The sequence below is a fragment of the Telmatherina bonti genome (genome assembly GCF_933228915.1).
Source record: "Telmatherina bonti genome assembly, chromosome: 10".
In the NCBI taxonomy this organism is placed as follows: domain Eukaryota; kingdom Metazoa; phylum Chordata; class Actinopteri; order Atheriniformes; family Telmatherinidae; genus Telmatherina; species Telmatherina bonti.
In genome coordinates this window covers 110128-181647 of record NC_136628.1, presented here as the reverse complement: position 1 = coordinate 181647, position 71520 = coordinate 110128, and the positions used below count along the sequence as shown (strand labels likewise).

Genomic DNA, 71520 nt, shown 5'->3' with positions numbered 1-71520 from the left:
TGTTGGATGCAGACATGCGGTTGGATGTGGTTGGATGCAGACATGCGGTTGTATGTGGTTGTATGCAGATATGCGGTTAGATACAGATATGCGGCTGGATGCGGTTGGATGCAGATATGCAGCTGGATGCGGTTGAATGGGTGGATGCGGTTGGATGCAGATCTGCGGTTGGATGGGTTGGATGCGGTTGGATGCAGATATGCGGTTGGATGCATATATGCGGCTGGATGCAACCACATATCTGCATATCTGGATGCAGATCTGCAGTTGGATGGGTTGGATGCGGTTGGATGCAGATATGCGGTTGGACGCGGTTGGATGCAGATATGCGGTTGGATGTGGTTGGATGCAGATATGCGGTTGGATGGGTGGATGCGGTTGGATGCAGATGTGCTGTTGGACGTGGTTGGATGTAGATATGCGGTTGGATGCAGCAGTTGGATGTGGTTGGATGCAGATATGCGGTTGGATGCGGTTGGATTCAGATATGCGGTTGGATGCAGAAATGCTGTTGGATGCGGTTGGATGCAGATATGCGGTTGGATTCAGATATGCGGTTGGATGCAGCAGTTGGATGTGGTTGGATTCAGATATGCGGTTGGATGCAGATATGTGGTTGGATTGTTTGGATGGGTGGGTGCGGTTGGATGCAGATATGCAGTTGGACACGGTTGGATGCAGACATGCAGTTGGATGTGGTTGGATGCAGACATGCGGTTGTATGTGGTTGTATGCAGATATGCGGTTAGATACAGATATGCGGCTGGATGCGGTTGGATGCAGATATGCAGCTGGATGCGGTTGAATGGGTGGATGCGGTTGGATGCAGATCTGCGGTTGGATGGGTTGGATGCGGTTGGATGCAGATATGTGGTTGGATGCGGTTGGATGCATATATGCGGCTGGATGCAACCACATATCTGCATATCTGGATGCAGATCTGCAGTTGGATGGGTTGGATGCGGTTGGATGCAGATATGCGGTTGGACGCGGTTGGATGCAGATATGCGGTTGGACGCGGTTGGATGCAGATATGCGGTTGGATGTGGTTGGATGCAGATATGCGGTTGGATGGGTGGATGCAGATATGCTGTTGGACGTGGTTGGATGCAGATATGCGGTTGGATGCAGCAGTTGGATGTGGTTGGATGCAGATATGCGGTTGGATGCGGTTGGATTCAGATATGCGGTTGGATGCAGAAATGCTGTTGGATGCGGTTGGATGCAGATATGCGGTTGGATTCAGATATGCGGTTGGATGCAGATATGCGGTTGGATTCAGATATGCGGTTGGATGCAGATATGCGGTTGGATTCAGATATGCGGTTGGATTCAGATATGCGGTTGGATGCAGATATGCGGTTGGATGCAGATATGCGGTTGGATGCAGATATGCGGTTGGATGCAGCAGTTGGAGGTGGTTGGATGCAGATATGCGGTTGGATGCAGATATGCGGTTGGATTCAGATATGCGGTTGGATTCAGATATGCGGTTGGATGCAGATATGCGGTTGGATTCAGATATGCGGTTGGATGCAGATATGCGGTTGGATGCAGATATGCGGTTGGATGCAGATATGCGGTTGGATTCAGATATGCGGTTGGATGCAGATATGCGGTTGGATGCAGATATGCGGTTGGATGCAGCAGTTGGAGGTGGTTGGATGCAGATATGCGGTTGGATGCGGTTGGATGCAGATATGCGGTTGGATGCAGATATGCGGTTGGATTCAGATATGCGGTTGGATGCAGATATGCGGTTGGATTCAGATATGCGGTTGGATGCAGATATGCGGTTGGATGCAGATATGCGGTTGGATGCAGATATGCGGTTGGATGCAGATATGCGGTTGGATTCAGATATGCGGTTGGATGCAGATATGCGGTTGGATGCAGATATGCGGTTGGATGCAGCAGTTGGAGGTGGTTGGATGCAGATATGCGGTTGGATGCGGTTGGATGCAGATATGCGGTTGGATGCAGATATGCGGTTGGATTCAGATATGCGGTTGGATGCAGATATGCGGTTGGATTCAGATATGCGGTTGGATGCAGATATGCGGTTGGATGCAGATATGCGGTTGGATGCAGATATGCGGTTGGATTCAGATATGCGGTTGGATGCAGATATGCGGTTGGATGCAGATATGCGGTTGGATGCAGCAGTTGGAGGTGGTTGGATGCAGATATGCGGTTGGATGCGGTTGGATGCAGATATGCGGTTGGATGCAGATATGCGGTTGGATTCAGATATGCGGTTGGATGCAGATATGCGGTTGGATTCAGATATGCGGTTGGATGCAGATATGCGGTTGGATGCAGATATGCGGTTGGATGCAGATATGCGGTTGGATGCAGACATGCGGTTGGAGAGTCTTCTTGTAGAAATAACAGTGGGACGGTGCCAGTCTCCTACAGACTGCTGTTACTGAACATTTACCTGAAGCTGCAGGCGGGGAAACATATCGTATGGATTTCCTTCTGGATGTCATGCGAGCCGTCCTCCACTGGAACACAGTGGGAAGCTTGATGGTTTCAAACTCGACCTGCTGTTCCCTCCATGAAAACACAGAAGGAAAACGAAGTCACACGGTTTCCTCTCTGATCGGACGACCTGGTTGGGACATTTTGGCAGGAGTGCCCGACACCTGCTCAGCTTTTCGAAGCGTCCTTTCTCAGCACACCTGAATGAAAGGAATGTCTGCTGCCGGGCTGCAGAGCCAAATGATGTGGAGGGGGGAGTTTAGCCATCTGTTTACAGGTGTGTTGGAGCAGGGATGCATCTGGAAGTTGCAGGATAGCTGATCTGGAGGAGCAGACTTGGCCACCGTTGCTTGATGGAAAGCGACGATAGATTAGTTAATCATAACGTTTAATACTGTGATTTCTCTGTAACATGAAGGTAATAAGGATTTTCCTTCTGCTGTCTGTTTAGTTGCTGGTTTGGCCTTGCTGCTGTCCCACAATGCATTGCCAGAAGCTGTTGTGTTCCTCAGACAAACCAACGTAACCACCGCCACCACTCAGCTAGTCCTCATCACAGCATCCAAGTGGAAGGTAGGACCCATTTATTTGCAAAATGCTGATGACCAGTAGCTGATGGAAGTTATTTCTCCTGGAATACGATGCTGTGTCAGACGATTGTGATGTATTGCTGCTGTGTTTCTGCAGGTCCTTCCAGACTCTTCTGATAAGTTTCTGACAGCAGTTATGGCCGGTTCTGGAGAGCTACCAGGTGAGACTTTCCTGTCGCAGAATTCCTGATGCTCAAGGTCAGACTCAACTCAACTTTATTTATAGAGCACTTTGTGTGCTGCACACACACATCGACACATGCAATAGTTAATACACAGGACAATTTAAAATAGGTAGAATCCGTAAATTAAAAACAAATTATAAAACATTAAAAGCTGAAAACAATAAAATAAAATAAGCAGCCAACTGATTTAAAACCAAAAAGAAAAGATTTTTTAAGCTGGCGATGAGGTGGTCTGTCTGATGTCCAACGGCAGCTTAGAAGCAACAAAGCACGGTCACCTCTCGACTTCTTCTTTGTCTTGGAGACGATTAACGATTATGAATTGATCTGCTGACCGAAGACAATGGGAAGGAATGTACGAACGAAGCAGGTCAGCCAGATGGGGGAGCAAGGTCATGAAGACATTTAGAAACATAAAGAAGGATTTTAGAATCAATTCTAAAACAAACTGGGAGCCAATGAAGTGAAGATCAAACCAGAGTGATTTGCTCTCTTTTTTTAGGACCAGTTAAGAGTCAAATCTGGCTTTTGCAAGAATTACTTTAGCTGGAACTATTTTCTCTGAAATCTTGGAAAGAAAAGGAAGTTTAGAAATCGGCCTGAAATTTGAAGGTACAGAAGAGTCTAAGCCATGCTTTTTAATAAAAGGAGTCCCATCACTGCATGCTTAGAAGATGCCCCTCATCCAAAGCGACTTACATCTGAGTGAGAACAACACAAGCAGGACATCAAACAGTAGAGGACATGGTAGGAAGGTGCTGGTGGACTGTCCAGTTGGACGTAGGTCCTTCCATGAAGTGCTACAGGCTGTTTTTTTCGTTGTTGTTTTTGTTTACTCCCTTCCCACCCCATAATATTACCTATAATACATAGAATTAATACTATAAAGTCTGTAGCAAAGAACTGGGCTCTTAAAAGTAGACAGGGACTCTGCAGAGCGGACAGAGTTTGGGAGATCATTCCACCATCGTGGAACAACAGAAGAAAAGAGTCTGGCTGGTGATTTAGTCCCACGTTGTGGTGGTAACATGAGGCGTCTTTCGCTGGTGGAACGTAGCTGTGGAGAGGGAGTGTAGGTCTGGATTAGGGAGTGAAGGTAGACGGGAGCCGTATTAGTTATTGTTTTGTAAGCCAGAAGCAAAGCTTTAAATTTGATGCGTTCTCCGACCGGAAGCCAGTAAATAGCGATTAGCAGCGGAGTGACATGAGCTCGTTTGGGTTGGTTGAAGACCAGACGTGCTGCTGGTTCTGGATCATCTGCAGAGGTTTAACAGAGCATACAGGCAGACCTGCCAGTAGGGAACTGCAGTAATCGATGTGTGAGATGACCAGAGCCTGAACCAGAAGCTGAGTCGTGTGTTCTGTCAGGTACATCTGATTCTCTTGATGTTGTAGAGAGCATATCGATAGGTACGGGCAACCGAGGCAACATGGACCTTAAAGGTCAGCTGGTCATCCACCATGACACCCAGATTCCAGGCAGCAGACGTAGGAACAAGTGACAGAGTGGAGCTTCACACGTACCTGTGGAGGTAAGGAAGGATCGGCTGGACAGACAATGAGCTCTGTCTTGGACAGATGGAGCTGAAGGTGGCGATCCTTCATCCATGCAGAGATATCAGCAAGACAAGCTGATATTCTCAGTGAAACGTTGTGTCGTCTGGTGGGAAGGAGAGGAAAAGCTGAGTGTCATCTGCATAGCAGTAGTAGGAGAAGCCATGAGAGCTTCTAACTGCACCGAGTGAGGAGGTGGATAGTGGAAAGAGAAGAGGGCCGAGCACCGATCCCTGAGGCTCCCCTGTTTTCATGTGATCTGGACACTTGGACACAGAATATGCAGCAGTAGGATCCGTCAGGAAGGCTTTCAGTTTCACCAGCCTGCCGCTGCATTTCCCCCGTCGTTTGCATCGTCTGCATGCTGGAGCATCTGGAACACGGTGCAGGTACGCCGGTACACCTGAGAACGGCTAGGGGTGGATAGAGTCATGCTCACCCCGGTTCAAAGATTTAGAAGTGTTTGGCGATCATAAACCAGTAGACAGTTGGTAAAACAGGAAAGGACTAAATCAACAGAAATACAACTAAAGTATGAAGAGACAGACAGCAGTCGGAACACACTGGCGCACTTCAATGACTCTCAGGAAGTAGGACACACCGATTTCCTGACTGACTTCAAAAACAAAACCGAGATAATACAGAAAATCAAAGACATGTCCCTCTCCGCTAAGACAGTGAAGGAAAGGACCATTAAAATGGCGGCAACATCACCGATCAGCAAATCAGGGACATTAATTCAGCACAAGTTACATCTTACATGTTGAGAAGCCGACCAGTGATGTCCGACAACAGAAGTCACATTAAACGGGTAAGAACATCATCCTTCATAGACACAGACTGAGTAACAAAGTGGATGTTTTTATGAAATGATTTCTGATTTTTGTCAGTATATATCTGGAATGACACTTGGTAATGGTGCTCAGGTCAGAGGATAGCTGCGTTGGTTACGTGTCTAAAGAGAAGAGGATGCTGCTGCGTTTTACCCTCGCACTGACTTGCTTGACAGAAATCAAACTGTGTTCATTTGATTTTATAAACTTTACCTTTTTAAAAGGCTGCTGGTTTATGTTTTATAAATGCAGGCAGCGTTTTATTGCACTCTGTTTGTTGCCCAGATAAGGGGCCATTTTGTTGTTATTTTTTCAAATTCTTAAAAATAAAAATGACATAAAAAAAATCTGATTTCTTTATTGTTTTAATTCGATCAATGCAACAAAACATAATTCATTAATATAGTAATGAAGTTAAACATGAGACGGCATCGTACAACAGAGTCGTCACGTGGTGCGTCGTTCTCTACAGGATGTGCTGCAGGGAAAATAAACATTTTATCATTAAGGCTCATTCTGTATTTGTAGCCAACTTAGTCATTTTGATAGTAGGCTAATATAGCTAATATAGATACATAAAGCATGTGTTGCCTTCGTGATAAGGCTTATATCAGGCTTTTCATTTTTTGCGGCTCCAGACATATTTGTTTTTTGGTTTTTTTGGTCCAATATGGCTCTTTCAACATTTTGGGTTGCCGGCCCCTGGTTTGGATAATAAAAACACCATTTTCTGTCCATATCACTGTGGTCAGTTCAGGTTTATTTGCATTGTTCATAATCAACAGTTCACCTCATGGCTCTTTACAGACTAAATCAGTTCAATCCGATTCATCGTGATCCACTTGAAACAGATCCACATTAGTCCCATTTATAATCTGTAAAAGACAAACAGGGTTGTTATGAAAAAAAATTATGATTTAAAAAAAAAAACAAACAAAAAAAACCCTGTCATTTTAGAGGGAAGTTGCCGTTTAACTCGTCCATTTTATGACAGAAGACGCCATTATGTTTTATGACTTCAAACTGTCAGCGATTCATTGGATGCACGTCACGCTTTTACTGAGAATGTCAACCAATCAGAGGGTTAGGGTTACGAACGAGAACGTTTTACGAACGAGAACCAATCAGAGTGAGAGGCAGTTGGTAGTTTAAACTGCGTATGAAAGGAGAAGAAAGTGGATCAGCATGTTCCTCCAAACTCGGAACCATGACCCACTCGGTGGACAAAAACGCAAAAGAAAACAATCCGACGATGGAAATTCAGCTCGGTGTGGCGGGAAACGTAGATTCCTGCAGAGTTTGTCTGAGAATGTCTGCTGGGTCCGGAGCGGTTCTGGTTCCACTGGACCCCGGAAGTCCCGAACCGAGCCAGCACGTGAGTAGAGCTCCTGGTAGCCGTTCAGCTCATGTTCTGGACCTTTAATAAGACCGTCTGAAATGTGCACTTAGCTTGTGGTTCCAGTCGGATTCCACCGCGTTTCGGACCCATCAGGTCAGAGAGTCCAGCGCCTCCAGGTGGCGTGCAGTCCAGGTGTAGTTCAGGTGTAGACCAGGTGCAGTCCAGGTGTAGTTCAGGTGTAGACCAGGTGCAGTCCAGGTGCAGTCCAGGTGCAGTCCAGGTGCAGTCCAGGTGCAGTCCAGGTGTAGACCAGGTGTAGACCAGGTGTAGACCAGGTGCAGTCCAGGTGTAGTCCAGGTGTAGACCAGGTACAGTCCAGGTGTAGTCCAGGTGTAGTCCAGGTGTAGACCAGGTGCAGTCCAGGTGTAGACCAGGTGCAGTCCAGGTGCAGTCCAGGTGTAGACCAGGTACAGTCCAGGTACAGTCCAGGTGTAGTCCAGGTGTAGACCAGGTGTAGTCCAGGTGTAGACCAGGTGCAGTCCAGGTGTAGACCAGGTGCAGTCCAGGTGCAGTCCAGGTGCAGTTCAGGTGTAGACCAGGTGCAGTCCAGGTGCAGTCCAGGTGTAGACCAGGTGCAGTCCAGGTGCAGTCCAGGTGCAGTCCAGGTGTAGACCAGGTGCAGTCCAGGTGCAGTCCAGGTGTAGACCAGGTGCAGTCCAGGTGTAGACCAGGTGCAGTCCAGGTGCAGTCCAGGTGTAGACCAGGTGTAGACCAGGTGCAGTCCAGGTGCAGTCCAGGTGCAGTCCAGGTGCAGTCCAGGTGTAGTCCAGGTGCAGACCAGGTGTAGACCAGGTGCAGTCCAGGTGTAGTCCAGGTGTAGACCAGGTGTAGTCCAGGTGTAGACCAGGTGCAGTCCAGGTGTAGACCAGGTGCAGTCCAGGTGTAGACCAGGTGTAGACCAGGTGTAGACCAGGTGCAGTCCAGGTGTAGTTCAGGTGTAGACCAGGTGTAGTCCAGGTGTAGACCAGGTGCAGTCCAGGTGTAGACCAGGTGCGGTCCAGGTGTAGACCAGGTGCGGTCCAGGTGTAGTTCAGGTGTAGTTCAGGTGTAGACCAGGTGTAGTCCAGGTGTAGACCAGGTGCAGTCCAGGTGTAGACCAGGTGCAGTCCAGGTGCAGTCCAGGTGTAGTTCAGGTGTAGACCAGGTGCAGTCCAGGTGTAGTCCAGGTGTAGACCAGGTGCAGTCCAGGTGCAGTCCAGGTGTAGACCAGGTGCAGTCCAGGTGTAGACCAGGTGCAGTCCAGGTGTAGACCAGGTGTAGACCAGGTGTAGACCAGGTGTAGACCAGGTGCAGTCCAGGTGTAGTCCAGGTGTAGTCCAGGTGTAGACCAGGTGCAGTCCAGGTGTAGTCCAGGTGTAGTCCAGGTGTAGTCCAGGTGTAGACCAGGTGCAGTCCAGGTGTAGACCAGGTGCAGTCCAGGTGCAGTCCAGGTGCAGTCCAGGTGCAGTCCAGGTGTAGACCAGGTGCAGTCCAGGTGCAGACCAGGTGCAGACCAGGTGCAGACCAGGTGCAGTCCAGGTGCAGTCCAGGTGTAGTCCAGGTGCAGTCCAGGTGTAGACCAGGTGCAGTCCAGGTGTAGTCCAGGTGTAGACCAGGTGCAGTCCAGGTGTAGACCAGGTGCAGTCCAGGTGCAGTCCAGGTGTAGTCCAGGTGTAGACCAGGTGCAGTCCAGGTGCAGTCCAGGTGTAGACCAGGTGTAGACCAGGTGCAGTCCAGGTGTAGACCAGGTGCAGTCCAGGTGTAGACCAGGTGCAGTCCAGGTGTAGACCAGGTGTAGACCAGGTGCAGTCCAGGTGTAGTTCAGGTGTAGACCAGGTGTAGTCCAGGTGTAGACCAGGTGCAGTCCAGGTGTAGACCAGGTGCGGTCCAGGTGTAGTTCAGGTGTAGACCAGGTGCAGTCCAGGTGTAGTTCAGGTGTAGTTCAGGTGTAGACCAGGTGCAGTCCAGGTGTAGTTCAGGTGTAGACCAGGTGTAGTCCAGGTGTAGACCAGGTGCAGTCCAGGTGTAGACCAGGTGCAGTCCAGGTGTAGTTCAGGTGTAGTCCAGGTGTAGTTCAGGTGTAGACCAGGTGCAGTCCAGGTGCAGTCCAGGTGTAGTCCAGGTGTAGACCAGGTGCAGTCCAGGTGTAGACCAGGTGCAGTCCAGGTGTAGACCAGGTGCAGTCCAGGTGCAGTCCAGGTGCAGTCCAGGTGTAGACCAGGTGCAGTCCAGGTTTAGACCAGGTGCAGTCCAGGTGTAGACCAGGTGCAGTCCAGGTGTAGTTCAGGTGCAGTCCAGGTGTAGACCAGGTGCAGTCCAGGTGTAGACCAGGTGCAGTCCAGGTGTAGTTCAGGTGTAGACCAGGTGCAGTCCAGGTGTAGACCAGGTGCAGTCCAGGTGCAGTCCAGGTGCAGTCCAGGTGCAGTCCAGGTGTAGACCAGGTGCAGTCCAGGTGTAGACCAGGTGCAGTCCAGGTGTAGTTCAGGTGCAGTCCAGGTGTAGTTCAGGTGTAGACCAGGTGCAGTCCAGGTGTAGTCCAGGTGTAGACCAGGTGCAGTCCAGGTGTAGACCAGGTGCAGTCCAGGTGCAGTCCAGGTGTAGTCCAGGTGCAGTCCAGGTGTAGACCAGGTGCAGTCCAGGTGTAGTCCAGGTGTAGACCAGGTGCAGTCCAGGTGTAGTTCAGGTGTAGACCAGGTGCAGTCCAGGTGTAGACCAGGTGCAGTCCAGGTGTAGACCAGGTGCAGTCCAGGTGTAGTCCAGGTGCAGTCCAGGTGTAGACCAGGTGTAGACCAGGTGCAGTCCAGGTGTAGTCCAGGTGTAGACCAGGTGCAGTCCAGGTGTAGTTCAGGTGTAGACCAGGTGCAGTCCAGGTGCAGTCCAGGTGCAGTCCAGGTGCAGACCAGGTGTAGACCAGGTGCAGTCCAGGTGCAGTCCAGGTGCAGTCCAGGTGCAGTCCAGGTGTAGACCAGGTGTAGACCAGGTGCAGTCCAGGTGCAGTCCAGGTGTAGTCCAGGTGCAGTCCAGGTGTAGACCAGGTGTAGACCAGGTGTAGACCAGGTGTAGACCAGGTGCAGTCCAGGTGTAGTCCAGGTGTAGTCCAGGTGTAGACCAGGTGTAGTCCAGGTGTAGTTCAGGTGTAGACCAGGTGCAGTCCAGGTGCAGTCCAGGTGTAGTCCAGGTGTAGACCAGGTGCAGTCCAGGTGCAGTCCAGGTGCAGTCCAGGTGTAGACCAGGTGTAGACCAGGTGCAGTCCAGGTGTAGACCAGGTGCAGTCCAGGTGCAGTCCAGGTGCAGTCCAGGTGTAGACCAGGTGTAGACCAGGTGCAGTCCAGGTGCAGTCCAGGTGTAGACCAGGTGCAGTCCAGGTGTAGACCAGGTGTAGACCAGGTGCAGTCCAGGTGCAGTCCAGGTGTAGTTCAGGTGTAGACCAGGTGCAGTCCAGGTGTAGACCAGGTGCAGTCCAGGTGTAGACCAGGTGTAGACCAGGTGCAGTCCAGGTGTAGACCAGGTGCAGTCCAGGTGCAGTCCAGGTGCAGTCCAGGTGTAGTTCAGGTGTAGTTCAGGTGCACGGCGGCGTGTAGTTCAGGTGCACGGTCTGAGCTGTAAATAAGCTGCTCCGCTGGTAAACACTCGGTGGAGACAGAAGCCTGAAATCAGACAGGTGTGTTACACTGTCTTGTTGGTGTGTAAACAAACACAAAGCAAGAAGGCCACTGGTTCAAGCCCGGTGGAACGGTGGTCTCTCTGTGTGTGCTGGGTTAGGGTCTGAGACGGTTCTAGTCCTGGTTTAGTGGTCATGCTCGGCTGGTTTGGTGTCTGCAGCCTTGGAGGGATCCGGGATGGGGGGGATGAAGCTTCCCATCGGAATGACTCGCAGGGCCCTGAGCTACGATGACAACCTGGAGGCCCCCATGTCCACGCCCCCCCGTGACATCAGCATCAACAACCTGTGGAGGCGGCCCATCATCCCGGAGAGGAAGTTCTCCCAACTGGCTGAGGTGGGTGGCGCCGCCACACCAGTGGTACGTTTCCTCAGCGGGGGGAGGATGAAGATGATGAGGATAATGATGGGGATGATGAGGATGATAGGGATGATGAGGAGGATGAGGATAATGATGGGGAGGATGATGGTGAGGATGGGGATGATGAGGATGATAGGGATGATGAGGATAATGATGATGGGGATGACGAGGATGATGAGGATAATGATGGGGAGGATGAGGATAATGATGGGGATGACGAGGATGATTGGGATGAAGAGGATAATGATGGGGATGACGAGGATGATAGGGATGAAGAGGATAATGATGGGGATGACGAGGATGATAGGGATGAAGAGGATAATGATGGGGATGACGAGGATGATAGGGATGAAGAGGAGGATGATGGGGAGGATGAGGATGATTGGGATGAAGAGGATGATAGGGATGAAGAGGAGGATGAGGATAATGATGGGGAGGATGAGGATGATTGGGATGAAGAGGATGATAGGGATGAAGAGGAGGATGAGGATAATGATGGGGAGGATGAGGATGATTGGGATGAAGAGGATGATAGGGATGAAGAGGAGGATGAGGATAATGATGGGGATGATGATGGTGAGGATGGGGATAATGATGGGGATGATGTTGAGGATAATGATGGGGATGATGTTGAGGATGAGGATAATGATGGGGATGACGAGGATGAGGATAATGATGGGGATGAAGAGGATGATAGGGATGATGATGATGAGGATAATGATGGTGAGGATGAGGATGATGATGATGATGGGGAGGATGAGGATAATGAGGATGAGGATGATTGGGATGAAGAGGATGATAGGGATGAAGAGGAGGATGAGGATAATGATGGGGATGATGAGGATAATGAGGATGAGGATGATTGGGATGATGAGGATAATGATGGGGATGAGGAGGAGGAGGATGATGATGATGATGGTGTGTGTGCTCTCCACCAGGAGGATGAGGGCGATGTGGTGAAGCAGGCTTCAGCCCAGGACAGCGCCCCCCCCCCGGGCTCCAGCCGTAGTAAAAACCAAGGCCTCCTCCATCATCATGAACTCCCTCATCACCAGTACGTCTCCTCGTCTTCCTGCTGACCTTTGTTTTCTTTCAGCACCCGTTGTCATGGAGACCAAACGTTGTTTTTGTTTCTCTCAGAACAAACTCAGGAAAACATGTACAGGTTCGAGCAGAGGGCGGGGCTTAGCGACACCAGCTACACCCCCCACAAAGGCCTCACTGCCGAGGAGACCCGACACCACCACCGCATGCCCGATTCCCTGCAGGTCAGACATGTGGGGGGCGGGGGGTGATGCAGGTCAGACATGTGGGGGGCGGGGGGTGATGCAGGTCAGACATGTGGGGGGCGGGGGGTGATGCAGGTCAGGCATGTGGGGGGCGGGGGGGGTGATGCAGGTCAGGCATGTGGGGGACGGGGGGATGATGCAGGTCAGACATGTGGGGGACGGGGGGGTGATGCAGGTCAGGCATGTGGGGGACGGGGGGGTGATGCAGGTCAGACATGTGGGGGACGGGGGGGTGATGCAGGTCAGACATGTGGGGGACGGGGGGATGATGCAGGTCAGACATGTGGGGGACGGGGGGGTGATGCAGGTCAGACATGTGGGGGACGGGGGGGTGATGCAGGTCAGACATGTGGGGGACGGGGGGGTGATGCAGGTCAGACATGTGGGGGACGGGGGGGGTGATGCAGGTCAGACATGTGGGGGACGGGGGGATGATGCAGGTCAGACATGTGGGGGACGGGGGGGTGATGCAGGTCAGACATGTGGGGGGCGGGGGGGGGGGTGATGCAGGTCAGGCATGTGGGGGGCGGGGGGGGGGGGGTGATGCAGGTCAGACATGTGGGGGGAGGGGGGGGTGATGCAGGTCAGGCATGTGGGGGGCGGGGGGGTGATGCAGGTCAGGCATGTGGGGGCGGGGGGGTCAGACTTGTCTCTGCGGTTTTAGACTGGTGAACTGGGGAAACTGGAGAACGGCGGTAGTGTGATGGTTTTCTAACCTGCAACGTGTTTTGAGATGAAAACAGGATTTGCGGTCCTGGACCAGCAGCAGGTGGAACTGGTCCTGGTTTGGTTCTGGTTCTGGGTAAAGTTTTCCTGCTGGTGGAAATCTTATGACGACAGACGCCGGCGATGTAACTCCTGACTTCACCAGGAAAGTCACGGCGCTTTCGCTCCGACCTGAGTCACTTCCTGTCAGCGGCCTGAACGTCGGGACGAATACCGAACAGCTGAGCGTGACCACGGTCTGTTCCTCGGCAACGCTACCGCTCGGGGGTCCCAAGGCGCCCCCCAGCCAGCAGATGTAACCCCTAACACGCCGTCCGTGGGGCGCACCTCTTTATGGAAAAACAGAACAGGCGTCCCATTAGGGTCCTGGTGGCGTCCCAGTAGGGTACTGGTGGGGTCCCTGTGGGGTCCCGGGGGCGTCCCGGTGGGGTCCCGGGGGCGTCCCGGGGGCGTCCCTGTGGGGTCCCGGGGGCATCCCTGTGGGGTCCCGGTGGCATCCCTGTGGGGTCCCGGGGGCGTCCCGGTGGCGTCCCGGTGGGGTCCCGGGGGCGTCCCGGGGGCGTCCCTGTGGGGTCCCGGGGGCGTCCCGGTGGCATCCCTGTGGGGTCCCGGGGGCATCCCTGTGGGGTCCCGGTGGCATCCCTGTGGGGTCCCGGGGGCGTCCCGGTGGCGTCCCTGTGGGGTCCCGGTGGCGTCCCTGTGGGGTCCCGGTGGCGTCCCTGTGGGGTCCCGGGGGCGTCCCTGTGGCGTCCCTGTGGGGTCCCGGGGGCGTCCCGGTGGCATCCCTGTGGGGTCCCGGGGGCGTCCCTGTGGGGTCCCGGTGGCGTCCCTGTGGGGTCCCGGGGGCGTCCCTGTGGGGTCCCGGGGGCGTCCCGGTGGGGTCCCGGGGGCGTCCCTGTGGGGTCCCGGGGGCGTCCCGGTGGCATCCCTGTGGGGTCCCGGGGGCGTCCCTGTGGGGTCCCGGGGGCGTCCCGGTGGCATCCCTGTGGGGTCCCGGGGGCGTCCCGGTGGCATCCCTGTGGGGTCCCGGGGGCGTCCCTGTGGGGTCCCGGTGGCGTCCCTGTGGGGTCCCGGGGGCGTCCCGGTGGGGTCCCGGGGGCGTCCCGGTGGCATCCCTGTGGGGTCCCGGGGGCGTCCCTGTGGGGTCCCGGGGGCGTCCCTGTGGGGTCGTCCCTGTGGGGTTCCGGTGGCGTCCCTGTGGGGTCCCGGTGGCGTCCCTGTGGGGTCCCGGGGGCGTCCCTGTGGGGTCGTCCCTGTGGGGTCCCGGGGGCGTCCCTGTGGGGTCATCCCGGTGGCGTCCCTGTGGGGTCATCCCGGTGGCGTCCCTGTGGGGTCATCCCGGTGGCGTCCCTGTGGGGTCCCTGTGGCGTCCCTGTGGGGTCTCTGTGGGGTCCCGGTGGCGTCCCTGTGGCGTCCCTGTGGCGTCCCGGTGGCGTCCCTGTGGGGTCCCGGGGGCATCCCGGTGGCGTCCCTGTGGGGTCCCGGGGGCATCCCGGTGGCGTCCCTGTGGGGTCCCGGTGGGGTCGTCCCTGTGGGGTCCCGGGGGCGTCCCTGTGGGGTCGTCCCTGTGGGGTCGTCCCTGTGGGGTCCCGGGGGCGTCCCGGTGGCGTCCCTGTGGGGTCGTCCCTGTGGGGTCCCGGGGGCGTCCCTGTGGGGTCATCCCGGTGGCGTCCCTGTGGGGTCCCGGGGGCATCCCGGTGGCGTCCCTGTGGGGTCCCGGTGGCGTCCCTGTGGGGTCCCGGGGGCGTCCCTGTGGGGTCGTCCCTGTGGGGTCCCGGGGGCGTCCCGGTGGCGTCCCTGTGGGGTCGTCCCTGTGGGGTCCCGGGGGCGTCCCTGTGGGGTCCCGGTGGCGTCCCTGTGGCGTCCCGGTGGCATCCCTGTGGGGTCCCGGTGGCGTCCCGGTGGCGTCCCTGTGGGGTCTCTGTGGGGTCCCGGGGGCGTCCCGGTGGCGTCCCTGTGGGGTCGTCCTGGTGGCGTCCCGGTGGCGTCCCTGTGGGGTCCCGGGGGCGTCCCTGTGGGGTCCCGGGGGCGTCCCTGTGGGGTCCCGGGGGCATCCCTGTGGGGTCCCTGTGGCGTCCCTGTGGCGTCCCTGTGGCGTCCCGGGGGCATCCCTGTGGGGTCCCCGTGGCGTCCCTGTGGCGTCCCGGGGGCGTCCCTGTGGGGTCCCTGTGGCGTCCCCGTGGCGTCCCCGTGGTGTCCCTGTGGCGTCCCTGTGGGGTCCCTGTGGCGTCCCTGTGGGGTCCCTGTGGGGTCGTCCCTGTGGGGTCCCTGTGGGGTCGTCCCTGTGGGGTCCCTGTGGCGTCCCGGTGGCGTCCCTGTGGGGTCCCTGTGGGGTACCGGGGGCGTCCCTGTGGGGTCGTCCCTGTGGGGTCCCGGTGGCGTCCGGGTGGGGTCCCGGTGGCGTCCGGGTGGGGTCCCGGTGGCGTTCGGGTGGGGTCCCGGTGGCGTCCGGGTGGGGTCCCGGTGGCGTCCGGGTGGGGTCCCGGTGGCGTCCGGGTGGGGTCCCGGTGGCGTCCCTGTGGGGGGCGTCCCTGTGGGGGGCGTCCCTGTGGGGGGCGTCCCTGTGGGGGGCGTCCCTGTGGGGATAAGACAACATAACGGGACGTTGTTTTCGGTGAGTTCTGGGTCGGATGGCGACGCCGGCTTCGGCAGGTCTGCCCTGGCGGCCCGTGGTTAACCTGTGGCGAGTCCGCTCCGCTCGCCAGTGTACTCAGACTGGCCCGCCATTTTGTGGGCGGCGGCTACGTTCCTCACCTCGTGGCGGGTCTGGAGCCGGTTACCACGGTGAATGATCTCGTGTTTGGTGTATTTTCTGGAAGCTTGTTTTAATTCTCGTTCTTGGTGTTTTCTTTAAAAGCAGGAAAATGTTTTCAGCGTCTGGTTGCGACGCAGAGTCTGAAGCTTGTTGTTGTTTAGAAGCTGCAGGTTCACAGCATGGAGGTCAGAGAGGACTCCTCCACCCAGTCCACCCCGTCCAACACACCCCACAGCTCGCCCCGACTTCAGCGCAGGTAGCACACACGCACACGCCACGCGCACACACGTGCAAACACGCACGCACACACACACACACACACACACACAAAGGCGCACATACACGAGACGAGCTCGGCGCCATGTCGCTGTGTGTTTAGGGGCTGGTTCGGCGGTACGAGCTCGGAGGTCAGCGCGAGCTCATCCAGCAGCAGCATGGAAGTGGGAGGAGGAGACTCCGCCGGCGGCGGCGCTGTGGAACGGTGGGGCGTGTTCGGCCCGCGGCCGCTCATCCAGAGCTCGACCTCTGACCTGGGACCAGACGGCACTCCAGCAGGTGATTTCCATCCACAGCGTTCCTTCCACTGTATGAATGTTTGTTTACACACAGAACAGGACGGTGGGCGCCGCCCCCTGGTGGCAGGTCCTGGTAGTGCTCCTTATCAGTGTGTTAAAGGATCAGACCGTCGGTACACATCACCGTCACGCTCTCCATCGGTGCAGACTTTCTCCTCGGGTCGCTCTGACAAACGGCTTGTACTGCTTTCCATGTGGGATGGTTGTTTCGGCCCCTTTTAAAGTCTTTTTCCCAGGATGACTTTAGGTAGGCGGCTGCGTGGAGACGGGTTGTTTCTGAGCTTCTGTACGGCGGCTGCGTGGAGACGGGTTGTTTCTGAGCTTCTGTACGGCGGCTGCGTGGAGACGGGTTGTTTCTGAGCTTCTGTACGGCGGCTGCGTGGAGACGGGTTGTTTCTGAGCTTCTGTACGGCGGCTGCGTGGAGACGGGTTGTTTCTGAGCTTCTGTACGGCGGCTGCGTGGAGACGGGTTGTTTCTGAGCTTCTGTACGGCGGCTGCGTGGAGACGGGTTGTTTCTGAGCTTCTGTACGGCGGCTGCGTGGAGACGGGTTGTTTCTGAGCTTCTGTACGGCGGCTGCGTGGAGACGGGTTGTTTCTGAGCTTCTGTACGGCGGCTGCGTGGCGACGGGTTGTTTCTGAGCTTCTGTACGGCGGCTGCGTGGAGACGGGTTGTTTCTGAGCTTCTGTACGGCGGCTGCGTGGCGACGGGTTGTTTCTGAGCTTCTGTACGGCGGCTGCGTGGAGACGGGTTGTTTCTGAGCTTCTGTACGGCGGCTGCGTGGAGACGGGTTGTTTCTGAGCTTCTGTACGGCGGCTGCGTGGAGACGGGTTGTTTCTGAGCTTCTGTACGGCGGCTGCGTGGAGACGGGTTGTTTCTGAGCTTCTGTACGGCGGCTGCGTGGCGACGGGTTGTTTCTGAGCTTCTGTACGGCGGCTGCGTGGCGACGGGTTGTTTCTGAGCTTCTGTACGGCGGCTGCGTGGAGACGGGTTGTTTCTGAGCTTCTGTACGGCGGCTGCGTGGAGACGGGTTGTTTCTGAGCTTCTGTACGGCGGCTGCGTGGCGACGGGTTGTTTCTGAGCTTCTGTACGGCGGCTGCGTGGAGACGGGTTGTTTCTGAGCTTCTGTACGGCGGCTGCGTGGAGACGGGTTGTTTCTGAGCTTCTGTACGGCGGCTGCGTGGCGACGGGTTGTTTCTGAGCTTCTGTACGGCGGCTGCGTGGAGACGGGTTGTTTCTGAGCTTCTGTACGGCGGCTGCGTGGAGACGGGTTGTTTCTGAGCTTCTGTACGGCGGCTGCGTGGCGACGGGTTGTTTCTGAGCTTCTGTACGGCGGCTGCGTGGAGACGGGTTGTTTCTGAGCTTCTGTACGGCGGCTGCGTGGAGACGGGTTGTTTCTGAGCTTCTGTACGGCGGCTGCGTGGAGACGGGTTGTTTCTGAGCTTCTGTACGGCGGCTGCGTGGAGACGGGTTGTTTCTGAGCTTCTGTACGGCGGCTGCGTGGAGACGGGTTGTTTCTGAGCTTCTGTACGGCGGCTGCGTGGCGACGGGTTGTTTCTGAGCTTCTGTACGGCGGCTGCGTGGAGACGGGTTGTTTCTGAGCTTCTGTACGGCGGCTGCGTGGAGACGGGTTGTTTCTGAGCTTCTGTACGGCGGCTGCGTGGCGACGGGTTGTTTCTGAGCTTCTGTACGGCGGCTGCGTGGAGACGGGTTGTTTCTGAGCTTCTGTACGGCGGCTGCGTGGCGACGGGTTGTTTCTGAGCTTCTGTACGGCGGCTGCGTGGAGACGGGTTGTTTCTGAGCTTCTGTACGGCGGCTGCGTGGAGACGGGTTGTTTCTGAGCTTCTGTACGGCGGCTGCGTGGAGACGGGTTGTTTCTGAGCTTCTGTACGGCGGCTGCGTGGAGACGGGTTGTTTCTGAGCTTCTGTACGGCGGCTGCGTGGAGACGGGTTGTTTCTGAGCTTCTGTACGGCGGCTGCGTGGCGACGGGTTGTTTCTGAGCTTCTGTACGGCGGCTGCGTGGCGACGGGTTGTTTCTGAGCTTCTGTACGGCGGCTGCGTGGAGACGGGTTGTTTCTGAGCTTCTGTACGGCGGCTGCGTGGAGACGGGTTGTTTCTGAGCTTCTGTACGGCGGCTGCGTGGCGACGGGTTGTTTCTGAGCTTCTGTACGGCGGCTGCGTGGCGACGGGTTGTTTCTGAGCTTCTGTACGGCGGCTGCGTGGCGACGGGTTGTTTCTGAGCTTCTGTACGGCGGCTGCGTGGAGACGGGTTGTTTCTGAGCTTCTGTACTGCGGCTGCGTGGCGACGGGTTGTTTCTGAGCTTCTGTACGGCGGCTGCGTGGAGACGGGTTGTTTCTGAGCTTCTGTACGGCGGCTGCGTGGCGACGGGTTGTTTCTGAGCTTCTGTACGGCGGCTGCGTGGCGACGGGTTGTTTCTGAGCTTCTGTACGGCGGCTGCGTGGAGACGGGTTGTTTCTGAGCTTCTGTACGGCGGCTGCGTGGAGACGGGTTGTTTCTGAGCTTCTGTACGGCGGCTGCGTGGAGACGGGTTGTTTCTGAGCTTCTGTACGGCGGCTGCGTGGAGACGGGTTGTTTCTGAGCTTCTGTACGGCGGCTGCGTGGAGACGGGTTGTTTCTGAGCTTCTGTACGGCGGCTGCGTGGCGACGGGTTGTTTCTGAGCTTCTGTACGGCGGCTGCGTGGAGACGGGTTGTTTCTGAGCTTCTGTACGGCGGCTGCGTGGAGACGGGTTGTTTCTGAGCTTCTGTACTGCGGCTGCGTGGCGACGGCATGCAGGGATCGTCTCTGGCAGAAAAATGGCGGTAATGTCGGGACGATGCGCGTGCTTCAGGCTGTAACTGCGTCGGAACAGTGAAAAGTGTAAATGTAGGCAGAAACAGGTTTGTTTTGCTCCTCGCCACATCAGGAGACGTCGCCGGCTGACCCGCTGCAGTACCACCACCAGGCCTGCAAGGGGCGCTGCAACGCGTCATGTGTCCAGCTCCATACTGGAAAGTCAGACTGGGCGCTGACGTTAACACCAGTATAACCAGTGGCAAAGTGGGAGGACAGTTGGAGGTTTGATGGTCAGGTTCCACCGTAAACTCCCGTTTATAATCCGACTGTGGGGGGCGTTCCAGGAGAGAACCGCCAGGCTGCTTTTAAGGCGTTGCCATGGCAACGTGACAGGATTTACTCAACTCCGTGATTCCAGGGTTTGATCAGCGCGATGACGTCGGACCCTGTTTCCATGGAGACGTGGCGTTCAGGTGAACCGGGCGTTTCCTGGACTCCAGCGAGCTCCGGCCCAACGAGGACCGCGTCGTTCGTATCAGCAAACCCGATTGGCTCCCAGAAATCTGACGCTTGTTTCCTCCGTTTTCCCAGCAGGCTTCGCGGTGCAGGCGTACCGCGGCGCCCAGAAGCCGACCCCCATGGAGGTGATGAAGTCGCAGGCCGCTCGGCTTGTCGACAACCCGCAGAGGGACTCGCCCCCCAAGATGGAGATCCCAGCGGTGGAGGGTCGACGGCAGGGGGCGCGCCCGCACAAGCTCAAACACCGAGACATGAACGTCCTGACGCCGTCCGGCTTCTGAGACGGCGCCATGGCAGCCGCCTTCCGGCTTCTGAGACGGCGCCATGGCAACCACCAAGGTCCCACGAAATCCTGCCAGATATTCCACAGACCTGTCTCCAGAACCAGAACCACGATGGGTCGGGGCTGCTCCAGATCAGTAACCATAGCAACGGGCTACGCAGGAGGGAGATTAACATGAACGCCACCCTCCGACACCAGATCCCAGTCTGAAGACCCATCAGAGTTCTGACCCGGTTCTGATCCGGGGTTCCGACCCGATTCTGACTCTCGTTCTGACCCGGTTCTGACTCTGGTTCTGACCTGAGGTTCTGACCCGGTTCTGACTCTGGTTCTGACCTGAGGTTCTGACTGGTTCTGACCCGGTTCTGACTCTGGTTCTGACCTGAGGTTCTGACTGGTTCTGACTGGTTCTGACCCGGTTCTGACTCTGGTTCTGACCTGAGGTTCTGACTGGTTCTGACCCGGTTCTGACTCTGGTTCTGACTCTGGTTCTGACCTGAGGTTCTGACCCGGTTCTGACTGAGGTTCTGACTGGTTCTGACCCGGTTCTGACTCTGGTTCTGACCTGAGGTTCTGACTGGTTCTGACCCGGTTCTGACTCTGGTTCTGACCTGAGGTTCTGACCCGGTTCTGACTCTGGTTCTGACTGGTTCTGACCTGAGGTTCTGACTGGTTCTGATTCTGGTTCTGACCTGAGGTTCTGACTGGTTCTGACTCTGGTTCTGACTCTGGTTCTGATCCGCGGTTCCGACTCGATTCTGACTCTGGTTCTGATCCGGGGTTCCGACTCGATTCTGACTCTGGTTCTGATCCGGTTCTGATCCGGGGTTCCGACTCGATTCTGACTCTGGTTCTGATCCGGGGTTCCGACTCGATTCTGACTCTGGTTCTGATCCGGTTCTGATCCGGGGTTCCGACTCGATTCTGACTCTGGTTCTGATCCGGTTCTGATCCGGGGTTCCGACTCGATTCTGACTCTGGTTCTGATCCGGGGTTCCGACTCGATTCTGACTCTGGTTCTGATCCGGGGTTCCGACTCGATTCTGACTCTGGTTCTGATCCGGTTCTGATCCGGGGTTCCGACTCGATTCTGACTCTGGTTCTGATCCGGGGTTCCGACTCGATTCTGACTCTGGTTCTGATCCGGGGTTCCGACTCGATTCTGACTCTGGTTCTGATCCGGTTCTGATCCGGGGTTCCGACTCGATTCTGACTCTGGTTCTGATCCGGGGTTCCGACTCGATTCTGACTCTGGTTCTGATCCGGGGTTCCGACTCGATTCTGACTCTGGTTCTGAATCGGTTCTGATCCGGGGTTCCGACTCGATTCTGACTCTGGTTCTGAATCGGTTCTGATCCGGGGGTGTCTGGGATTCCAACTGACAGTAAACTCAGAACATTTCCACGTTTCTGATCACGTCGACATAAAATCTCCCCGATTAAACATGGAGGTCTTGATCAGGAAGTATTGATCTGGAGTTCTTGATCAGGAAGTCTTGATCAGGAGATCTTGATCAGGAAGTATTGATCTGGAGTTCTTGATCAGGAAGTCTTGATCAGGAGATCTTGATCAGGAAGTATTGATCAGGAGTTCTTGATCAGGAGGTCTTGATCAGGAAGTATTGATCAGGAAGTATTGATCAGGAGTTCTTGATCAGGAAGTATTGATCAGGAGGTCTTGATCAGGAAGTATTGATCAGGAGGTCTTGATCAGGAAGTCTTGATCATTGATCATCTGATGCACTTTATCCCTTCTCATGGGTTCCACCATCCCGACGCTCCTGGAGAGTTTTCTGTCGTCGTCCCGTTAGACGTTCCGCTCAGCAGGAAGCTGCGAAGCGTTTGTCTCTCCAGTCCGACGCTGTTTCTGCTCGCTGCCATGTTGGTTTTCTCCGCAGATCTTTCCTCTGACTGATCAAAGCAGGAAGTCCGGTTTGGTTCTGATTCTTCCCAACAGGTTTCTATGTGAACATCGTGGTCCTGCAGAAAGCTTTCATCACCGCCGTCTGGCTGACAGGTGGAGCCGAGGATGGAATACAGCTGATTATTAATTTGCACTTACGAACCGGTCTGCTGGTGTGGCGTCGCCATGGCGACAGGTTTTTCCTATGAAGGCCGCTGGGCCGTTAGACGTCATCTCCCCCTGAATAGATCCGGACTCTGTTCTAACCGTAGATCTGAGATGTTGATGTTGTTTCGTTTCCAGTCTGTAACACTTTCACAATAAATGTTTGATTCTCAGCAGAATTATTTGCGTTACAAACTTTATTGGCACCTCTTGGCGTTTGCACACAGACCTCGACGAGTCCGTTTTTATCTCGCCATTGTCTCGTGTCTCCGCATGAAATCAGGACATTTTATTTTGAAAGAGTGAAACATGCAAAGGGAACTGGGTTTCACACGCTGTGAATCTTCTCCGTCCGTTGATAACAAAATAACAACCTGGTACAGATCAGGTCGCTGCTGGAGGTCCCATCCTCGTCTGGGTCCTGAGGTCAGGAGATGGAGAAGAAACCGGGACATCTTTAACACCCAGACTGATTGTCTGATGTGGAAATGTCCGGACAGGAAACATTTCACATGTTGGAGACTCCTGGAAGGGAAGGAGGCAGATCTGCTGTTTCCTGGACTGAAGCTCTGACAGCCGGAAGAAGACGTCCAGGTGGACTGATCCCAGTCTGGATCTTCACTGTCAAACTAAACCAGGATCAGAATCATTTCTGCTGACTCATCAATACAAGGTGGAGAACATCTTCAGACGCTCCCCCGGCCTCCCTGCTCCTCTCTTCTCCTCATCTCTCCGAACATCTGGAAGAACTTCTCCATCTCCCTCTGCAGCGTCGTGTTTCGGCGGTCTGCGTCCGCTTTGGCTCGCTCCATGTTGCGGATCTTGATCTCGGCCACGCTTTGGCTTCGCCTCTGCTGCTCCAGACTGAGGCGGAGGACGGCGACCTGCCGCTCCAGGAGGTCGTTGCAGCGCTCCAGCCTGCAGCGCGCACACACACACACACACACACACACACACACACACACACACCCCCAGCTGATCAGTCAGTCTGAAGCTGCTTTACGGTGAAGATGAAGCAGGAATGAAGCATCGCTGCCGGCGGAGTCAAACATTTAGTTAAAAAGTTGAGGCTGATACTTTTGCATGATTCATCTCAGTTTCCTGAAATAAGCATGATGTTAAATCTAAATATTACTTAAATGTTAAAATTTTTTATGTTTAATTTTTTAATCTAGAATTAAATGTCCAGATAATCGAGCTTTATGGCAGCTCTCCATTGTCATAGCTAAAGGAAACATTTCCTGGAACCTGGAATAATCACATCAACCCGGGGTTCTGACCCGGTTCTGACTCTGGTTCTGACCCGGGGTTCTGAGACGGCACCAGGTGCAACCGGTTCCAGCTGCACCTGCCTCTCACCTGATGATTGCTGGGATAGGCTCCAGCATGCCCATGACCCCTTAACTGGACTGAACAGGAAGGAAAACCATTGGAAAATGTCCATCCTTCCTTCTATCTCCCACCGCTTATCTGGGGTCATATTTCTGAGAGATAAGGTGGTTTTAAAAACAAAGTCTTGAACTGAATTCTAAAATAAATGGAGAGCCAATGAAGAGGTAAAAGCACTGGGTTATCTGGTCATGTGTGCTGCAGCAGAAACTAAAGGAACAAGGACGGTCTGGAAAACAAACAATGTGCAAATAAAGACCAAGTATTGAACTGATTAAAGCATGAAATGACTTCTAGGGTGCAGTGACTGAATGAAGGTTTAACTTCGGGAGACACAAATGAAAGACGGTTTTCCTCGAGTTAAAAGGAACTTCCACATTTTTCTTGTTTAAAACTTGAAGCCAGAAATCCCAAAACGCTGCGAGTGGAAAAGAAAATACATTCAGTGCTCTGAATATGATGATTATGGGTCTGGTGTCTCACCTCTGTATCCTGGTCTGGTACTCGGTCTTCTGCTGGACCATCTGCCGCTGCAGTTTGGCCACCAGGGAGTCGGTGTCCCTGCCTTCTAACCGAGGCTCTGGCCCCTCAGGGTTTGGGGGTCCAGAGGGGAGGAAGACCTCTGAGCTGCCTGTGCTGAGAGGGCTGTCGCTGGGTACAGAGGTTGGAGAGTTTGGGTGGTTTGATTCATCATCATGGCCGTTGTTGCCTTCCTCTGGGTGGTCTACATCGATCTTTTTTTCATCTGCTTTTTGACTTGAAGGCAGCTTTTTGGCACTCTTTGGTGACACATCAGGCCGACTCATCCCATCATCATCGCTGTCATCCAGGGGTAAACCCTCACAGGAAGACCATGAAGTGGAAGAGCGTTGTGCCCGCCCGTCCTGCTGCTGCTGTTCTGCTGCTTCACCGGGCCCAGCTTGGTCTCTTGGAGAGTCATCGCCTCCTCTGTTGTCCATCATCTGACACACAGATGCTCTGTCAAGATTGTCGTATGCAGAAGGGGTACTGTCCTCTGGAGCCTCACTGCTGCCCCCACTGGCTGTCTCTGGTACAACACCGTCCTGCACCACGCTGTCAGAGCTCCAGAAAGCAGAGGCTCCTTCTGGACCCGGCCAATCTGCAGGCCAACCCACGGCCACGGCAGCTGGAGTGTTTGCAGGAGACGCTCCGAGATCAGCGTGATGCTGGTAATAATCTGCACTGTGTCTGTCAGAGAGGTGCTGAGCAGACTGGCCGGAGGAAGGCAGGGGGTAGAAGCAGTTCTCTGGGTGGGAGGAGGTGTAGCGGTGGCCGAGATGTCTCTTCTGACTAGAGGACAAGTCTGGTGTGGCAGCAGCAGGGAAGATGGAGCTACAGAAAACAAGAAAAGAAGGTTTGTTTACTGAAGTGATTCAGACTAAAGATCATCTTCTACACCTGGGGAACCTTCTAATAGCAGCATCTGCCTGGAAGACAGGTCTGAGGGTGGAGAGTGAAAGGGTTTCTGGAGAAGTCTGGTCCGGTACCATTCCACAGCGTTAAGATGCAGCCCTTCTCCAAGTCCCCTGAATGAAATGAATGTGTCGTTACCTCTTCAGAGCTGGATGACATGCAGATGATTGGATTCAGGTGTGTTGAGGAAGGAAATCAGAAACTGGCAAGTGTGTCGTGCACTGAACAGAGATATAAACGCAACACTTCTCATGAGCTGCACTGAAAGATCCAAAACTTCTGTATACACAAGATAACTTTTCTGTCTAAATCTGTGTTGGTGAGCATTTGTCCTCTGCTGAGATAATGCATCCAGTTTGGTATGCTGGTGTGGTCGTTGGGAGGCAGGTCGCAGGTGGTGAGTGTTTTTGTTGGTTGCCTGTTTTGCTGACAGAATTGTTGTGAACCTGTGGGGTTCTTGATGCTGTTCTGGTGTGCAGCTTCAGTGGTTCGCTGTGGTTCTGTCCCCGTAGGCTTCAGAACAGACTCCTTTAGAGTCCGTTGGGGGGACCTGGTAGTGTGGTGTGGACCGTGGTTAGAGCAGTTGCCTGGGCTTGGGGAGCTGACTTTAGAGCAGCGTGAGCGTTAGTTGCTGTTCCAAGCTGGAGGAGCAGGTTAGCTCAGTAGGTTGCTCAGAGTGGGGTTTACTTGGCGGTGAAATCTGGGGTTTTGAAAGCTTGTGATTTGGTGCCTGAGGCATATCGCCAGAGGTTTAGATCTTGGCGGAAATCTGGTAAGCAGACACGCATGGAGCTGGTTACGCACTTTAATCGTTGGTGTGCGTCGCTGGAGGTTGACTCCTATGAGGACTTGTGTGATTTGATCCTTTTAGAGCAGTTTAAGGACTCTGTTCCCAGTCATGTTGCGACATATATTAGTGATGGCAAGGTGAGAACTGCTGCTGAGGCCGATGAGTATATGTTGCTGCACAGACATGATCAGTGGCCTGTAACTATTTTAAGGGCAGAGGTCATTGGAAGGTTGAAAGCCCTGGGAATCGCCCTGGTAGAGGTTTTAATAGAAGACTGGAAGCCTTGTCGGGTACGGTGAGAAAAATCAGCCCTGTGACTCTTGCCGTGTTTCTCCTCCATCTGACAAGGTTGACCCTGGCCAGACTTGTGATCTGGAGCACTCTGACTTCGGGGTCTTTGTGTCGGGTGGCCTGGTTTCTTTGGTCGGGACTGGCAAGCAGGAGCCAGTAAAGATTTTGAGTTATCCAGGCGCCGGTAACTCATTTATTGTGGGGTCTGTTTTGCCATTTTCTTCTGATTCATGTACAGGAGATTACATTCTGGTGAGGGGACTGGAGCTTTCCATTCTGCCTATTCCAGTGCACAGGCTGGAGCTTAGCTGTGATCTGGTGCAGGGTGAAGTCCTGATGAGGGTGCGGCCTGCTGTGCTAGTTGAGGGTGCATGTCATTTTGGGGACTGACCTGGCATGTCTGGGCTTATGGTTTGCCGTCTCCTGTTGTCACATCTTGTCCATTCTGTTGCTAAACCTGACAAGTGTGTGTGATGCAGTTTCCTGAGGTGTTTCCGGCTTGTGCCATCACCAGGGCGATGTGTGTGATTTGCCTCAGGCTGCGGATGGTAGCACAAATGAGAGCGAGGCTATTGCTGTCTTTATACCTGACTCGCTGTTGCCGGTTTCGACTAGTGAAGTTGTGGCTGAACAGCGTGCTGATTCCACACTCCGTGAGCTCTATAAGGATGTTCTTTCAGATGTTGATGGTCGGAGCGCTGTCGGGGTTTATCTACTGAGGGATGGTATGCTGGTGAGAAAATGGGTCTCGCTGGAGGATGGCTTTGTGGGTGAGCTTGTTTTTCAGGTGGTGACATGTCCAGTATGCTGGCCATGCCAGAACTGGCATGTTTTCAGCTTACAGGACTTGTGTCCAGATCCTTGCAACATGCTACTGCAACATGAGGTGATGGTTGTGGATGAAGGGCACAACAATGGACCTCAGTATCTTGATGCATTCAAATACTGTCAATAAAAGGCACCTGTGTTTGTTGACTATAATATACACCTGTCCATACCATAACGCCACCCCTACCATGGGCCACTCGATTCACAACGTTGACATCAGCAATCCACTCCACACGAAGCCACACAAGCTGTCTCAAGCCGGTTATGACGTCATGACAATCCAGCCGAGGCCCCGTTGAGGATGACGAGCATGCAGATGAGCTTTCTGATAGTTTGTGCAGAAATTCTTGGGTTATGCAAACTGATCGTCCCAGCAGCTGTCTAGGTGGCTGGTCTCAGACCATCTTGGAGGTGAATATGCTGGATGTGAAGATCCTGGGCTGGTGGGGCTGCATATGGTCTGCAGTTGTCAGGCCGGTTGGATGTACTACCAGTTGTGTGAAACACCTTTGGAGATGGCTTATGGATGAAAAATGAACATTCAATTCATGGCAACAGCTCTAATGGACATTCCTGCACTCAGTATGCCAGCTTCACACTCCCACAAAGCTTGTGCCATTGTGCTGTGTGATAAAACTATACATTTTAGAGTGGTCTTTTATTATTGCCAAACTAAGGCACACCTGTGCAATAATCAAGCTGTCTAATCAGCATCTGCCACACCTTTGAGGTGGGATGGATTACTTTGGCAAAGGAGAAATGCTCAACCCAGATTTAGACAGATTTGTGAACAACATTTGAAAGAAATACTCTTGTGTGTGTGTTTATAGATCTTTGAGTAGCTCATTCAATTCAATTCAATTCAACTTTATTTATATAGCGTCAAATCACGGCAATGCCATCTCAAGACGCTTTACAGACAGAGAAGAAAACATAATGAAGGCCAATTCATAACAGCCTATATAAGGAAACCAACAGATTGAGTTGAGTCCAACTCAATCTCCCATCCTGAGCAAGCACACTGGCGACAGTGGGAAGGAAAAAACTCCCTTCTAACAGGAAGGAAACCTCCGGCAGAACCCGGCTCAGGACAGGCAGCCATCTGCCTCTGCTGTGTGTGTGGGGGGGGGGGGGGGATAAAAGAAAGAGATAAAGAGAAAGAAGCTCAGTGTATCAGGAAATGTCCCTCAGCAGTCTAAACCTATAGCAGCATAACTAAGGGATGCTAACCATCCCTAGCTATAGGACTTATCAAAAAGATAAGTCTTCAGCCTAGTCTTAAAGGTGGGGAGGGTGTCTGCTTCCCTAACACTAACTGGGAGCTTATTCCATAAGAGAGGGGCCTGATAACCAAAGGCTCTGCCTCCTGCTCGGCTCTTTGAGACTCTAGGAACCACAAGTAAGCCTGCAGTCTGCGAACGAAGTACTCTGCTTGGTATATAAGGAACTATGAGGTCTTTGATATATAGTGGTGCCTGGTTGTGGAGGGCTTTACATGTAAGGAGAAGGATTTTAAATTCTATTCTAGATTCAACAGGCAGCCAATGAAGAGAGGCTAAAACTGGAGAAATATGATCTCTCCTGCTGGTTCTGGTCAGGACTCTGGCTGCAGAATTCTGGATCAGCTGAAGGCTTTTCAGGGCATATTTAGGACAGCCCAGTAATAGAGAGTTACAGTAATCTAGTCTCGAAGTAACAAAAGCGTGAACCAGTTTTTCTGCATCACTCTGAGACAGAATGTCCCTAATTTTGGCTATATTACGTAAATGAAAGAAGGCTGTTTTAGTAACCTGCTTAATATGTGGCCCAAAGGACAGGTCAGGGTCAAATATTACTCCAAGGTTTCTCACTGTAGCACTGGAAGCTAAAGTAATGCCATCCAGGTTCATTACAAAACCGGAAAATTTAGCTCGAGTTTTTCAGTTCCAACGAGAATTACTTCAGTCTTATCTGAGTTTAAGAGGAGAACATTTCTAGACATCCAAGTCTTTATGTCTATGAGACAATTTTGTAGCCTATTGGGCTGATTTGTTTCATCTGGTTTAAAGGATAAGTATATCTGAGTATCATCTGCATAACAATGAAAGTTTATTCCATGCTGTCTAATAATTTTGCCTAAAGGGAGCATATATAGTGTGAAGAGTACTGGTCCAAGTACAGAACCTTGAGGAACTCCATGACTTACTGTAGTTTGGGAGGAGGACTTGTCATTTACATGAACAAACTGAAGTCTATCAGATAAATATGATTTAAACCAGCTTAACGCTGTACCTGTAATTCCAATCACCTGTTCTAGTCTCTGTAACAGAATGTTATGATCGACTGTATCAAATGCAGCACTAAGATCAAGCAAGATAAGTACGGACACAAGTCCTTTGTCTGAGGCCATAAGAAGGTCATTAGTAACTTTCACCAATGCTGTCTCAGTGCTATGATGAGCTCTAAATCCTGACTGGAACTCTTCAAATAAATTATTTCTGCTCAGGTGGGCATGTAGCTGAGCTGAAACTATTTTCTCCAGAATTTTGGACATAAACAGGAGATTAGATATAGGTCTATAATTTGCTATCACCTCTGGATCCAGAGATTGCTTTTTAAGTAAAGGCTTGATTACAGCAGTTTTAAATGATTGTGGTACATATCCTGTCACTAAAGACATATTGATAAGATTTAGTAGTGATGTATTAATTAAAGGGAAAATGTCCTTAAAGAGGCTCGTTGGGAGAGGGTCTAAGATACAGGTGGATGGTTTAGATGAAGCTATTATTTTAGTTAATTCAGAGGGTTGGACAGGACAGAAACTATTTAGACACAAGTCAGATCCTGGTTCTAAGGATGCTTCAGAGACCACAACAGGCTCAACATTATAGGTAGAAGGAAGAATATTGTGAATTTGATCTCTAATAGTGTCAATTTTATTCCTGAAAAAATACATGAAATCATCACAGCTAAGTGAGAAAGGAATACATGGCTCCACAGCGCTCCGGCTCCTAGTAAGCCTAGCTACAGTGCTGAAAAGAAACTGAGGGTTGTTTTTGTTTTCCTCTATCAATGATGAATAATAAGCTGTTCTTGCCGTACGTAAGGCTTTTTTGTATACAATTAAACTTTCTTTCCAGGTTAAGTGAGACTCCTCTAGTCCTGATGATCGCCATCTGTTTTCCAAACGCCTTGACGCCTGTTTTAGAGCTCGAAGCTGGGAATTAAACCAGGGAGCCTTCATAATCTTACCTAATTTCTTCTTCTTTAGGGGAGCAACATTATCCAAGGTTGTACGCATTGAAGCTGTTATAGTATCAGCATGTTGATCAATCTGAGCAGGAGTAAGGCTTAAAGGGGGACTCTCAGTCATGCTAACACATGGTAGAGGGGAAAAAATTGATTCAATTGATTGTTTAAATTTTGTAATATTATTGTCTGATAAACATCTACTATAGTAGAATTTATGTTTGGTCAGTGAGTAATCAAATAAAGTGAATTCAAAGGTTAATAAGAAGTGATCGGACAAGACAGGGTTTTGAGGAAATACTTTGAGCTTATCAGTCTCAATACCAGATGTTAGAACCAGATCAAGAGTATGACCATGAGAGTGAGTGGCTCCATGGACATTTTGTGAAAACCCAATTGAGTTTAGAATAGAGCTAAAGGAAATGTTTAAACTATCATTTTCATGGTCAACATGAATATTAAAATCACCTAGTACAATGACCTTATCAGTAGTCAGCACTAACTCAGACAAGAGATCAGAGAATTCGGTCAGAAACTCGGAGTAAGGTCCAGGTGGGCGATACACTAATGCTAAAAGCAGCGGTTTCTCTGAATTCCATTTTGGATGAGATAAATTTAATGTCAGGAATTCAAAGGATTTATAGTTCGTTTTGAGCTTAGGATTAATTAATAATTCTGACTGAAAAATAGCTGCAACACCTCCTCCTCTGCCTGTAGTTCTAGGAATGTGAAAGTTTAAATAGTTAGCTGGCGTAGCTTCATTAATACTAACATAATCCTCTTGCTGTAACCAGGTTTCCGTAAGACAGAATAAATCAATGTGGTGATCACCTATCAAGTCATTGACTAATAAAGACTTATTTGGGAGGGATCTGATATTCAGTAGGCCACACTTTATTGTCTTATTTTCAGATTTTATTAGATCCATTGTTTTTATTTTCATAAGGTTTTCACGATTAACCCCAGAAGTGTTTTTGTGTTGTTTAATTCTTACTGCTGGGAAGTTGTATAATGATGAACTTTAAACTCATGAGAAATGGGACCAAAGTGCTGCATTTATATTGTTGTTCAGTACACGTATCTCCACTTTTTGTATTTCAAATAAACTGCTCGTCGACTTGGAAGGCCCAATACGAAGATAATAGTCAGCTTTCCGGAAGGTCTCCTGAAGAGTTCAAATTTGGTTTTATTTTCAGGTCTGGACTAAAATGGAGACTCCAGTTGTACAAGGAACTTTTTCCAAACTGCGCTGTCCGTCATGTGAGCTGGCGAAACACTCTTGGAATCTAGACTACTTATCCGTGTGAGTCTATTGATGGTGGAGCAGGTATTTACCTGTGGTTGTCCACATGTGTAGCCGGCTGATCGGCGTCAGCGGAGCAGTCTGCAATGATCGGCAGAGACAGGTGGCGAAGGCAGGGTGCTGGCTGGAGATGAGGCAGCTTCAGAGCACTCAGTGATCCATGTGAACTCCTCAGTGAACGGTCAGACACAGCCGGAAGGACTCTGGAGAAAAGAGACTCTTGTTCCCTTATCAGCTCTAACATCAGCACCTGGACCAGTGCTGCACCTGCAACACAGATGATCGACAGCACTCAGTGACATCTAACAGGATTTAACTCAAACATATTTTTCTGACTATTATGGTGATGTTTAATCCAGTCAGTATGTCTTAAATTTGTTTTAATGTGAAATAAATTACTTAATCAGCCATATTGTGCAAAAAAAGGCTGGAAAAATAATTGTTGCTAATTTAAAAACAACTGGAGGAGCAACTGATAACTAATTATGTTAACTGGCAACCAATCAGTAACAGGACTGAGTAAAGGAGACTTTCAAATAGGCAGAGTCTCTCAGATGGACAGACGGTCGCTAATCTGAGCTTTTTAGGTCTAAAACTTGTGGAACAATTTAATAAAAATGTAAAATTGTGAAGACTTTGAAGATCCCAACATCCCAACAGTCCTGCAGACTAAAGAGGAGAGGGAGCATCCAGCTTGTTATCAGCCTGCATCTCTGATGGGATGGGGTTGCATTAGTGCCGATGGCGTGGGCAGCTTCCACATCTGGGAAGCTCCATCAATGCTGAAACATCTGCTCCCATCCAGACAACGTCTCTTTCAGGGAAGACCTTCCACCATGCTGGACCTCATCCTGATGGTGGAACAGGAGAACTGGTCTACATCAGACCAGCAGCATGGTGGGACAGGAGAACTGGTCTACATCAGACCAGCAGCATGGTGGGACAGGAGAACTGGTCTACATCAGACCAGCAGCATGGTGGGACGAGAGAACTGGTCTACATCAGACCAGCAGCACGGTGGGACAGGAGAACAGGTCTACATCAGACCAGCAGCATGGTGGGACAGGAGAACTGGTCTACATCAGACCAGCAGCACGGTGGGACAGGAGAACTGGTCTACATCAGACCAGCAGCATGGTGGGACAGGAGAACTGGTCTACATCAGACCAGCAGCATGGTGGGACAGGAGAACTGGTCTACATCAGACCAGCAGCATGGTGGGACAGGAGAACTGGTCTACATCAGACCAGCAGCATGGTGGGACAGGAGAACTGGTCTACATCAGACCAGCAGCACGGTGGGACAGGAGAACTGGTCTACATCAGACCAGTAGCACGGTGGGACAGGAGAACTGGTCTACATCAGACCAGCAGCATGGTGGGACAGGAGAACTGGTCTACATCAGACCAGCAGCACGGTGGGACAGGAGAACTGGTCTACATCAGACCAGCAGCATGGTGGGACAGGAGAACTGGTCTACATCAGACCAGCAGCATGGTGGGACAGGAGAACTGGTCTACATCAGACCAGCAGCATGGTGGGACAGGAGAACTGGTCTACATCAGACCAGCAGCATGGTGGGACAGGAGAACTGGTCTACATCAGACCAGCAGCATGGTGGGACAGGAGAACTGGTCCAGGTGGACAAATGGTAAAATATCTAAGTTTCCGTGTCATAAGTTGTTTTATGTTCTATCTGGAAATTATGGGTTGATGAAATTAGGAAATCGTTGCATCCTGGTTTTTACATTTGACACGTTTTGGGAATTGAGGTTATATTTTACCTCCCATGATGCTTTGTGGGTCTTCAGCTTTGGCTCGGAGGATGTTTGGTCCAAACACAGTGGCCAAGTTCTGGACGCTCATCTTGTTACTACTGGAGTAAGTCTGCACCTCATTCAGAAATCTGAACACACACACACACACACACACTTCACCTAATCATGAAAAACATTCAAAATCCTTCAAAAGCCCCTTTTAGCTTATCTAGTGCAGTGTTTCTCAGTTCTGGTCCTCAGGACCTCCTGCCCTGCACGGCAGAGACATCTTCTTCCTCCAAAGCTCCTGAGTCATGTTACTGAACATCCTCATCAAGTTTGTTGCAGCCCGTTAATGAGTACTTTATCTCCTTCAGGCTTGCCTATAAAACATGCAGGGCAGTTGGTCCTGAGGACCAGAGAGGTCAGACCAACAATCAGAGCTCTTACTGGCAGATAAAGTTCAGCAGGTTGAAGTTTGCGACTGGCAACTCATGAAGAAGATTCCTCAACTCATCCAGACCCTGGCCGAGGAAGAGTAGTGGAACAACGTAAGGAAGCGTTTCTGTTTTTAACAAGGTTTAATAGGGTGGTGTGCCGGTTACGTACCAGTGTGCGGTCCCCTGACAGCATCTGACCACAGAGCAGAAAGTCTTGGTATCGGCTGTAAGGAACCAGAGGCTCCGGCAGCTGTCTGAGGTAGAGCTTCAGCAGAGATGCAACTGTATGAACGTCAGTGCTGCTGCAGTAAAAACACAGTAGATACGCTTCTGTAAGAAAATGCTGCCAGAAACCTTCAGAGGTGTCAAAAGACGGATCATACCTGTCGAAGGTTGGTCTCTCTCCTGAATCAAAAGCTTCCTGCAGCTCTTTCACCAAACTGGTCTGTCCAGGCTGGCGAAACAAGCCCACCTCATGAAGACCGCGTTCTCGGATGAAGTTCACACACTGCTCCACCACCAGAGGAACCAAATGCATCCCATACCGTCGTTCATAGAGCACCGTTTCCTCCAGGCGTTGACCAAAAACCCCTGCAGGGGGAACAGAAGCTCCAAGATTCAAAAACAAATCTGTTCCGCTAGGTGTCGGGATTTAAGATGTTTTGACAAGCGTGTGGACTGGCGTGTGTGGACAGGTGTGGACAGGTGTGGACAGGTGTGGACAGGTGAGGACAAGTGTGGACAGGTGTGGACAGGTGACGACAGGTGAGGACAGGTGTGGACAGGTGAGGACAGGTGTGGACAGGTGTGGACAGGTTTGTGGACAGGTGAGGACAGGTGTGGACAGGTGAGGACAGGTGTGGACAGGTGTGGACAGGTGACGACAGGTGAGGACAGGTGTGGACAGGTGAGGACAGGTGTGGACAGGTGTGGACAGGTTTGTGGACAGGTGTGGACAGGTGTGGACAGGTGTGGACAGGTGAGGACAGGTGACGACAGGTGAGGACAGGTGAGGACAGGTGTGGACAGGTGAGGACAGGTGTGGACAGGTTTGTGGACAGGTGTGGACAGGTGTGGACAGGTGTGAGGACCGGTGTGGACAGGTGAGGACAGGTGAGGACAGGTGAGGACAGGTGTGGACAGGTGAGGACAGGTGTGGACAGGTGTGGACAGGTGAGGACAGGTGAGGACAGGTTTGTGGACAGGTGAGGACAGGTGTGGACAGGTGTGGACAGGTGTGGACAGGTGAGGACAGGTGAGGACAGGTGTAGTCAGGTGTGGACAGGTGAGGACAAGTGTGGACAGGTGTGGACAGGTGACGACAGGTGAGGACAGGTGTGGACAGGTGAGGACAGGTGTGGACAGGTGTGGACAGGTTTGTGGACAGGTGAGGACAGGTTTGTGGACAGGTGTGGACAGGTGTGGACAGGTGTGGACAGGTGACGACAGGTGAGGACAGGTGTGGACAGGTGAGGACAGGTGTGGACAGGTGAGGACAGGTGTGGACAGGTTTGTGGACAGGTGTGGACAGGTGAGGACAGGTGACGACAGGTGAGGACAGGTGTGGACAGGTGAGGACAGGTGTGGACAGGTGAGGACAGGTGTGGACAGGTTTGTGGACAGGTGTGGACAGGTTTGTGGACAGGTGAGGACCGGTGTGGACAGGTGAGGACAGGTGAGGACAGGTGTGGACAGGTGAGGACAGGTGTGGACAGGTGTGGACAGGTGAGGACAGGTGAGGACAGGTTTGTGGACAGGTGAGGACAGGTGTGGACAGGTGAGGACCGGTGAGGACAGGTGTGGACAGGTGAGGACAGGTGTGGACAGGTGTGGACAGGTGAGGACAGGTGAGGACAGGTGTGGACAGGTGTAGTCAGGTGTGGACAGGTGAGGACAGGTGAGGACAGGTGTGGACAGGTGTGGACAGGTGTGGACAGGTGAGGACAAGTGTGGACGTTTGTGGACAGGTGAGGACAGGTGTGGACAGGTGTGGACAGGTGTGGACAGGTTTGTGGACAGGTGAGGACAGGTGTGGACCGGTGAGGACAGGTTTGTGGACAGGTGTGGACAGGTGTGGACAGGTTTGTGGACAGGTGAGGACAGGTGTGGACAGGTGTGGACAGGTGAGGACAGGTGTGGACAGGTGAGGACAGGTGTGGACAGGTTTGTGGACAGGTGAGGACAGGTGTGGACAGGTTTGTGGACAGGTGAGGACAGGTGTGGACAGGTGAGGACAGGTGTGGACAGGTGAGGACAGGTGAGGACAGGTGTGGACAGGTGAGGACAGGTGTGGACAGGTGTGGACAGGTGAGGACAGGTGTGGACAGGTTTGTGGACAGGTGAGGACAGGTGTGGACAGGTGAGGACAGGTGAGGACAGGTGTGGACAGGTGAGATATTTCCGAGTGGACGTGACGAGCCAAACTGTGATCTGGACTGAAAGCAGAGTCGTCTGCTCAGGAATGGAGACGATAAAAACACTGAACATAGAAACAGAAAAGTGAGACGTTGTCCGTCTCCAACCTGTAGAGTTCCCCGTGGAGGACAGGGAACTCAGTCATGTTGGAGACCAAAGCAGCTGTTTCCACAGGTGCTGTGTGTTTGTACAGCGGTAACCGCTGGCAACAACAGCGTCTAGATAAAACACATTGTACATTTCTAAGTTTTGTTGGATCTAGCAAGAATTTAGCACTGCTGCTTTTGGAAGAGTCTAAATCCAAAGTCTTAAAGTGTTCGAACTTGTTGTGACTCAGAGCAGGAATAGATGGTTGTGGAGGTTAAAGAAAAGAGATGAGTCGGGATACAAACCTGGAGTACAGAGCTAAGTTTGTGTTCACCTGTGAAAGGGATCCAGACTCCCTTGTTGAGGCTTTTCAGCCACTCGTCACCCTGACCAGCACTGTTGGACAAAAAGAAATAGGAGCCGGGGCTGGCCAGCACATCTCTGTTACCTACAGAAACACCAGCATAGCTGTTGTAATAAAACAATGTCTCCTTCAGTCATTCATCATCGTCACATTTAATAAAGTCACCCTGTTAAGACTTTCATTGTATCGGATTAAAATCAAAGCTTGAAGTTCTTTATACTTCATTTCTCATTCTGCCCTGCCTTTGTACAGAATGTTGTTTCCATATCTCTGTCTATCTGATGGGCTGTTGTCATGGCGACCGCCTCCTTTTACCTGCAGGTCTTCATGTAGAGCTTTATTAGTACGGCAGCTTCTGTACGACTTATTAACTGTGTGATGTGGCTTTTCTAACATGTAGAACTGCTTGGTTTCAGAACATTTTACTGCTGGACGTTTTACGTGCTGGAGGAACTTTTTCTCTTCTTCTGCAGATGCTGTTAATGTCCAACATTCTGGGGGAAAGTTTACATTTCATTTGGAACAAATGGCTCAGATTTCTTTTTCTTTCCTGCCTTTGGTGTCGCCGTTTCCCGTTTCTCCAGATGTTGTCGTACGCCGGGGTCAGAGTTGGCGTGGAGGTCGGGACGTTTTACCGCCAAGTCCTGCTTTTAGAAATCCCAGAAGTGGACTATAATTGGCGTACGGCGGGTTTTGTGCAACAGCTTTGTAAATGAGGCCCCTGGTGACTGTGGAGCCGTTGGAGGACAGTGAACTCATCGTCATGGTGGAGATGATGTGAGCTTTGTGACATGGTGCATCATCCTGCTGGAAGTTTCCATCAGAAGATGCTAAGAGGGCTCATAAAGGGATGGACATGGTCAGCAGCAACACTGTGGGAGGCTGTGGTGGTTAAACCATATCATGTTGGTACTAAGGGGACCAAAGTGGGTCAAGAAAGTCGCCGCCCACCAGTACACCAGCAGCAAACTGAACCATTGATCCAAGGCAGAATGGATCCATGTTGTCATGATGTTTCCAGCAGATTCTGATCCTACCATATGAATGTGGAGCTGAAATGGAGACTCATCAGACCAGAAATATGTATCAAACAATCTACTATCCATTTCTGGTGAATCTGTGTGAATTGTCGTTTCAGTTTCCTGTTCTTACTGACAGGATGGTGTGCTGTTCAGAAATGACACTCTTCATATCTTGGTCGAAACCAGTACTTATTAGACTTAATAAGAATTCACCTCCAACAAGTCTATCCATAGAACACTGGAATCAATTAAAAAATAAATAAATAAAAATAATAATATATGTGTATATATGCTGTATGCAGCAGGATAGCTTAGTTGTTACAGCATTTGACGAGTGTGCCGAGATGCCACAATGATAAGTATGAGATAACTCCGGAGAGAACAGAATCATCAGTTGGGTCCTTTGTGCTACAGCCAATCCACCTCATGATTGTGTTTCATCCTAACACACTATTTATTAGAGGTGGGAAAATCAAATCGAATATCGGGATTGTCTGCTTCACAATTTTAAAATGGAATTTTTTTATTTGTTTAAAAATCTATTTTAAAAAAATTTCCAATATAAAATTTTTGTCATTTTTAATTTTTTTAATTGATCTTTTTTTTGTCTTCTTGGGCATTATAGCAGCAGAATGATGGTCTGGCTGCTGTGTTGTTTTTTCTTAACTGAAATCAAGAAAAATGACGAGCAAAAAAAGTTTTGTACATTTTTTTTTTTGTTTTTAGTCAACACAAATCAGCAAAATCGAGGAATCTTGAGAATCACAATTTAAATTGAATCTGCACCCAAAAACATCTGAATTGAATTGAATTGAATCGAATCGAATCGGGATGAAAGCATATCGTCACAGCCCTACTATTTATATGCAGGGTGTGGCTATCAGGTATGCGCTGGAGGGGGAGGAGGGGAGGCAAGAGGAACTTATGAAATATGAGAAATGAACAACCCCATTTCAGTCCGAACATTTGGATTGATCCGAGTTTTTACAGTAAACTTTAGGGGTTTAACTAAATTTGTTATCATTTAGGATTACAGAATGTACAGACTACTATCAGGACGAGGAACCACTTCACCCGGAGTAAAATAAAAATGTCTCTGAGCAAGATTACCAACTGTAGCTTTAACAGAGAGTCATTCCGGCTCAGCTGTGGTCCAATCAAACAAGGTCTGCCTCACGCACTGAGGGACCAGGCTATAGCCACGACAAATGGGCTGCTGGAACACAAACTACACTGCACAGGACACCAGGTGCAAACTGTCATGTCTCTGCGTGACCTGGCAGCAGTCTTTAGGTGTGTGTATGTGGGGGTGTCTGTTTTCAGCAGCTTTCTGTCACAGCTGAGGATGATGTCCTTATTATCCTGACAACATATATGCTCTACTGGATCACACACCTGTGCGGATGATTTCTTGCACTTGTAAAATGTGTCCCCCTACATTTGATGTTTCCTTATGTTACCTGTATACCTGGAAACTTTGATTCTACACTGATATCAAAACAACTAGTAGCTCAGTGTTTCAACAGCTGCTATCATAGTTGGAGATAGAGGAGATACAACACGTTAATGCTGAGGCAAGAGGGAGCCAGGATCAGATGAGAGTACTAACATCACCTCCTCAGAGGTTGGACACCAAGACCCAGTGACAATGTAGTAGAATGAAAGAGTATCTGAACTAAGAGATGGGATCATTATAACATCAATATGAAGGGCAAGAAGGAGACTTCTTGGGAATCAAGGCAACATGAAGGGAAGTTGGCCACCTCTAAGAACTTCAGAAGGATAAAACCATGAAATGGATTCCTGGGGCCTCATTAATAAAATTGTGCATTGCAACAAAGACTAAAGGTGGCGTATATATGGAAAAAAGGAAGTGCGGCGCAAAAAAACGTCCTAATTTATAAAGCAGTGCACATGCACATTCCACGCCTGTTTCGCTACATAAATCAGGATTAACTCCAGATTTCACGCATGTGATGGAACATTTTGTCCACCCACATGTTGGCTATAAAAGGTAAGACAAAAAAACCCTAATAAATATTAATCCATCTCATTTCCATGACGGTTCTGTAGGGAAAAAAGCAAAAAAGAGGAATTTCCTGGAAGGTGACATGGAAATTCTAATCGATAACTTTGTAAAATGTAAAAATATTTTATTTTTATTTGGTGGAGATGGGATGGACATCACCAATGCCAGAAAGGTGAACATCAGCAGGTGACAGATGCCATCAACACGTCTCATCAGACCACCGGACTTATCCAGAAAGGACAAATAAAGTGGTCAGACAATAAAATGTAGGGAGAAAGTGCATCTTGGTCCATAGGAGGAGGAAGGGGGGCTGCTGCCCACTCCCACAGATTAGAAGCTAGTGTGGAAAATGAAGGTGTCGGTCACACTGATACACGGGAACCAAATGTACCAGAGGCCCCGAATGATGCTGCAGGTGGTTTATTCCTTTGTTTCACATTTTAAAATAAACATACAAATGAGACGTTCCCGTGTGTCCCTGCTGGGTTTGCAGGGTGCAGCTGTTGTTGTAGAGGGGGAGGCCAGTGGTTCCACCTTGTGCCCCCCAGCAGCTGTGTCCTCACTGAGGACACAATAATTGTCATCAAGGAGGAGGTGCAGGAGTTGGGGAGAAATAAATGACACTAGAAGATACACTTGTGAATAGATAAGAATTCTCCACCTCTTGTGTTGCATCACTTCTAGATGCTGCGTAAAGCAGCAGTTTGGTTCCCACATGAGGGGATGAGTTGAAGGTTAGGGACAACAGCCCTTGTTGCAGGTGAACGTGACACATTCCCATTTAGTGCAATTTGGTGTAGCGCCTCCACTTTCTTGCACACATTTGCAGCTGTACTCGTTGAGGTTGCAGTTGTCGCCGAGATAGGGACATTTTACCACCAAGTTGTGTTTTTATAAATCCCAAGGTGACTATAACTGGTGTACGCCGAGTTTTGTGCATGCTACAGCTTCATAAACAAGGCCCCCGATGGCCATACCTGAGGCTTTGGACGCTGCCAAACTAAGACTTCAAGCATTGGCTGCATGACTGAGGAGATACACAAGAGAAATAGAAGCCAGGCACATAAACTGGCAATTCTCGACAAACCCAGCTAAGGTGTACTCTGAGTGGCTGGGTAATACCACACAAGTTAACCCACCAAGACTGGAGACAGCAATACTGGAAAGGCATGTGGGAGAAGGAGGAATCACATAACACTGAAGCACAGTGGTTAAAAGACATCAGAGCAGACCACAGCTCCCTTCCTGAACAAGATCCAGTTACCATCATGGTGGCAGATATCCAGCACAGACTCTCAGGTATGAAGAACTGGTCAGCGCCTGGCCCTGATATGATCCATGCCTTCTGGCTAAAGAGACAGACTTCACTCCATGAACACCTGGCAGCACAAATGAACCAACTCCTGAGGGATGGGACTCATCCTGAATGGCTGACCAAGGGATGAACAGTCCTGATACTGAAAGGCCCCCCACAAGGGATCAGTCCCATCCAACTACCGGCCAATAACCTGCCTCTCCACGACATGGAAGCTCCTGTCAGGCATCATAGTGGCTAAGTCTACACATGGATCAATAGATGACGGAGACACAGAAAGGCATTGGCAGAGGAACCAGAACAGAACAGTCGCCTGAGACTGCAAAACCAGACAGACAAACCTGTGCACCGCCTGGATTGACTACCAGAAAGCCAATGACTCGATGCTACACACGGATCCTGGAATGTCTGAAGCTGTACAAGATCAACGGCATCATGAGGACCTTCGTTGCAAACTCAATGAGGCTGTAGCAGACCTCCCTGGCGGCCAACTTCAAGCCAATTGTACAAATCTCCATCAAATGTGGCATATTCCAAGGAGATGACCTATCCCCACTGCTGTTCTGTAGAGGTCTGAACCCCCTCCAGCCAACTAATCAACAAGCCTGGCTATGGATACCGACTCAGGAATGGAACCACCATCAGCCACCTCCTGTACATGGATGACATCAAGCTGTACGCTAAGAGTGAGCGGGACATCGACTCACTGATCCACACCACCAGGATCTGCAGCAGGGACATCAGAATGTCATTCGGACTGTAGAAATGTGGGCGGATGATGACAAAGAGAGGGAAGGTAATCCATACGGAGGGCATTGCACTCCCAGAGGGCAGGATAACAGATGTGGAGGAAAGCTACAAGTACCTGGGCATACCACAGGCGAATGGCAACCATGAAGAAGTCATAAGGAAAGCTGCCACAGCTACATACCTGCAGCGACTGAGGCAAGTACTGAGAAGTCAGCTCAATGGCAAGAACAAGATCCGGGCAGTTAACAGCTACGCCCTTCCAGTGATCCGATACCCTGCTGGGATAATAAGCCGGCCAAAGGAGGAAGCTCAGACCACAGATGTCAAAACATGGAAGCTGCTCACCATGCATGGAGGGTTCCACCCCAAGTCCAGTGTCCAGCGACTATACACTAAGCAGAAAGAAGGATTTCATAGGAAAGTATGTCCAAACTTTGAACTAGTGCTGTACATGTTATAGATATATATATTGAAGACAGTCTGATACTTGTCAGATAGAAAGCAGATTACACAACAAAAGTTTTCACATCACATTGTAATTATTGGTAATATTCCCTTTAAAATGTTCACTTTTTTGTTACATTTTAGTAAAGGTCCAAATCGCTCACAAGACCTTTATCACATACAGGTTCAAACACACACACACACACACACACACACACACACACACACGGACACACACACACACACACATACACACATACACACACACACACACCATACATACTGTCTCTGATCACATCTCCTCATTTAAGACTCATTAACACTCCTTTTTTTTTCCCTGTTTCCCATCATGCTTTGCTTTCTGTCCTCTTCAATGTCACATTAAATGTCTGCGATGTGAGCACACACACTACCTGAAAAAGAAGCCTGGCTCAGCATTTAGCAGTAACTCAAGGGCAGTGTACACAACCAACACACTCGGTTCTTACTTTTGTAGCCTGTACTGTCATGTTTCCAGGACTTGAAGCAGCTCAGTCCCATGCTGCAGCTCTCCAGGTCCAGTTGTAGATGCTGAGCAGATACTTCACCATAAGGGATGGAGATTCTTTGGTGGAAAGTCAAACCTCAAAGAGGAGTTCAGGAGGATGTAGAGAATCCCGGAGAAGTGGTCTGATGAGATACAAATCACCAAGAATACACACATTTATAAAAGCTGCTGTACGTATAAAACACATGGAAACAGAAAAAGTCTGTAAATTAGGGTCTTTCTTAGTTGTAACAATGTGTCTTGGTATTCCATCTTACACTGTTGAAAAGTCTTTTATTTCTCTTTAAATGTTTTTTTCTTCATACTTAGATCATCAAATTGAATAAATTACGTCCAACATGAATCAACAGCAGAATCACATTTCACCTCTGCGCCCTGCTCCTCACTCCAAACACATTTTCACTAAAACAAACAGATTTTGCAACAGTAGAAGATTTATAAACAAGAACCACTGTTACAGCAAAGAAATAACCAACCAAGCACTCATTTTTCTGCTCATCTTAGTTAAATGGATCAAAGACGATCTCAATGTTATCCAACAGTTTCAGGTGAAACTTCACCCTCAGCAGGAATTCCCAATCGATGATGAAAGTTAATGAAAAACCTAAAGGCAGCTTACAGAATACATCCTGTGGCGTTCTGGGTGGTATGCAACCCTTAAGTTCACCAAGAGACTCTGTGATGAGCCTCAGAAATACTTTCATAACATATTTTATTTAATTCTTCCTAAAATAAAAATCCTGCAGTGATTTCTCTGCTTGATGGGGGTCCTAACATCCTAACCTTGAGAGGGAGAGCTGTCTGCAGAATCCCAGCTTCAGGTAGTCTGGTGTGTGGTGACCAGGTCTCATGTGATGCAGGGAGCTGTTCTGCATCCAGAGGAGATTTTTGCTTGTGGAGAAGTTCCTTTTTTAATGTGAAAAGCAGGAGTAAAGAAGCAGCAGAGAATTTTATGACATAGTTTTTCTGCTGAAATCTCCACCAGTAACACCTTCCATCATCTTCCAGTCTCCTCAGCATCCCTCTGCTTTCTGAAGCCTTCCTGCCAGACGCTGTGAGGAATGACTGCAACATGAACCAGACATGGCGCTCTGCATCATAGATCCTCCAGATGTTTCAGGCGGCGTGCAGTAGGTTCCTCCTGCTGTTGCAGAACTTCCCAGTCATCTATTTTTATAACAACAGAAAGTTCAGATAATTAGTCCAGAACCAGACATTCAGACTTTGTCCTTTTTGGTGCTATTAAGTGGAATGCGCATGTTTTTGGCATTCAAACCTGTAGAAGAGGAGTTGGCTGAGTAATACCTGTCTCTGTCTGTCCGCTGTGCTTCTCAGCAACTGGAGAGTTTCTTTCAGAAGCAATTTTCTTGTTTTCTCATAGTCTCTTCCTCTGGTCACACAACCAGACTACCGGAGTCCTTCCTGGATCCTCCCTTGTCTCCTTTCCTGCATCCTTCTCCTCATTAGCGCTTAACAGGACATCCGGTTTCATGTCAAAAACCCATCTGTATGTCTCACAGTCCACATCTTCACCATCCCTGTCCCTCCTTTTCTTCTCCTTCACTCCATCCTACCTTCTCTTTCTCTCCCGGTTTTTGTCCACGTCTGGTTTGTCCTTCTGTCTTGTTCCCAGTAGCTCTCTCTCTCTCTCTCATCCCATTTCCCAGCAGTGTGTGTGCCCCCAGCTGCCCCCCTCCCCATTTAACTCATCAATAACCATGCTGCATGGCTGTGCATTAGGAAAATTGGTTCTCTGCGACGCAGAGCTGTTTTACCAAAGTAATCACAGCTGATGGCAAGAGAGGGAGAGAGATGATCTGGCTTAAATTCTGCTGCTGCTGAAGTATGGCCTGCTGCAGCATGCACACACACATGCACACTCACTGTCACCATTATTCAAGTGAACGTAAAAGCAAGAGGCTGGTTGGATTGGTCAACTTCTGAACTCAATTAAAGTATGAGAAACCTGCTTCCTTACGGTCCAATTCAATAACCCTCATTGGGCCAGAGTACAACACTGTACCGTGTGCTGAGAAAGATTTGTTTTCATCCGTATCAGCACTCAAATATCAGCAGTTTCCTTTCAAACACGCTGATCACATATCAAAAACTCACGTCATGGCTGAGAAGACATTTCTGCTGCTGGTTAGCTCTGGTGTGCTGTTTATCTAAAGAAACTTTAAGTCCCAGATCCTCAGTTCATTTGAAGGTAAAGAGTCCACCTGACAGAGATAAAAACAAACCACTCATATCTTTTTGGTCGATTTGGTTCACTGCCATCAGCACCTGTTAAGGAATAGTGCAGGAAAGAGCCTCCAAGAAGTTAGGCACACAGATGCTTCTCAACCCGATTCCTTTATTTGGGTCACTGGTGGGGCAGTGAAGGACTGGCAGAAGACTGGAAGGCAGGGGGCAGGCTGAAGACTGGAAGGCAGGGGGCAGGCTGAAGACTGGAAGGCAGGGGGCAGGCTGAAGACTGGAAGGCAGGACGGGCTGAAGACGCTGGCAAGCAGACGAACTGGCAATGGCTGGACCGTTCCTCAGGGCCATAGCCCTCCCAATCCACCAAAAACTGCAACCCCCGGCCCCGATAACGAGAATCCAAAAGACAACGAACCGAAAACGCAGGACCCCGATCCACAAGACGGGGGGGGAGGCGGGGGCCTGGAAGGAGGGGCCAAAGCAGAAGTAGAGACCGGCTTGAGTTGAGAGACGTGGAAAGTCGGGTGAATTCTCATGGTCCTGGGCAACTTGAGACGCAACGTTGTGGGATTGATGACCTTAATGATGTCAAACGGACCAATGTAATGGGGAGAGAGCTTCTTCGACTCAGTATGTAAGGGAACATTGGTAGCAGACAACCACACCTTGTCACCAATGCAGTAGGCGGGTGCCGGAGACCGGCGGCGGTCCGCATAGTCCTTAGATCTCCCCACAGACTTAAGCAAGGCGGTCGTCACCTCCCTCCAAATCCTCCGGCACCGGTTGAGGTGATGCTGTACAGAGGGAACTGCCAAGTCACGTTCCTGAGAAGGGGACAATGGGGGCTGATATCCCAAGGAACATTCAAACGGGGATTTGCCAGAGGCAGAGCTGACGAGAGAGTTATGGGCATATTCAATCCAAGGTAGGAACTTGCTCCATGAACTCTGGTAAGCACCTGTCACACATCGGATAGTCGCCTCTAATTCTTGATAACATGTAGACGGAAAACATGATAGACCAAATGATCAGCAGTCTCTGAAGCTGTGGGCAGTTTGGGCAGAGCAACTAAATGGGCAGCCTTGGAGAAACGGTCAATGACTGTAAGAATAACAGTCTTGCCATGGGATACAGGTAACCCAGTGATGAAGTCTAAGGCAATATGGGACCATGGTCGACTGGGGACAGGAAGGGGTCTGAGGAGTCCAGGAGGACGTTGATGGGATGCTTTGGAGCGGCTGCAGTTGGGACAAGCAAGGACAAAAGCGCGAACATCTGCCACCATACTGGGCCACCAGAAAGTGCGTTGCAGGAAGGTGAGAGTTCGATTCATGCCAGGATGACAAGTTAGCCGGGAAGAATGCCCCCATTGAAGAACCTGGGAACGCACCACAGACGGGACAAACAGTTTGCCAGGGGGTCCCCCTCCAGGATCTGGTTCTTCTCGTTGAGCCTGCCTGATCTTGGTCTCCAGGTCCCAAGTGAGAGCAGCCACAATCCGTGAAGCAGGTAAGATGGTCTCAGTTGTTTGTTCTACAGCTGAATGCAAACGGGACAAGGCATCGGGTTTAATATTACGAGACCCAGGTCGGTAAGAAATTGTGAAGTCAAATCTGTCAAAGAACAGGGACCCACGAGCCTGCCGGGAGTTTAGACGCTTAGCTGTTCGCAGGTAAGACAGATTTTTGTGATCAGTCCACACTATGAACGAATGTTTTGCCCCCTCCAGCCAATGACGCCATTCCTCCAAGGCAAGTTTTATAGCCAGCAACTCACGGTTTCCAACATCGTAATTCTGTTCGGCTGAAGTTAGACGGCAGGAATAAAAGGCACAAGGATGGAGTTTTCCATCGGATTCTGCCCGTTGAGAAAGTACAGCCCCAACCCCCACTTCAGAGGCATCCACCTCGAGGATGAACTGTCGGGCCGGATCAGGTTGTGCAAGAATGGGGGCAGAGACAAAACGGCGCTTCAATACCTGAAAGGCCTCCTCAGCCTCTGGGTTCCAGGAAAACGGAACCTTAGTTGAAGTCAGTCTAGTAAGTGGAGCGGCAATGCTACTGAAGTTCTTGATGAAGCGCCTGTAGAAATTTGAGAAACCCAGGAAGCGCTGAAGTTGTTTCCTATTCTCTGGAGTTGGCCAGTCAGCAACTGCCTGAATCTTGGAGGGGTCAGCCATAAGCTGCCCTTTCTGGATGATATGACCAAGAAACCCAACCGTGTTCACATGGAACTCACACTTCTCTGCCTTCACGAAGAGTTTATTTTCGAGGAGTCGTTGTAGAACCTTGCGAACATGGATTTCATGCTCAGACTCTGTATGGGAAAAAATGAGAATGTCATCCAAGTACACAAACACAAAACGATTCAGGAAGTCCCTCAAGATGTCATTCACTACAGCCTGAAAAACTGCTGGTGCATTGGTTAACCCAAAGGGCATAACCAGATACTCAAAGTGCCCCAAAGGTGTGTTGAATGCTGTTTTCCACTCATCTCCATCACGAATGCGGACAAGATGGTATACATTCCTAAGGTCCAATTTTGTGAATATCTGAACTCCATCTAGGATTTCAAATGCTGAACTGAGCAATGGAAGAGGGTACTTGTTCTTTACTGTGATGGCATTGAGACCTCTGTAGTCAATACAGGGGCGTAGGGATCCATCTTTCTTTTTGACAAAAAAGAAACCTGCTCCCAAAGGAGAGGATGATGGGCGGATTATACCGGCAGCCAAGGAATCTTGGATGTAAGTCTCCATAGCAGCTCGCTCAGGACGAGACAGATTGTAGAGCCTGCTGGTGGGCAAGGGGGCACCAGGCAACAGCTCAATAGCAATATCATACGGCCGGTGTGGAGGTAATGACAACGCTCTCTCTTTACTGAATACTTCATTGAGATCGTGATAGACATCAGGGACTTGAGATATATCAGGAGCTTCAGGTGGTTTAGGGGCACAAGTTCCGGGGTTGGCAGCATGCAGACAGGAAGAATAACAGAGTTGGCTCCAAGCCTTAATCCTGCCTGTCTCCCAGTCTATGTGGGGATTGTGGGTCTTGAGCCATGGAAAACCCAACACTAGAGACGAACTTGGAGAAGGCAGGACAAACAACACAATCTCCTCTTGATGGTTTCCAGAAATCAACAAAGAAAGGGGAGCAGTGATATGCGTGACTTCACCGATAACCTTTCCATCCAGTGCCTTGACAATTTGAGTTTGTTCCAGAGGGGTAATAGGGAGGCCTGACTCAATCGCGAAGGTTTGGTCGATAAAATTAGCCTCAGCACCGGAATCAACCAGAGCAGAGACAGAAAGAGAAACCAGATGATTAGACAGAGTGGCAGGGAGCGAAACACGCAGTGGAGGTTCATGATCAGTTGGATGCCTGCTCATCAGTACCCCCACTCTTACTGACGAGCTCTCCCTTTTGGCGCCACAAGCTGATTGGGGCAGGTAACCACACGGTGACCTGGTCGTCCACAGTACAGACACTCACCCGCCCGAAATCGTCTCTCTCTCTCCTCTGATGAAAGGTGAGCATGACCCACCTGCATGGGCTCCTCAGTAACTGGTGGTATTGCCCTCTCCTGGGTCAGGAGAGGGGCTCTTGAAGGACCAGCGAGGTGGAAGGCTGGGTCTCTTTGAGGTGGGGCGGGTTGCTCTGTTACGTCTTCTCTCCCAAAGACGATTATCTAATTTAATAGCCAGAGAAATGACTTGGTTTAGATCGGATGGCAAATCACGAAGTGCAAGCTCATCTTGGAGATTTTCGGACAGTGCATTCAGAAATACTCCCTGTAAGGCAGGCTCGTTCCATCCAGAGTCAATAGCCAGGGTCTGGAACTCCACCGAAAATTCTGCCACACTCCGTGATCCCTGTCGCAGATGGAGCAGTCGCCTTGCTGCCTCTCCGCTCCTGTCTGGATGATCAAACACATTCCTTATTTCTGAGAGAAATTCATCTAGAGAGAGGCGAGAGACAGTATGGCTGGCATCAAAAGCCTCAGCCCAAGCTAGAGCTCGTCCTTGTAAAAGACCCATGATATACAGAATCCTTGACTGGTCGGAGGTAAATGTCAGTGGTCGCTGCTGGAAAACCATATTGCATTGAAGCAGAAACCCTCTGCACTTATCTAAATCACCAGAATAAGGTGCAGGGTCTGGCATGTAGGACTCCTGTGGTGTAGACCGCGAGGTCAACTGAGGAACTGGAGGGGAAGCAGCTGCAGAAACAGAGGCAGAGGTTAGGTTCACAGACAGTTTGGAGATTTGGTCAGTCAAAAAGGCAACACTCTGTGTGAGACACTGGTTGGATTCCATTAGAGAGCGTAGTAATTGGTCATGCTGACCCAACAACTGTCCCTGACTTGCCAGAGCCTGCTGGAGGAGCTCTGAACGTCCCCCGGGTTGAGTCTCTGAAGGCTCCATTTGAACCTTTTGGCCAGTTCGTTCTGTTAAGGAATAGTGCAGGAAAGAGCCTCCAAGAAGTTAGGCACACAGATGCTTCTCAACCCGATTCCTTTATTTGGGTCACTGGTGGGGCAGTGAAGGACTGGCTGAAGACTGGAAGGCAGGGGGCAGGCTGGGCAGGCTGAAGACTGGAAGGCAAGAGGCAGGCTGGGCAGGCTGAAGACTGGAAGGCAGGACGGGCTGAAGACGATGGCAAGCAGACGAACTGGCAATGGCTGGAAAGCAGTCCTCAGTTTTATCAGCCAGGCTGGAACGAGGAACAGCTGCAGCCAATCAGTCAGGATGCACCTGAGGAACAATATCACATCCTTCCAGGCCCAACAGGAGCTAGTGGGGACACTGGAGACTTGGTCCGTGGAGCTGACGGGGGCAAGGAGACAAAGAAACAGAGGGCTGAACACAGACACAAAGGAATAGGATGGACTCAGGGCGGGATGTGCTGGTGGATCCCTGAGAGAGTCTCTGCAACCTCTTTGGTCTCAACCAGCACCTCTACCATTCCTGGCTGCTCCAGACATCATGGTCACAAACTTCCAGGCTCCTGCCAGCTGAACGGGGATGGGGTTGGGAGCTGCCATACAGTCGGCGTTGTGCTTCGTGGATGAATGAACCACAAAGAAATCTTTGTCAATACTGTCCATACCTGCTGCACGGTTGGCAGATTCATTCTGTCATGGAGGGGTGCTGAGGTGTGGACCCATATTGCAGGTAACCAGGCGGGGATGCAGGATGAAGCAGGTTTTTATTCCAAGAGGCAGGAACACAGGAGACATGCGACACAGGGAACTAACTAAACATAATGAATCTGTGCTGGAGAACAGAAAACTAAGGGTATAAATATGCAGGAACAAAACAAGACACAGGGGAGGTGAATGAACCAACTTGACCAGATGAATCAAATGAACAGAAACAAAAGCTAAACAAGAAACAAGACACAAGGGAATTAAATTGTAAAAACTTTTATTATTTACTTTAGTCACATTTCTGTGTCAAAGTCAGTCGGTGGGTGAATAGAAGGGGACGGGTCTGAAGGACTTGATTTTTTACAAATATTATTTGGGGTGCAGAGCACTTTCCGAAGATGACTCCATTGTCCTACTAAACCCCTGCATTTTAGAGATCCAGATAATAGATAAGAAAATTGAATGAAGAAGTGGGGCATTAGAACTCGCCAGGAAATATTCCATATTCACCATTCCAAATGTCTATCTAAAACAGTGAGGAATGGTGCCCTCTAACCTGTAATAAATAGGGAATAGGATTATGAACATTACAACTCACCAGGAAACATTACATATTCACCATTCCAAATGCCTATTTCAAAAAAGGTAGGGATGGTGCCCTCTAAACACCAATGAACAGGAAAATGGAATATGGAAGACAAGGCATTACCAACCCACAGGAAGTAAAGTGCTGAGTGTAAATAAAACAAAACAAAGTTGGATAAATGAAAGTACTTTTATTAATCTTCAATTTCTCTGATCACAAATACTTTAGGCCGGGTCAGTTATAATAGAGTCGAGCTGAGAGGTGTCTTTGCCCTGTGTCTGACTTGTGTTTGTGCAGTCCAGATCAGGTGTAATAGAGTTTAGTTGGGGGGCGTCTGCAACCTCTTTTTGACTTGTGGTTGATCTGTCCAGATCAGGTGTAATGGAGTCAACCTTTGGGATTTTACCAACCTCCATGTGACCCATGGTGGAGCAGGCCAGGTCAGGCATAATTGAGTGGAGCTGGGAGGCATCTGCAACCTCTGACTTGTGATTGAGTGGTTTGGATCAGGTGTAATGGAGTCAAGTTGGGGGATTGCAGTCACCTCCATGTGACTTGTGGTGGACTTAGAATGGGCAGGCTGGAATGTGTGGGAAGGGTGTTGTGCCATGATCTTGCTCAGTTTTTTCAGTACCACACTGCATGGTTTTGGTGGCTCTATAAAGAGCATTTTGGGGGGTGGATACTTTGGCAGATAATCATCCTCCTTGTCATCCAGCTTGGAAGAAAAATTCCTCCACGGCAGATTCTCCTGACTCCTCATCATTGTAGTTGGGCTCCTCTTCACTGGATGAACTGGATGTTTCAAGCAGCTTACGCTTCCTACTCTGGCAAGTCTGCCTTTCTCTAGTCACTTGCTGGTTTGGAAAGTCTTCCTGTGGCCTCACACGAGTTTGTGCTGATTCTAATGCCTTCAGGTGGAGTTCTCGGACTTTGAAGGCTTTGGCCATACTACATAAAACTTTTCTGCTGTCTTTTGGTCATGGCACATTGCCTTGGCAACTAACATCTGTTCCTCAGGTTTGAGGTGCCTGTTTGCCTAAAAAGCAAAGATGAATAATATTTTACAAGCTAAGCAACAAAATGTATCAAATCTTGACTTCAGTCTAATCACTCTGTCTGAAGACTTGTGGGGAGAGATTTAGTGTTAGGTGTTCTGAGTTGACATAATTGTGAACTTGTGCTATACAACTGAACTTGACTCACAACAAAATTGAACGTGCACAGGGGGAGCAAGACAGTTTAAAAGAAAGGTGAGATTTACCTGGGTTGCCACTGAAGAACGGATCTGACCAAAACTCACTTTTCTATGAAGACCAGCATCCTCCCATGCACTCTGCAGCATTTGTATTGGCTTCTTTATTTGACTGCCATTGTTTGTGTGTAGTAGGTATGGAGTTGAGGCACCATCCTCACAACAAGACTCATAAAGGACATTGCGCAACCAGAAGTACTCTTCTGCATCTAGGCAGATAGCTGCTTGCCCAAAAGTACTTGATGTTTTGTGCTCATCCACCTGTGATAAAGTATGTTTCATGACATTAAACTGATTATCAATTTTTGTGAATAAAAATGAAAGTGACTTCAATGAGATTGACTGAACTTTTTTTTTTGCACAATACTCACCAGAACTTGGAATTTCTGGCCATTGTCCCACTGTTCTGCTTCCCGAACACTGGCCTTGGTCATGTGGGTCATAACCATAGACCGATGTCCGGTAAGAATAGCAATGTATCCCTGAAGATACCCCATTAGGAGATTGTGGTTTTTGGAATCATGCGTCTTGGTGAGCTCTTATGCAAAGTTTGATAAAGAAAAAGCAGCTTGACCCTTCCCTTATCAAGGTTACATTGAAGGTAGGCATGACAATGATGCAGGGACATTGCTGCCTCAAAGAATTGCCTTTTTCACTTTCCATTTTGCCACTTAAAACTGTTAGTGTTAGGGATTGATTGAAAGTTAAATGGCAAAATGGAAAGTGGAAGAGGGCTGTTTCTTGCTACAGGGAGCAGTCAGAGACTTATTTGAGAACCCCAAAGAGTATCCCAAGCACAACCACACTTTGCCAAACATGTGGCCAAGGGACAAATGCAACAACAGGATTGGACCCGTGTGTGTAGCATATGTGTAAAATTTTCAACACTGAAATATGATTGTGGGCTTTGTGGGGGTCCAGACAACATACATAAAAAATATTTTAATTCAGTTGAAAAATGTTTTAGAGTTAACGTTTTTTGTCTGTAAATAAGTTATCAAACAAGACTGGAATACTTTCTTTTGCAGCAACCATGAACTTCAACTCATCACCGGTGGGGAGGAGGTCATCTAAAAAGTACATTTTAGAAGATAAATTTAAATAGGTGAATGAGAAATAAAAGTGGAACAAAAAAATGTGGGAAACTTACTTGTCTTTTTCCGCATCACTTTTTGGCAGTGAACCGTGACTGCCTTTGTTATATCATGGCAAAGTCTCTTGAGCTCATATTGGAGCTGGTCGAGCTCCTGCTTTTTCAGCATGCCGCCTATTAAAAAAATGGGCTTGAACATGACGACCATGTTTTTTTTTTATAGTAGTTGGGGCATAGCCCTTCTTCCTCAAGTAAAAAAAAGTAGTTTACAAAATAATAAATTTACTGTGTTCAGTCCTTTATGTATACAGAAAACTTACAATAAACAACTCTGAGGGCACCCTGCACACAAAATCAACTTAAATACTTAGTCCAATTAAGGGTCACAGGAAGATAGAGTCTATCCCAGCACTCATTGAACAAGAGGCAGGGTACACCCCAGATAGGTCGCCAGTCTATCACAGGGCCAACACAAAACCACACACAATCATTCCTAGGGAGGATTTAGAGTAACCAGTTAACCTAACATGCATGTCTTTTGATGGTGGGAGGAAGCTGGAGAACCCAGTGTTAAGGAATAGTGCAGGAAAGAGCCTCCAAGAAGTCAGGCACACAGATGCTTCTCAACCCGATTCCTTTATTTTGGTCACTGGTTGGGGCAGTGAAGGACAGGCTGAAGACTGGAAGGCAGGGGGCAGGCTGAGCAGGCTGAAGACTGGAAGGCAGGACGGGCTGAAGACGATGGCAAGCAGACAAACTGGCAATGGCTGGAGAGCAGTCCTCAGTTTTATCAGCCAGGCTGGAACGAGGAACAGCTGCAGCCAATCAGTCAGGATGCACCTGAGGAAAAATATCACATCCTTCCAGGCCCAACACCCAGAGAGAACCCATACATACACAGGGAGAACATACAAACATGACACACAAAGACCACTGTTCAAACCCATTTTGGCAACAAAGGAATTTCAATTAGTTGAACTTAATTTATTTTTGTCCAACTTACTGCCGCAACCTATCTAGTCGAAAGAGGAAACGGAGGTTTGCTGTGCCTGCAGTGAAGGGAAGGCCCGAGAGCATGTATAAAATGAATCGCTGTACATGGCTTCTGGTCTGCTTCGCATTCTCAAGGTCTTTGCGAGATGTCCGTCCCCCCGCACAGAATTTTTGGAAGTTGTTGAGTGTTACAACTGTAAATAAAGGGGTAACATCCCATAAATTCATATTGGTCAAGAAGAATAGATGAGATTCATGGATGTCTGATATTACCATGGGAGGTCGATGATGCAGTCTTTTCCTCGTATTCACCCTTTTGTGCTGCCTGATGTTTTTTTTGCTTCTGTTGTGGTGTCATCTCAGATAGGCCATCATTTCTGCCCCCTTGGGATGGAGTACGGCTAGATATTATGGCCCTCGTCTCTAATCTACAAAAAAATGAAACAGAGTTGAGGACAGCAGCTCCCCATCTCCACTGTACAAAAGTGGAAAAAAAAACCCTACTCCACAAAGTCCCAGATAAGTCTCCCTGTCCTATATGTCTTGCATGTAGTCGCTGCCACCAGTCTGTCTGTCTGTGCAAGTACATGGTTTGGCTCACCACATAATGATCAAAGCAAGAAGTTTTAAAAGTACAGATTGAGTGCCCTTTGAAAGTCACAAAGATTCCAGACAATGAAATATGGTTCTTTAGTAAAGAAAAAAATAACATGTCAATCTAAAGTGTTTTGACTTAGGTAAATAATTATTGACCCCTCATCATGATGTCTTCTTGCCATGGTACAAGACCTTGAGGTGTCAGAAAGAACTCATAAAAATCATTTCTTGTAATGTGAGCTGCCCTTGATATTCGGACTCCAGATAAGTTTCCTGCATCCTGGAAGTTGCTGTCCCCTTCCACCTGTCTCCTCCATTTGCCACTCTGCAGCGCTCCAGAAGCAGCAGTTGAGTCTGCAAAGTTTGCAGGGATGTATCTTACAGCTGGGGCATTAGCAGCATCTCTGTAAGCAAGGTAGTCGTGAAGAGCAACACAGGCCTTGACCATATCCCCAACCTTGTCATCAGACATACACTCTAAATATCGTCCATTTTGGCGCAAGGATGCATTTTCAATCACGTCTGGCACGAGAGTGGCGGTAATTGAAGATGAGTTGTCTCGCTGTGAGATTCCAATCTGTACCACAGACAAAAATAACATGCAGTTATGACACTTATTATTTTATACATATTTAGTTGTCTCAAGATGTTCCAGCAGGATTCAAACAGTCAATACAGCATCGTACCTGAATAGGGACGAGTGAGGTTGACATGTAGAGGAAATGCAGCATCTCCTACAAACATGTATGGAGTCTTGATCGTTGTCCCAGGGAGATGAGCTGGTGGCAGCAGAGGAAGATGCCCGTTCTTAAGTGCAGACCCAAATAAACCTCTCCACCATCGCTTTCTTTGCTGTAGGCCCCAACATAGACCATTGTTAAGCAGTTGTTGGGAATTTTAGTTGTTATAATATTTTGAGTTCATATTATGATCATCTTTTATAAGTCTTACATTGATGTTCTTCATTAATCCTCATGTACAAGTTAAAAGTTTTCCTCTGTGTGCTGTTTGGATAAACAGGACATTCCAGTGACGTGCAAGGTCAGAGTGGTCTGACCAAATTTGATAAACATTTGATTCCTATCAGAATGGTATCTTTACGAAGAGCATTGACATATGCATTGGACTTTTGAACCAAGCAACCCCCCCCCCCCCCCACACACACACACACACAGACACACACACACAGAATTGTATCAACTTGTATGAATGTTCTGAGATGAGCCTCCTTGCAAGTTGAACAAGATCGTCTCCTCTGATTTAATGATAATTGTGTTAAGAGTTTAAACTTAGCAGTACCGTGCATCACACTGCCATCAAAATAATGGATTGGTGACCTTCATAACTACAAACCTGTAAATACAAACCTTCATAACTACTTCATAGCTTCCTGCTTTTGGTAGGGCTTTGATTTTCACATTTCCCATAATAGCCCTGACACAACTGGGAAAGTTCCACCACCTCCAAAAGTCCTAGGTGACATCAACCATCTGTGCTGGCGATGGGAAGGCTACAAAGTCATCCTTCAAGGCGATCCAAATCGCCTTGCACACCTTGGAGACAATGGAGCACACAGTTGTCAACCCCATTTTGTAGCTTGCAGCTACGCTGCTCTGTGTGCTACCAGAGGCTAATGTTCAGAGTCTCTCATGAATAGAGATCGGCATGCTGTGTGTGGGTGCGTGCTGAATAAACAGCATAATCCGATAGAAAAGCTCATCAAAGCGACAGTCTAAAATATGAAAAGTGTCTCTTGTTGTCTATGGAATGTTTTTAGTTTCAGTTTAACCAAACACAAAAGCAACAACACAAAAGGAATCTGACCTATGACAGTACAGGCTTTCAGAGCAGATAGACTAATGAAGTTGTTGGATCTCAGATGATAGTTAGGAAAGATGCAAAAGTGAGAAGAGGTATTGGGGTATTTTCCTTAATAGTGTCCTGAGGGTGAACAGGAGCCAGTGATGAAGACACCTAGTGTGGAGCGCGGGCCAGCCTGTCATCTCAAAGATGAGTGAAGTATGGTGTACCAGTGGCAAAGCGAATGAATGAGTGGCAGAGCGCATGCAGGCAGTTGAGGGCACATTTGGGAGCCATTTTGTAGGTGATGTCGCCATAATCCAGCATAGGGAATATGGTCATTTTCACCAGGATGAGTTAAGCAGAGTGTGTAAAGGATGCCTTCTGACGATAAAGAAACACAAGTCTGGCCCTAATCCAACCTGTAGATTATGAATATGAAGCTTTAACAAAACCAAGGTATTTGTAAGAGCTGTTGAACTCCAGTTCTGAACCATCAGCACAGGTGATCTTTGGGGGACTAATGATACTGTTTTGATGACTGAATATTATGCATTTAGTTTTCTTTGAATTGGGACGCAGATGGAGGTTGTGAAAGGACCTCTCAATAGAAGTGAGACTGAGTTGGAGGATGGCTGCGGGAGAGTGGAGTGAGGAGCCAGATGAGTAAATAATGGTGTTGTCAACATAGAAATGTATTTGGGAAGCACCAACGTGCTTGGCCACGTCATTTATGTGAATGGAAAACAAGGCTGGGTCCAAGATGGAATCTTGGGGCACACCAGTGGAGATGTTTAGCGGATCAGACGCTTAGCGTTTCTGACTTTACTTTCTAGACAAGATTTTTTAAATACTTGGCAATTCACTTAATGCAGCTCTTGAAAAGGCCTATACCATAGAGCCTATGCAAGAAGATATCATGATCTACTGAGTCAAACTCCTTTGCCAAATCTAAGAAGGCGCCTATGCTAACCTGTTCACTGTCAATGGTGGTGATGGTCAATGGTCCTTCAGGGTGGTCGTAATACAATGTGGTCAGTTCAGAAACCAGAGTGCATATCTGACAGGATATGATTGGAGTCAAGGAAATCTGTTAAATGTCTAACATACCATCTCCATTTAGCCTTTTTTTTTCATCTCGGCAATCGACAATAACAACAACAGATCTTCCTCTTTTTCTGTCTGGAGCATATTGTTTTCCTCTTCATTTTGCTCCTTCATCAGCTCAAAGAGGGTAAATGCTGCCATTTAGCATGCTGCTACTGAGTTGTTTTTAGGAATGTTGTGTGGCATGTGTTTTTGTTGTTGCTCTTCTTCGGTTGACCAAAGACGTGATTGATGCTTAGTGAGCTCAGTTTAGCTTCGGAGGAGAGAATGATTGTTTTCTGTGGTCTGCCCAGCAACTAGGAGGAGTTAAGCAAGGTTTATAATCGGGTGTTACTTCAGCATCTGCAGAGAGAGTTCTCTCTCCAAGCTCCAGCGTGTGCTTGTATTAGTTTTTAATAAAATGTTCATTGTAAGAAGACAGTTGACTCTTAGATGTATTACAACTTCTCAAGACCAGAGTATTTTCCACCACAGACGACAGATCAATTGTTTGCTGCCATCTATCGATCATTTTTATTCAGCGTGACGTCTGCTGGAGTGGGTGGGCCTTATGAGGACTTCAGCAGGGTGACATCTTGTGAAGTATGACATGCCATGCCGAACAAGAACTTTTTTCTTGTTCTTGAAGCCTCAAGAACAAGAAAAATGTTCTGGCTTCTCGTGGAGGATGTAACAAGCTTTATTCTCTGATGCTGACCTCTGTGTCTGTGCTTGGATCCTGACATCACCCTGAACACACAATAGTTTAGTGATGGACTTACTCTGGATGGTGTTAAATTAGCTTCCAGTAATACTGTAAAAAACAAAAAACAGGATCTAACCTTTTACTTACATTTAAACAGGTTTTCAGACCACCGTCTTCAATCCAGGATCTCCAAATCCAGTCCTCAAGGGCCAGTATTCTGCAAGGTATTGAACGTGTCTCTGCAGCAACACACCTGATGAACAGGTCATTAACAGACATGCAGAACTTGAGCTGAAGGAGATCCATTTTATCTGAATCAGGTGTTGCAGTTGTCAGGAAAAATTAATATCTGCAAGACACTGGTCCCTGAGGGCCAGATTTGGAGATCCCTGCTCTCAATAATATTTCCAAAATGTCGAACATTTAGTCTGTGATGCAGGAAAACTATTCCATGGACTGTCAATTCCCAACTGCACCACTGTAGCTTCTGATTTTTCTGTTCTAAAAATGTTCTGGGAAGTCTTATCTGATGAAAAGTGCTGCAGCGAGAGTTCTGATGATAATCATCATCAGAGATAATGTTAAAGATCCCAGAGTTCTACATTTTCCTCACAGAGCACTTCACTCTCACACTGCAGGTTCCAAGACTATGAGCTGTAGCACCTGCAGGGATCCACTGAACGTGGAAGGGTTGTGGAAGCGCTGTGGAGCAGGTGCACCGAGCTGACACCCTGCAGAGTTTTAGAGCAGAGCGTCTGTGTCACGGTTTACATGATTGCTTCATCGTGCATTATAGTTGGTGTAGGCTAACTTAAAATGCTTTATAAAAAGATTTTAAAGTGAACAATAAACCAGCAAATAAAAAAGCAAGAACAGTTCGACCGTGTCTCATGTGCTTCTCTTCATTTCTTTATAGTCGGACGTGTGATGTCTAAACAACAGGCCACAAAATGGCGCAGATCTCTTCCTAGATAAATGCATTCCACTGGATCCACTTTGGTTTTTATCAGCTGATTTCCTGTCTGAAAGATCCGCTCTGCTCTGGATTGACAAGGTTTCAAAGCGGCAAAAACAGAACCGTGTATTTTAGAGAAGAAGAAAGTGGCAGCGCTTCAGAAACGCACCGCAGCAGACCTGGTAGAACCCGTCCTGTTGACAAGCGTAGGCGGCGCGCAGCGCAGGCGCTGAGCGCCGCTTCCACGTTCAGATGATCCCTGGCGTCAGAGTAGCAGCAGTTAGTCTGATAACGTGCTAAACTTCATCATATAGACTTTGTCCCAGACATAGTTGCACCATCATCTTTCTTCTGAAATCCATCTCCTTCCCCTCTGGCCTGCAGCAGTACGGAGAATCAGCCTTCATGTCTGAACTTCTCAGGCACATTTTTTACAGGGTGGTAAAAATTGATCTGCAAATACAAACTGAAATTTGTAGACATTTGCAGGTGCAAAAATCTTTATGGGCCAAGTGATTAGGTTTGGAGCCACTGCTGTGGCACAGAAGGAACCAAGCCCTGTCACCCACCTGTTTCATCTGGACCAACAGGATTGACAGAACTGGGGAGTCTGGGAGCTGACAAAAACATGGAGAATGTGGCTGAAAACGAGGGAAGGCTCATTGTGACTGACTGTCTTTCCAGAACACAGTTCAGACAAATCCAGATACTGAACAGGGCTGAGACAAAAGGCAAAAGTCAGGAAGAGGCAGGATGCTTGTTGCTCCTTGCTTGTTTTGGTTCTGATGGTGGTTTTCCCCACCTGGTTCTGGTCCCCCCCCCCCCCCAATTTCTTGTTTTGATCAGCACAAGGGTAACATTTCTTTACAGATATACACACACACACATGGGAAAGGTATATATATATATATATATATATATATTTTTTTTTTTAAATTTATTTATTTTTTTTAATATATATATATATATATGTATATATATATATATATATACACACACACACATTTGTTGGAGTAAATTTTCCTTTGATCTAATCCTGTATCCAGAGCTGCAAAAGGAGACAATGGAGAGGAAACCCTCCGTCAGAACCAGAACCATGAAGGAAAACCAACATCAGAACCAGAACCAGAAAATTATCATCCTGTCAACCTGCTTTTTAATGATATAAAGATTTTAACAAGTATATTGACAAATAGAATTCAGAAATATATATCAAAATTAATCAAACCTGATCAAACAGACTTTATTCCTGGAAGACAGGCTGCTAACAATACTAGAAAATCTTTTAATCTTATATCCTGTGCCAAAAGAAGTTCAGAAATTAATATGCTACTAAGTTTAGATGTGCAAAAGGCATTTGACTGTGTAAAATGGAAGTATTTATATCATGTGCTGTCTGTGTTTGGATTTCATCCAAAGTTCATAAATTGAATTAAACTTATCTATAAAGATCCAAAGTCAAGAATTGAAGTAAATGGATGTTATTCGAATTTCTGTCCTTTGAAAAGAGGAGTAATGTTGTGGTTCCTGCTCTGATCTGTGCTGCTGTGGGTGTGCCTGTTTCCCCGGCAACAAAGTCTGCACCAGGTTCTCATCAGGAAATCAGCAGCAGCAAGATAAAAGGCCAGCTCAGTTCTCCCGTCACCGCCTGATTGTTGTTTCATCTGTGGTAACAGCTCTCGGCCATTGCAGCATTTCTGCCTAAGTAATCATTCACTTTATCTAACGTTTGTCTGTTCTGTCACCAGTGCGTGATTCTTGCTTGTCTGCCGGTCAACCTGCCTGCCTGGCAACCTACCATTCTGCCCAGGAAAACAATGAAACCCCTCCTAGAGTCTACATCTAATCTGCACTTGGGTCCTTGTTTTGTCCTACACCACAACAAGTAAGGCAAGGCGACTGCTTAAACCAATTATTTGCTTTAAGTACAGAACCTCCAGCTGAATGCCAGTCAGGACTCAAATATTAAGGAAATGCAGGATGAAGGTGTAGAATTTAAAATCTCACTTTTTGCTGATATCCTCTTATGTATGTGTATATATCTATATCTATCCTGCCACAACGCTACCAGCTCTAAATGACATTCTGAAAGAATATGGGAATATTTCAGGCTATGTGAAGAATAATTCTGAGTCAATAGCTATGGTTATCTCAGGTAATTCTCCAATGGATGTAAAAGAAAAGGTTAGATTTAAACAGATAGAAGAGACTTCCCTTGACATTGATGGGAGAAATTGAAGTGATAAGGATGAATGTGTTGCAAAGGTTATTGTTTTTGTTCCAATCCTTCTTATCCTGATTTCTAAAGAAACTTTTTAAAAAATTAGTTAAAATTATATAAATATTTATATGGAGAAACCAAGAATAAGATATGCATTACTTCAGAGTCCTAAAGAAAAAGGTGGATTAAATTAACCTAATATTAAAAAATATTATTGGGCATAACAGTTAAAAACTTAAAGTATGCATTGATAAAGAAGATGAGACAGGATGGGGGGAAATGGAGTAAAATTCTTGTCCCAAGCTGTCATTAGAATCACTGCCATTCGCAACAAAGAAAATTTAAAATAATTTGAAAATTACAAATGAACATTAAAAATGTGAACAAAAGTAAATATCTGATTCAAGATGCAGGGCCACTAAAATAGTTCTAAATCCTGATTTTACACTTTCAAAAGAAGGGGGATCTGAGAAATGGAAAGAAGGGATTGATATATATTGGACAACTCTTTGAAAATGAAAGTGAAATCATTTGAACAATTAAAAAATGAATTTAATTTGACTGAAAAAGATTTTTATATTTAAATATATTAAATTTAAATTATTCAAATTCTTAATACAGTAGCCAAAAAGGTAATAGGTTCCTGGCTAAAACCACAACCTCCAAGCAAAGACATCTGGTGCGAAAGGTCAAAAGATATGATGGAGATGGGAAAGGTAACAGCAAGACTAATGGTCATCTGTACTGTAGGAAAAAAAACTATAACAACAACAAAAAAAAAAACCCTAGAAATTACTTACATTTCTGATATATGTGTGTAAACATTGGCATTATTGTGTGTGTGTGTGTGTGTGTGTGTGTGTGTGCTAACAGCTATTTACAACTAGATGTTCAAACTGAGTTTGGCAAGCGGACATAAACATTGATGGATGCCGTTCTTCATGAGGCTTTGACGTAACCACTGCAGGCTTGAATTTCTTTCATAAACATAAAGAGTAAAAATATCCCCATCTTCAACAACTGGCATAGCTGGAATTCAGAAAGCAGAACATGACCCCACTCCAGCTCTCCTGGAGCTCTTCTGACAGTCATTTTTGTTTTCGACTATTTATAATTGTGTTTGAGAACATATTGCAGCTCTGACACTAAAACTGTAATCATTTTATTTAGTAATTATGTTTTAAATTTACGCTGTTAAATTAACTGGTATGGACGCGCTGACGTTGCGGTAACGTATTGTGTCATTTCCTGTTTCCCTAGCGTGTATCACTGCGGATTGCTACGAGCCGTTGGCTCCTTTAACTTCTTTCTATCTATTGTTAACCAACCACTCACTTTAGCGCACAATATCTTCCCAAACCACTGTTCTATACATTGCATTTATTTTTGGGATCTTTGGCTTTCTGTTTACTGACTTAAACAGCTCAAGCACTCGGTTTTAGCATGGCTGCTAGCTCTCTTCCCACACCCCGGTCCCCTGCCTTTTCTTGCTCGGTGTGTCTGATGTTTAGCTACTCCTCCGCCTCCTTTAGTGATAACGGTAGGTGTATTAAGTGTAGCAGCTTGGCAGCTTTGGAGGCGAGGCTCTGCGAGTTAGAAGCCCAGCTCCGCACTCAGTTAGGGAAGCAGTTAGTTAGCAAGCCCCCGTTAGCCAGTGCGGAGCTACCAGCCAGGGCAGCTAGCCCACCTAGCGGTCCCTCAGCAGTTCCCGCGCAGCCGGGAGCCGAGGCGGGCTGGACGACGGTCAGGCGGAAGCGTAGCCCCAAACCAAAACCCACTGGCCACCACCGACCTGTTCACGTTTCTAACAGATTTTCCCCGCTCGGCGACACACCCGCTGAGGCAGAAACCCTGATTATAGGTAGTTCCATAGTCAGAAACGTGGCTCTAGAGACACCGGGGACCATAGTCAGATGCATTCCTGGGGCCAGAGCGGGCGACGTCGAATCGTATCTGAAACTGCTGGCTAAGGCTAAACGTAAATACCGTAAGATTGTAATTCACGTCGGCGGTAACGACACCCGGTTACGCCAATCGGAGGTCACTAAAATTAATGTTGCTTCGGTGTGTAACTTTGCCAAGAGCATGTCGGACTCCGTAGTTTTCTCTGGTCCCTTGCCAAATTTAATCAGTGATGACATGTTTAGCCGCATGTCATCCTTCAACCGCTGGTTGTCTAGGTGGTGTCCCGATAACAACGTGGGTTTTATAGATAACTGGAGCGCTTTTTGGGGAAAGCCTGGTCTTATTAGGAGAGATGGCATCCATCCCACGTCGGATGGAGCCGCTCTCTTATCTAGCAATATGGACTCTTTTATTAGTCAGCTAAATTGACAACTCAGGGTTGGGACCAGGAGGCAGAATTGTAGTCCTACACACTTTTCTGCAGCTTCCCACCTGCCACCGCCCACCCAAAACCCCATTCTGACCTTATACAACTTCCCAGCAGTAAGAATTAAACAACACAAAAACACTTCTGGGGTTAATCGTGAAAACCTCATAAAAATAAAAACAATGGATCTGATAAAATCTGAAAATAAGACAATAAAGTGTGGCCTACTGAATATCAGATCCCTCCCAAATAAGTCTTTATTAGTCAATGACTTGATAGGTGATCACCACATTGATTTATTCTGTCTTACGGAAACCTGGTTACAGCAAGAGGATTATGTTAGTATTAATGAAGCTACGCCAGCTAACTATTTAAACTTTCACATTCCTAGAACTACAGGCAGAGGAGGAGGTGTTGCAGCTATTTTTCAGTCAGAATTATTGAGTTGGAGGATCCAATTAATCTGTTGGTTTCCTTATACAGGCTGTTATGTATTGACTTTCATTATGTTTTCTTCTGTCTGTAAAGCGTCTGGAGATGGCATTGCCGTGATTTGACGCTATATAAATAACGTTGAATTGAATTGAAAAATTAATTCTTGACAGCTGGGTGGATTCAAACTGCATTTCATGCATTTGGCCAGTTGAGGGAGCTGTTGCGGAACTCGCTCTTTTGCCCTGTAGATCCAGACAGAGACAGAAGGCTGCCATCTCCTGGGTTAGGGACATTCCTACATGATTCATTGCATTCATGCAGAGCAAGAGACACATTTCATTTAGCAGAGAACACACACACACACACACACACGAGTGCACAGAGCTTTCTGATGAAGAGTTTGCTGTTTGTTGGTGTTTGTATCGACTGACAAGCATGAAAGCTCTCAGCTGTGATTACAGTCCTGTCAGTCATGCGCACACACACCTACAGAGAGCGTCCATATATATATGAAGGTGTTAACAATAACAAAGGTTGAGTGACAGAAACCAAAAAAGGTTCATGGACTCAGCCGTAAAACCTTAAAGTAGATGGAGGTTGATCGCTGGCCAAAGTGTCAGACTTCTGCTGCTTCTGTTTTCCGCCATCAACACTTCCATCTCAAATGCAGTTTAACTGGTTTTCCAGGTTTTTCTGTTCAAAACCTCTTACTTTTCCAAAAAACGGTGGTTACGTTATCTTCCAGCCAGCTGCAGGTCTTTGGACATAGCAGTTTCTTATCTAGTAACAGAACCATGAGACGAAGTTCATGTGGTCCTGAGTGAAAATATTATTGAAACGTGGCTTATTTTCGCCAGAAATTTTAAGCCATTTAAAATAAGTTCATTCAGTGTAAACATCCTGATGAAGTGTGTATTTGTCCTAAAACATAGGGAAAATGTGGAATTTTCATTATGTATTACAGGATAATAGACTGTGCTTAAGTCAGACATCAGGCACATTGGGTGCATCCTAAAACAAAGAGAGAAACAATGAATTTAGTTTAACTTTATTCAACTACGGTGCGAATTTAAAAATACAAACAAAATGTTTTGATTAATCTGTTGTCACAAATCCATCCAACTTATCTTCTTTATCTGAATTGAACAGCTGGAAAATTATGCCATTAAACATGCGGGTTCTTCTCGTCATTTGAGTGGGAGTTGCTGGTGGATGTTCAGCAATGATTCTGGCTTCTGTGAAAGCTCAGACAACAATCACAGGAGATACGTTAGATACTTCACTTGATTTTCCACAGTCGATGTGATATGGGCGCACATGGAGTCGGCGATCAACAATGCGTGGAAAAACTCATCCGGTCTCTTTAAATACACCTCTCTCAGCTACTCTTATTTTCTTCCCATCCATCCAGCCCTTTTGATTGGTCTTAACTGTGACTCCTCCTGGAAATTTTTCTTTTAGCAGCGTCTTCCTCTTAAAAATGACCATAGTTGGTAGTTTCAGTGCACACGTAAGGCGCACTGGGTTTAAGGGTGCTCTGTCAATTTTTGAGAGAATGAAAGGCTTTTAAGTGCGCCTTATGGTATACTGTACTGTACTGTTATTTAAAGGGTTCCTATGATGGTATGTGGAGTTTTCTGAGCTTTCTACAGTGTTAGTGTTGAATCCTCATCAGACATGCGAACGACACTGTTTTTTATCACCTAAACACATGTTTGAGTTCCAGCACTCTCTCCGTTCGGTTTCCATGGCGACAAAAAACACGTGGTTTTAGAGTTTTTTCTACGTGGAAATCCTTGTGACGTCCCGGGGGATAAGGTTGGGTGATTGGTTACCTTCTACTGGTTAACAAGGGCATGTACAAATACATCAGGCGGGTGGAAAACGTAGGATAAAGTTATTTCCAACGATGGCTGGTGAGTTTACCAAAGAGAGACATCCTGCTGCATTCGTTGCTGTGGGTTGCTGTTTTCCACTTCGTTTTCAGGCTCTGATTCAGGTTCCAACATGTAGGGCTGGATGCTATGTGTTGACATTGTAGTTTGTTTTTTTATTGAGTTCATATGAGCCTAATCCTTCTGTTTATGAGACGTTACAATGACGGTGAAAGCAGGTGCGGTGCGCGCTCCCGATGTAGTGCAGTGGCGGGAGGCGGGGCTTAATGCGGAAGAGTCTCAATCCACTCGTTTTGCCCGCAGGCTGATCTGACAGCCTACGGAGAGGGTCGGTCTGAAGTAAATAAAGCCATTTGTGACAATAACTCCATCAATCCCAGCCCTTCTGGGCTCAGAAATAAAAATAAATTAGCCTGAAATGCACAGAATAGTTCCACTTTAACTGGTCTGATCCACTGGAGACCAGACTGTGCTGAATGTGGAACCTGAACTGTGATGAGTTTGAAATCTCTGCACTACACATTCACAAGCTGGAATATGTGAGTAACCAGTAGGGGCAGTTGGAGAAGATGGCTCAAGAGCAGTGAAATGGTTTGTCTTTGGTTCAGGGTCCTTGGAAGCCAGAGGTGTCCACATCAGTCCTCAAGGGCAGTCTTGCAGCTTTTTAAAGTTTCCTGCTGCAGTATCTGCAGAAGAGAACAAATGTCAGGATCAGAGAAACATCTAAAACCTGCAGGATCGTGGCCTTTAAGGACCTGAGCTGAATGATGATAACCATTTAGAAAACTGCTGCTGCTGAGTTTTCCGCTATCATCTGTAACAAACTAACTTGTTCTGCTGTCTTCATGTTTATCATTTCCATTCCTCAATGCCATCAAAGTTCTCCAAAGCGGCTCCTGGTGGTATTCTCTGGTAATAATTATAATATGCCAAACAGTTTAAGAACAATTACATAACGGAGAGCCAGCCGGTGTAATAAAAGCAAGGTTAAAACACAAAATATATTCTCAGCTTCATACAGGTTCAGAACCTGTTCTGGTTTTGAACCAGTGATACCTATAGGAAATTAAATAAAAGAATATAATAGCATATTCTTTTGAGGAAAACGAGCTTCTTCTACACTGGTTTGCTGTTTGATAAGCTCACACAGATTAGGGACATTTTGTCCTTCCAGGTTGTTTTCTCTCCATTTTCTGGTTATGTTTCTCCATATGGGATGATCATTTATAAGAAAATGTCTTTCCTAAAAAAAAAAAAACAAAACTCTGAAGTTCCTTTCAGTTTTTTCTTAAAACATCATTATTTAACCCCTTAACGGTCCCCCCCCCCCCCCCCCCCCCCCCCATGCCAAAATCTCCTAAAAAAGACAGACCCAAACTAATTAGATACTGTTCTTAAAACCCTTTACATTCAAAAGCATGGTCTCTTTATTAAGATAACACTCTAAAGTTTTACCCTGAGCTTTCAGATGTATTGTAACTGTAACCAGCATAAAGTTATTGAAGTTGGAACACAAGGAAATTTCTGTTTTTTCCCTCGTCTGAATTTCTCCTACTTTGTCAACATGCTGCTCATGGTCTGAAGGGCAGGAATGTAGTCTTCCTCTGGAAGGAGCTGCTCCTTCATCTGAAGAGCTGCTGGGTTTCCATCACAATCACATGACAGACTAATAAAGACAAACAAGAAGTTTTTATCCCACATTAGTCCTGCGACTGTAATAAGTGTATGTTCTAACAGACACGCATCGCTGCACGCATGCACACACAGAGTATGGAAGCGGTCCACACACACGCAGATAAATCAGCAGCAGCTTATTTTCTTTCTATCATTTTCTATTTATGAACAAATGTTTACAACTGGAGGGAAATAGAGGTGTTGAACCGCTGCGTCTCTTTCATCGCTGCTCTTTTTGCTTCACGCACACTCAGACTGAACGACACCCGCATGAACGGTTCCGCCGGTCCGGGGTCTGACGTTTTAGAGCCGAGACCCCAAGTTTTCTAACAAACCAGGTCCCACGTCTTTAGCAGACCCAACAGAACCGCTGGAGATACGGCAACGGGAAGAAAACAACGCGGACGCCTCTGTAAACATCACTGTTCCTCCGTGTAAACGTCTCCTCCACCTCCTCGCGGGCGTAAACGTCTCCTCCACCTCCTCGCGGGCGTAAACGTCTCCTCCACCTCCTCGCGGGCGTAAACGACTCCTCCACCTCCTCGCGGGCGTAAACGACTCCTCCACCTCCTCGCGGGCGTAAACGACTCCTCCACCTCCTCGCGGGCGTAAACGACTCCTCCACCTCCTCGCGGGCGTAAACGTCTCCTCCACCTCCTCGCGGGCGTAAACGACTCCTCCACCTCCTCGCGGCTGTATTTTCGCGTTTTTTAGCGTGTTTTGCAAAAGTTCCTAAAGAGAAAAAGGCTTCCTCTGCTTTTGCACACGGACACACACAAGTACGCATGTTGTCACAAATGTTTACGCGCGGACCCCCTGAAGCCGTTTTACATCCCACACAGAAGCTTTACGGCAGTGGGGTCAGAACTGGCATCAGAACTGGTGGCGACGTCTGGAAGCGGAAACGTATGTGATGGTCAGACCACCTAGGCTGACACTCAGTGGGTATTATTGGCTAAGGAAGGACCATGGATCAGTTTTATTGCAGTGTTATTGAAAAAGGAAACGTCTAAGATACTGTACAAGTGTGATATAAAAAAAATACAGAAAACGGCCTGCGGGCGGGCCGCCACCAGTTAGGGTTAAACTACACTTATTATATGGAAAAACACCCAATTTAATGTTTTTCTTTTCAGAAATCAGTTACATCATGCCATCAACCTGCTGTTGAAACATTTATAGTGCTTTTATGTTTTTTTTTAAGAGAGGACCGTTGTGGAAAAAAGTCTGTTAATGAGTCTGGTTCTGAAGTGGAACAAAGTTTATTGAACAGAAAATAAGAAATTACAGATTAATACAAATTGCAATTTGGAGAGACGGGGCAGAAGTCTGGAACCTGAGTTTCGGGCTGAACCATCCTTTTACCCTCGCATAAAGGCGTCAGTTGTCTGCCCTTAATCTGTTATTCTAAACAAAAAATGTCTGTTAGCGGTAACCCTCTTCAAAGAAGAGTGTTCTAACTAATCTGATCCCAGATGTCTGAAAGCATATATGTACACATATGTCTGTAAAGGGGAATAAGACGACACTGTGGAACTAAGCTTAAGTTCTTAAATCCATCATGACCTTTTTAGAAAGTCCACAAAGCCATAATCAGGAATAAATATATGCTAGGACTATGAAATATATGAAAATCTAAGTCAGAACATAAAATTTGATGACTACAGGACTCTTTAGACTTCTAATGCAGAAGGTGTCAGACTGGGGATCAGGACCCTAAAGGAGTTGTTAGAACATTTCAGGGGTTATAACATTTTATAACCTACATTTGTTAAATGAATGTGGGATTTTTATTAGGGCTGTCAATATTTAACTATGAATCTGAGACAAAATTTGGGAAATTTGTTCCTCAATTTTTTAACTCAATGTGTAAACTAGAAATTAGTTCTTGTGTCATATTGAAAATCTAAATTTGGCCTTATCTCCACAAGAAAAAACTGATTGTGGGCACATAGGTGCTTGTTGGGCCTGGAAGGATGTGATATTTTTCCTCAGGTGCATCCTGACTGATTGGCTGCAGCTGTTCCTCGTTCCAGCCTGGCTGATAAAACTGAGGACTGCTTTCCAGCCATTGCCAGTTCGTCTGCTTGCCATCGTCTTCAGCCCGTCCTGCCTTCCAGTCTTCAGCCTGCCCAGCCTGCCCCCTGCCTTCCAGTTTTCAGCCAGTCCTTCACTGCCCCACCAGTGACCCAAATAAAGGAATCTGGTTGAGAAGCATCTGTGTGCCTAACTTCTTGGAGGCTCTTTCCTGCACTATTCCTTAACAGAACGAACTGGCCAAAAGGTTCAAATGGAGCCTTCAGAGACTCAACCCGGGGGACAGCAGTCTCTGGCAAGTCAGGGACAGTTGTTGGGTCAGCATGACCAATTACTACGCTCTCTAATGGAATCCAACCAGTGTCTCACACAGTGTTGCCTTTTTGACTGACCAAATCTCCAAACTGTCTGTGAACCTAACCTCTGCCTCTGTTTCTGCAGCTGCTTCCCCTCCAGTTCCTCAGTTGACCTCGCGGTCTACACCACAGGAGTCCTACATGCCAGACCCTGCACCTTATTCTGGTGATTTAGATAAGTGCAGAGGGTTTCTGCTTCAATGCAATATGGTTTTCCAGCAGCGACCACTGACATTTACCTCCGACCAGTCAAGGATTCTGTATATCATGGGTCTTTTACAAGGACGAGCTCTAGCTTGGGCTGAGGCTTTTGATGCCAGCCATACTGTCTCTCGCCTCTCTCTAGATGAATTTCTCTCAGAAATAAGGAATGTGTTTGATCATCCAGACAGGAGCGGAGAGGCAGCAAGGCGACTGCTCCATCTGCGACAGGGATCACGGAGTGTGGCAGAATTTTCGGTGGAGTTCCAGACCCTGGCTATTGACTCTGGATGGAACGAGCCTGCCTTACAGGGAGTATTTCTGAATGCACTGTCCGAAAATCTCCAAGATGAGCTTGCACTTCGTGATTTGCCATCCGATCTAAACCAAGTCATTTCTCTGGCTATTAAATTAGATAATCGTCTTTGGGAGAGAAGACGTAACAGAGCAACCCGCCCCACCTCAAAGAGACCCAGCCTTCCACCTCGCTGGTCCTTCAAGAGCCCCTCTCCTGACCCAGGAGAGGGCAATACCACCAGTTACTGAGGAGCCCATGCAGGTGGGTCATGCTCACCTTTCATCAGAGGAGAGAGAGAGCCGCTCCACTTACTAGACTGACTTCAACTAAGGTTCCGTTTTCCTGGAACCCAGAGGCTGAGGAGGCCTTTCAGGTATTGAAGCGCCGTTTTGTCTCTGCCCCCATTCTTGCACAACCTGATCCGGCCCGACAGTTCATCCTCGAGGTGGATGCCTCTGAAGTGGGGGTTGGGGCTGTACTTTCTCAACGGGCAGAATCCGATGGAAAACTCCATCCTTGTGCCTTTTATTCCTGCCGTCTAACTTCAGCCGAACAGAATTACGATGTTGGAAACCGTGAGTTGCTGGCTATAAAACTTGCCTTGGAGGAATGGCGTCATTGGTTGGAGGGGGCAAAACATTCGTTCATAGTGTGGACTGATCACAAAAATCTGTCTTACCTGCGAACAGCTAAGCGTCTAAACTCCCGGCAGGCTCGTGGGTCCCTGTTCTTTGACAGATTTGACTTCACAATTTCTTACCGACCTGGGTCTCGTAATATTAAACCCGATGCCTTGTCCCGTTTGCATTCAGCTGTAGAACAAACAACTGAGACCATCTTACCTGCTTCACAGATTGTGGCTGCTCTCACTTGGGACCTGGAGACCAAGATCAGGCAGGCTCAACGAGAAGAACCAGATCCTGGAGGGGGACCCCCTGGCAAACTGTTTGTCCCGTCTGTGGTGCGTTCCCAGGTTCTTCAATGGGGGCATTCTTCCCGGCTAACTTGTCATCCTGGCATGAATCGAACTCTCACCTTCCTGCAACACACTTTCTGGTGGCCCAGTATGGTGGCAGATGTTCGCGCTTTTGTCTGTGCTTGTCCCAACTGCAGCCGCTCCAAAGCATCCCATCAACGTCCTCCTGGACTCCTCAGACC

At 48.4% G+C, this 71520-nt stretch overlaps 2 protein-coding genes and 1 long non-coding RNA gene across 4 annotated transcripts in view; 1 reads left to right on the top strand and 2 right to left on the bottom strand.

The window, feature by feature from the left end:
• LOC306761548 (putative monooxygenase p33MONOX) overlaps positions 1-20893 on the top strand; it is a 26927-nt gene extending 6034 nt beyond the window's left edge. Inside the window, 9 exon segments of the mRNA XM_079247769.1 lie at positions 2936-3057; positions 3172-3235; positions 10847-11022; positions 11985-12032; positions 12034-12100; positions 12187-12314; positions 15978-16072; positions 16196-16371; positions 19782-20893. Of these exon segments, the coding sequence (XP_079103895.1) occupies positions 3211-3235; positions 10847-11022; positions 11985-12032; positions 12034-12100; positions 12187-12314; positions 15978-16072; positions 16196-16371; positions 19782-19987 (921 nt within the window). The 5' untranslated portion in view covers positions 2936-3057; positions 3172-3210 and the 3' untranslated portion in view covers positions 19988-20893.
• A 1849-nt stretch (positions 20894-22742) lies between these two features.
• On the bottom strand, positions 22743-42482 carry LOC306761690 (rho GTPase-activating protein 24-like; the record flags this gene model as incomplete). The annotated part of the gene is made up of 9 exons (XM_079247959.1): positions 22743-22974; positions 23929-24798; positions 31352-31586; positions 33104-33225; positions 33527-33600; positions 33686-33818; positions 33900-34107; positions 36353-36466; positions 42431-42482. 9 exons carry the CDS (start codon positions 42480-42482, stop codon positions 22743-22745), a joined length of 2040 nt encoding a protein of 679 aa, XP_079104085.1.
• A 10972-nt stretch (positions 42483-53454) lies between these two features.
• On the bottom strand, positions 53455-55430 carry LOC306761613. 2 transcript variants are annotated; one of them, XR_013771481.1, is made up of 6 exons: positions 55318-55430; positions 55053-55218; positions 54841-54943; positions 54043-54197; positions 53780-53963; positions 53455-53636 (listed from the first exon to the last, which is right to left on the bottom strand). It is a non-coding gene; the product is annotated as an uncharacterized lncRNA (long non-coding RNA). The 2 variants fall into 2 exon arrangements; XR_013771480.1 differs by having other exon boundaries at positions 54043-54943.
• Positions 55431-71520: the final 16090 nt, after the last annotated feature.